The sequence below is a fragment of the Rhinoderma darwinii genome, chromosome 10 (genome assembly GCF_050947455.1).
Source record: "Rhinoderma darwinii isolate aRhiDar2 chromosome 10, aRhiDar2.hap1, whole genome shotgun sequence".
Classification (NCBI taxonomy): Eukaryota; Metazoa; Chordata; class Amphibia; order Anura; family Rhinodermatidae; genus Rhinoderma; species Rhinoderma darwinii.
In genome coordinates, this window is record NC_134696.1 from 82,935,665 (window position 1) to 83,007,753 (window position 72,089).

Sequence of the window (72,089 nt, forward strand, 5' to 3'; positions counted from 1 at the left end):
CTTATCAGCCGCATCTCAATCTGTCCTGATTACAAAGTGTCCCTAGAAAACATGTATAATGTCCATTTTGTATGGAGCCATCAAGGCGTTTTCCATGACATTTCAAAGACGGGCTGCAGGCAGGGGATGTGATGAAGTAAAAAAATAAGTAATACTAATCTAGTAAATCAAGCATCATCGCCGAGGCCAGTCATTAGCTGCAGTGGTCACATGGTTAGGATGGCACATTATCACTTCCTGTAAAAGTTAGCAAAGACCGGTGAAGAGAACTAGAGCGGCAGCACTGGAGGGGCGGGGGGTAAGAGGAGAGTATTACTCATTTTGTTATTTTATCACATTCCTTGTCTGCTACCTTTAATAGGACTCTCATTCTACTTCATGGGGCTTTACTTTGTAGGCCTCCAATGTCATAATCCAGCATACAGAGAGTTTATCTGTCATATCATGTCATGCTCCATCGGATGCCCCATGTACAGAGGTATTCTCCAGTAGAAGCATTGCTCTGTATAGAGAATAGCTCTGTATCTATGGCACCTGAAGAAGTCTGTACAGCAGAACACAGAGGCCGTATGTCTCCATACTCCACACACTGTTTAGACCCACAATCACAGTGCGTTTTCTTGCACTTTTAGCCAGGGAGGGGTTAAAAATGCCCCCCCCCACAGCTTAACCATGTCAGTCACCAGAAACGGACCCGTAAAAGCGGTCCAATGCCGGCGATCGATGTGATAGGTGGATCTGTACAGAGCTGTACAGATACACCCATTGTCCATAAAGGTTAGGAAAAGTTTTGAAACTTTTCAAAACTGTTCCTGTACTCCCACCATCACTCCCCCATGTCCCTCCCCCCTTCCCCATTCCCCATGTCCCATGTGACCGGTAATGGACTGCTGCTATTGGTCCATTGCCGGCGAGAGCTGTGATTGGTGGGTCTGTTCAGACCCACCCATCACAGTTCGTTTTCTTGCAGGGCGGGTGAAAAACACAGGATACAGGCTCTGATCTCTTAGTTGGTGTTTAGTAGTTGGAGAGATCAGAGTAGTCAGTGAAAATAGTGAATAACCCCTAATTTTCACTTCCCCTGTTCCCCACCGCCTCCCAGTGTATAAGGGAGATATTTTTTTCTCTTTTTTGATCACAAATAATAATTTGATTTAGTTCGTAGGTAGTTGCTCGTCTACGTCAATTCGTCGCGTCAGTTAGTCAGTGTCAGTCAGTGTCCGTTGTCAGTTAGTCTGCGTCAATTCGATGTCAGCGTCAATCCATTACTGTCAGTCGTGTCACTTGTCAGTAAGTGTCAGTTAGTCAGCGTCAAATAGTCAGCGTCAAATAGTCAGCGTCTATTCATTACTGTCAGTCGTGTCACTTGTAAGTAAGTGTCAGTCAGTTAGTCAGTGTCAGTCACTGTCCGTTGTCAGTTAGTCTGCGTCAATCCGCTGTCAGCGTCAATCCATTACTGTCAGTCGCGTCACTTGTCAGTAAGTGTCAGTCAGCATCAGATAGTCAGTGTCAATCCATTACTGTCAGTCGCGTCACTTGTCAGTAAGTGTCAGTTAGGGCTTATTTACACAAACGTGATATACGTCCGTGCAATGCGCGTTATTTTCACGCGGGTCGCACGGACCTATACAAGTCTATGAGGCAGTGCAGACTGTCCGTTGTTTTTGCGCAGTGTGAGTCCGCTGCGTAAAACTCACAACAGGTTCTATATTTCAGCGTTTTTCACGCATCACGCACCCATTGAAGTCAATGGGTGCGTGGAAATCACGCTCACCGCACGGAAGCACTTCCGTGGGACGCGGGTGATTCGCGCAACAGCAGTCAAAAGTAAGAATTAATTCAGAAAAGCACCACGTGCGCGCAAAACTTACATGCTCGTGTAAATCCGCCCTCAGTCAGCGTCAATCCATTGTCAGTGTCAATACCTAGCGTCCGAGTCAGTCAGCCTTAGGCTGGGTTCACACGACCTATTTTCAGGCGTAAACGAGGCGTATTATGCCTCGTTTTACGTCTGAAAATAGGGCTACAATACGTCGGTAAACATCTGACTCGGACAGCTGTCAAACGACGACGCGTAAAAATACAGCCTCTTCAAAAGAAATGCAGGACACTTCTATACATTATATGCAGGACACTTCTATACATTATATGCAGGACACTTCTATACATTATATGCAGGACACTTCTATACATTATATGCAGGACACTTCTATACATTATATGCAGGACACTTCTATACATTATATGCAGGACACTTCTATACATTATATGCAGGACACTTATATACATTATGTGCAGGACACTTCTTTCAGACGTAATTTGAGCCGTTCTTCATTGAACTCAATGAAGCACAGCTCAAAATTTACGGCTGTCAGAGAAGCCTTGCAAAATGCGAGGAGGAGCATTTACGTCTGAAATGAGGCAGCTGTTTTCTCCTGAAAACAGTCTGTCTTTTCAGACGTAAAAGCCTCTCATCGTGTGCACATACCCTTAGTGTCCGTTATTAAGTTTTACTAAGTGCTATAAAACAAAAAAAAACAAAAACAAAAAAATCTTTGTTAGACTTTGTTACAGTTCTCTGAGCTACGTGTGTGTAAACACTACACCGTGTTCCAAATTATTATGCACGTTGGATTTAAGTGTCATAAACATTTAATTATTAGTTTTTGAATTAAACTCATGGATGGTATTGTGTCTTAGGGCTCTTTGGATCATTGTAATCAATCTCAGACACCTGTGATAATTAGTTTGCCGGGTGTGCCCAATCAAAGGAAAACTGCTTAAGAAGGACGTTCCACATTATTAAGCAGGCCACAGGTTTCAAGCAATATGGGAAAGAAAAAGGATCTCTCTGCTGCCGAAAAGCGTGAAATAGTGCAATACCTTGGACAAGGTATCAAGACATTGGATATTTCAAGAAAACTTAAGCGTGATCATCGTACTGTGAAAAGATTTGTGGCTGATTCAGAGCACAGACGGGTTCGTTCAGATAAAGGCATAATGAGGAAGGTTTCTGCCAGACAAGTGAATACGATTAGGAGAGCAGCTGCTAAAATGCCATTGCAAAGCAGCAAACAGGTATTTGAAGCCGCTGGTGCCTCTGGAGTCCTGCGAACCTCAAGGTATAGGATCCTCCAGAGGTTTGCAAGTGTGCATAAAGCTATTATTCGGCCACCCCTAAACAATGCTCACAAGCAGAAACGGTTGCAGTGGGCTCAGAAATACATGAAGACAAATTTTCAAACCGTGTTGTTTACTGATGAGTGCCGTGCAACCCTGGATGGTCCAGATGGATGGAGTAGTGGATGGTTGGTGAATGGCCACCATGTCCCAACAAGGCTGCGACGTCAGCAAGGAGGTGGCGGAGTCATGTTTTGGGCTGGAATCATGGGGAGAGAGCTGGTAGGGTCCCTGACGGTGTGAAAATGACCTCTGCAAAGTACGTAGAGTTTATGACTGACCACTTTCTTCCGTGGTACAAAAAGAAGAACCGTGCCTTCCGTAGTAAAATTATCTTCATGCATGACAATGCACCATCTCATGCTGCAAAGAATACCTCTGTGTCATTGGCTGCTATGGGCATAAAAGGAGAGAAACTCATGGTGTGGCCCCCATGTTCCCCTGACCTCAACCCTATTGAGAACCTTTGGAGCATCCTCAAGCAAAATATCTATGAGGGTGGGAGGCAGTTCACATCAAAACAGAAGCTCTGGGAGGTTATTCTGACATCCTCCTAAGATATTCAAGCAGAAACTGTCCAAATACTCACAAATTAAATGGATGCAAGAATTGTGAAGGTGATATCAAAGAAGGAGTCCTATGTTAACATGTAATTTTGCCTGTTAAGTTTTTTTTTATTGAAAGAGCTTTTGATTTCTGTAAATATAACCTCCTGATGCTGCAAATTCAACAAATTACCATTTTAGTTCTCTTTACAACCTTTAAAATGTTTTGATCTCTGTTGTGCATAATAATTTGAAACAGTGCATTTTGAGTTTTTTACTTCTAAAAAAAAATCTGTTATCATTAGGAGATTTGTTCAATAAAATTTGCATTATACTCCAACGGTTGATGGTTTGAAGATTATACTGACTGTCATTTGCATCGACTATTTAGGAAAATCAGCTAAAAATAACATTTGCATAATAATTTGGAATGCGGTGTACATATACATATATATATATATGCACACACACACACCCAAAATGGCAGCGAGACTTTACACCGCTGAAGAGGCGTATGCCATGATCGCGTCCGATACGGACTCCGCGAGTGGTGAGGAACCACAGTTCTTTCTCCCATCCTCCTCCTCCAGTGACAGTGAGGAACCTCCTCATAGTCGCAGGAGGGTTAATGCCCAGGTTCTGCCTGACCCTGAAACTGCCGATCTGTCTGACCCTGGTACAGTCAGCAGTGATTGGTCAACCCCAACCAATTACACCTCCCAAATCCCAGAATTTACTGCTTCGGCAGGAATTCACGTGCAGACAGAAGGGCTGCCTATTATTGGATTTTTCAAATTGTTCTTGACAGACAATTTGATCCAGCTTAGCATTTTATCCCAAAATTTTTCATCAGTCTACACCCCTCAAAAAGAAGTATCTATAGATGAATCCCTGGTGCACTTCAAGGGCAGGCTGAAGTTTCGCCAATATTTACCAAATAAGCGCGCCAGGTACGGGATAAATATGTATAAGCTGTGTGACTCGGACACCGGATACACACACGCTTTCTGGATTTATGAGGGGAAGGACAGGTCACAGGACAATACAGCCCCCAAATGATCCCCCCTGTCCAGTCCACAACAGGGAAGATAGTGTGGGACCTCCTGCACACACTGCTTGATTAGGGGTACAACTTGTACTTGGACAACTGGTACACAAGTGTACCCCTGTTCAAATGTCTAAAAGACAAAAAAAACTGTGGCGTGTGGAACGGTGTGAAAAAACCAGCGGCACCTTCCCTAGACCCTCATCAGCCAATCCTTGCAAATTGGCGAAAGCAGGGCATTGCTGCAGGATGGGATCCTGTGTCTCAAATTTAGAGACAAAAAAGAGGTCTGTATGCTGACATCTATACATGATGCCAGCTGCACCCCTGTCCCCACACGTGGATTCACATCATCCACGATGAAGCCTGTGTGAATTCAGGCATACAATAAATTCATGGGGGGGGGGGGGGGTTGACCTGAATGATCAGGTGTTGAAACCATATAGTGCCATGGGAAAGTGTAAAATCTGGTACAAGAAATTGGCAGTGTACCTTGTTCAGCTGGCACTATATAACTCCTTTTTAATTTTTAGAAAAGCTGACAATACGGGTACATACTTGGAGTACCAAGAGAAAATTATAAAATTTATTTTATTTGGAGATGAGGTGGGGGAAACGTCTGCTGCTCCAAGTAATGTTTGACGAATTGTTCCTGGGCAGCACTTTCCTAGTGAAGTGCCTGCTACAGCAAAAAAAAGGCAGGGCACAGAAAAGGTTCCGTGTCTGCACAAAAAGGGGTATCCGTAAGGATACCACATATCAGTGCGACACTTGCCCATCTAGAATTCTTAAAGAGCTTAGTTCAGTTATTTCTGTCCCCCTTTTCATAATATTCAGAGATTCTCTCGTGACTGGTATAGTGCCAAGGGACTGGCGCAGGGCAAATGTGGTGCCTATTTTCAAAAAGGGCTCTAGGTCTTCCCTGCGTAATTATAGACCAGTAAGCTTAACATCCATCGTGGGGAAAATGTTTGAGGGGCTATTGAGGGACTATATACAGGATCATGTGACAAAAAAATAGTATTATAAGTGACAGCCAGCACGGTTTTACTAAGGACAGAAGTTGTCAAACTAACCTGATCTGTTTTTATGAAGAGGTGAGCAGAAGCCTAGACAGAGGGGCCGCTGTGGATATAGTGTTTTTGGACTTTGCAAAGGCATTTGACACTGTCCGTCATAGACGTCTAATGGGTAAATTAAGGACTATAGGTTTAGAAAATATAGTTTGTAATTGGATTGAGAATTGGCTCAAGGACCGTATCCAGAGAGTTGTGGTCAATGATTCCGACTCTGAATGGTCCCCGGTTATAAGTGGTGTACCCCAGGGTTCAGTGCTGGGACCACTATTATTCAACTTATTTATTAATGATATAGAGGATGGGATTAATAGCACTATTTCTATTTTTGCAGATGACACCAAGCTATGTAATATAGTTCAGTCTATGGAAGATCTTCGTGAATTGCAAACGGATTTAAACAAACTAAGTGTTTGGGCATCCAGTTGGCAAATTAAGTTTAATGTAGATAAATGTAAAGTTATGCATCTGGATACCAACAACCTGCATGCATCATATGTCCTAGGGGGAGCTACACTGGGGGAGTCCCTTGTTGAGAAGGATCTGGGTGTACTTATAAATCATAAACGAAATAACAGCAATCAGTGTCAATCAGCTGCTTCAAAGGCCAGCAGGATATTGTCGTGTATTAAAAGAGGCATGGACTCGCAGGACCGGGATGTAATATTGCCACTTTACAAAGCATTAGTGAGGCCTCATCTAGAATATGCAGCTCAGTTCTGGGCTCCAGTTCATAGGAAGGATGCCCTGGAGTTGGAAAAAATACAAAGAAGAGCAACAAAGCTAATAAGGGGCATGGAGAATCTAAGTTATGAGGAAAGATTAAAAGAACTAAACCTATTTAGCCTTGAAAAAAGACGACTAAGGGGGGACATGATTAATTTATATAAATATATTAATGGCACATACAAAAAATATGGTGAAATCCTGTTCCATGTAAAACCCCGTCAAAAAACAAGGGGGCACTCCCTCCGTCTGGAGAAAAAAAGGTTCAACCTGCAGAGGCGACAAGCCTTCTTTACTGTGAGAACTGTGAATCTATGGAATAGCTACCGCAGGAGCTGGTCACAGCAGGGACAGTAGATGGCTTTAAAAAAGGGTTAGATAATTTCCTAAAATAAAAAAGTATTAGCTCCTATGTGTAGAAATTTTTCCCTTCCCTTTTCCCATCCCTTGGTTGAACTTGATGGACATGTGTCTTTTTTCAGCCGTACTAACTATGTAACTATGTAACCCGGACTGTGCATGAACGAGTGCTTCCGCATCTACCACACCTCCCTGGATTAAAAATTTTATACTTTTAAAACCCACACCCCTCCCTTTATCATTCTGGTCTTTTACCCATTTTTAAAATTGGACACTCTAAAAAAACAAACAAAAAAAAACCCCCTCAATATACCCCTAGATGAATACCTAATACTCTAACAAATGTGTATGATCTGCACAATTTTTTCAGGCCTATTCTTGTGGCCAAAAATCTTCCAAGTAAAAATAAGGCCTCAAAACCCTTGTGGTGCTTCTTCACTTCCAGGCACTGCTAAGTGTCCAGACAACATATTTAGACCACTTTGGGGCTATTTCTAAACTCAGAAGAAAAATCCCAATAAACATTGAGGTGTCTTCCTGCAGTTACATGCTGTGTCTGAAAAATCTGTCCTATAAATTACGCATTTGTGAAAAATTTAACATTTTATTTTTAATGCCAGATTTCTACTAAATTCAGCCCCAAAAAATATGGGGTCATAAAAGTGATCACACACCTAGATAAATTCTTTGAGGGGGCAGTTTCCAAAATGGGGTCACTTCTTTGGTGTTTCCACTGTACTGGTACCTCAGGAGCTCTGAAAATGCGACATGGCACCCGAAAACCTTTCCAGCAAAAGCTGTGCTTCAAATGGTTCTCCTTCCCTTCTGAGCCCTGCCGTGGGTCTAAACAGCAGTTTATTACCACTTATGGGGTATTGCCGTAATCAGAAGAAATTGCTTTTCAAATGTTGGGGTGTTTTTTTTTCCTTTATTCCTTGTAAAAATGAAAAAATTCTATGTTTTTTCAGAAAAAAGTAGATTTTCATCTTCACAGACCAATTCCACTAAATTCTGCAAAAAAACTGTATGAACAAAATGCTAACTTTACCGCTAGAAAAATTCCTTGAGGGGTGTACTTTCCAGAATGGGGTCACTTTTGGGGGGTTTCCACTGTTTTGGTCCCTCCAGGGCATTGCAAACATGACATGGCACCAAAAACTATTCTAGCAAAATCTGCGCTCCAAAATCCAAAAGGCGCTATTTTGTTTCTGAGCCCCGATGTGAGTTCAAACAGCATTTATTACCACATATGGGGTATTGCCGTAATCGGGAGAAATTGCTTTATACATTTTGGGGTGTTTTTTCTTCTTTATTCCTTGTAAAAATGAGACTAATTTCACTAAATTCTGCAAAAAAACTGTGGGGACAAAATGCTAGCTATACCCCTTAAAAATTCCTTGAGGGGTGTAGTTTACAAAATAGGGTCTGTTTTGGGGGGTTTCCACTGGTTTGGCACCACAAAACCTCTTCAAACCTGACATGGTGCCTAAAATATATTCTAAAAAAAAGGAGGCCCTGAAATCTAGTAGGTGCTCCTTTGCTTCTGAGGCTGGTGCCTCAGTCCATTAGCGCTGTAGGGCCACATGTGGGATATTTCTAAAAACTGCAGAATCTGGGCAATAAATATTGAGTTGCATTTCTTGGGTAAAACCTTCTGAGTTACATTAAAAAATTTATTACAAATGAATTTCGGAAAAAAACTTAAAATTTGTAAATTTCACCTGTACTTTTTAATTCCTTTAAAACGCCTAAAGGGTTAATAAACTTTCTGAATGCTGTTTTGAATACTTTGAGGGGTGCAGTTTTCAAAATGGGGCATTTTATTGGCACTTTCTAATATATAAGGCCCTCAAAGCCGCTTCGGAACTAAACAGGTCACTGAAAAAATAGGCTTTTGAAATTTTCGTGAAAATGTGAGAAATTTCTGCTAAAGTTCTAAGCCTTGTAACGTCCCGGAAAAATAAAAGGACGTTCAAAAAATGATGCAAACATAAAGTAGACATATGGGAAATGTTAACTAGTAACTATTTTGTGTGGTATTACTATCTGTTTTACAAGTAGATACATTTAAATTTAGAAAAATGCTAATTTTTACACATTTTCTGTAAATTTTGGTGTTTTCCACAATTAAATATTGAATTTATCAACCAAATTCTTTCACTAACTTAAAGTAAAATATGTCACGAGAAAACAATCTCAGAATCACTTGGATAGGTAAAAGCATTCCGGAGTTATTACCACATAAAGTGATACATGTCAGATTTGAAAAAATCATCTGTGTCCACAAGGCCAAAACAAGCTGTGTCCTAAAGGGGTTAAATGGGGAATAGGGGATTTAGAACTTTGTTTAAGAAAAAAAGCTCTAACCTAATATAAGAATGTATAATTTAATTTCACACAAAAATAAAAACAACCTGACTAGACCAGAGTGACAATGTGGTCTGTTATGTGGCTGCATCAAGTGGAAAAATAAAAACCACTTACATTTTGCTCTATGAAGCCCATGACCCCTATTGCCATTGGGACCCAAACAATTCTCGATCCACCCCTGCAGATTCTGAGACAGGAGCACCCAAAAAAAATAAATTATAAATTGTCCCATAATCTAAAATTTTTCAGAACAGGAAGCAAATACTGATCAAGACGTCGAGATATATGAATCTCATGACAAAAAATCATAACAAAATGTTAACTTACAATGATTTTTTGAGGGGTTGCACAGTCATATTGATTGGATCAGGGATGGATTTTAGGGGTCATGGGGAAAATTTTCCTCCCCTAAAGAACAGAACCCATTTACTTTTTACGCCGTTATCTATTTGATTCATCTAATATATAACAGCTGGTAATACTCTCCTTGCTTCTATTTAGCTCCAGGCTCCAGCATCTTTCTAGGTCCTGAGGCTGTCCAGCATAAAGGTGCGAGGAGAGGTGAGTATATAGAGGGGTCTTTCTTGAGGTCTGATTATTTAAGGGGTCTGGTCTGGTGTCTGAATTAATTTAGGGTTCTAATCTTGGGTCTGAAGTAATGTTGAGTTCTGGTCTGGGGTCTAAAGTAATGTCGAGGTCTGGTCTGGGGTCTGAATGGATGTAGGGGACTGGTCTGGACTTTGAATTAATGAATGGGTCTGATCTTAAGTCTGAGGTAATTTAAGGGTCTGGTCTAAGGTCTGCATTAATTTAGGCCTCTGGTCTGAAGTCGGAATTAATTTAGGGGTCTGGGATCTTACGTAATACAGTGGTTTAAAGTCTTAATTAATTTTAGGGTCTGGTCTTGGGTCTAAATTAGTTTGGGGGTGTTTCTGAATTTATAAATGGGTTTAGTGTCTGGATTGATTTATTTATGGGTCCGGTCTGGAGTCTCAATCTGTGTTGGTATAGACGGTGGGGATGGGCTGTAGAAGTGAGGGGCCAAAGATTTCGACAATGTGTCGAAAATGTGTCTTACATATTTAAAGGCGTAATAAGGAGCGTGACCGAACAAAGCAAAATTCCCCATGCCACACTGCTTTTTTTCAGCCACTCCCTAGATTATTATAATGAATCCGCTACGGATTCTGTTTCATGACTTTCAGCAACATTTCACTATACCTTTCTAGTAATCCAGAATGTGTGGTAAACCAGCATGTTTCAGGGTACAGACAGTTTTCTATAGTAATGTTCTACTTATATAATAAAACACTATGTTTAGACGTTCATATTTTTATTGAAATAGAATGACTACATAAATGTTTCCATAAAGTTGGCATACATGTATCAGTAGTCTAAATTATGTAAGGTGTAACCAGTAGCAGTCATGAAAATGCAAGTCTTAAAAATCCTCCTTTCATCTGGAGACGGTTTGTAGTTACAGTCTCTTCTGTTGGTAATGGTGATGAGGTATTCAAATTTTTCACCGAGTAATGTTGATAGCTGGCACAAATCGGTGGCAGGTGGCACTTATGTCCAAGATTGCACTGTGACTCAGCCGAGCCACAGGCAGAGACAATTGTCATATTTTAATGAGGTTTCGCACTGTGACTCATCCGACCCACAGGCAGCGAGATTTGTCTTTCCTTGTGAGTTTATTTCACAAAGACTCCGGGTATATGGATCTATAGTCCAAAGATTGGTCAAGTCCAGGTTGGCACTGTGACTCAGCCGAGCCACAGGCACAGAAAAAAAATCCTTTGAGGTGGACCTAGGTTTGCTGGTACTCTTTTCTCCAAAAGAGACGCATACTAATTCCTTGGGATGCTTTTCTGAGGAAGAGGTCACAGGAAATTCATTTGACTTAGTCTGTGAGGCTGGTCTTGTTTTCTTTCTCAATGCAAGCTTTGGAATTGCAGAAACTCCAGGTCCAGTTTCCCCAATTATCGGTGTAGAGCTATAATGTTTGAACCACTGAAAACAGTAACAGGGTAGGTCATAGCAGATTTGTAATTATGACCACCACTGCATGCAAAAGTTTGTGGTTGTTTGGAAACATTATAGTTAAGTCTTGAGCAAAGCAGAGCCCTGCTGCTCATTGCGGTGAAAGTCTAAATAGCTTTAAAGTATTGACACATTTGTTTAGTTCATATTTGCCTTGTGTGGAAATTAAGGCGAGGATCCTTTGTCCTCTATTACCAGTGCAGCCATGGACAATCCAAGATGACGTCTTATTACGTTGAGAAGTAATTATGTCTATTATAATGTCCATGGCGTCATGCTGTAGTTGAAATAAAACAAAATGAGAAGCTTAATGAGGTATAAATACATTATCAGATCATTCACATTTTATATCGTTCTACTTTATAACACTAGACGGTCAATAACAGGAATAGTTACAGATTGTGAAATATTAAAGTCACCCATGAGCCTGAAATATCAAAACTCTAACATAAAATCTGACCTTATTGCCCATAGCAACCAATCAGTGCTCAGATTTTCATCTTAAACGCTATGGACTCCTTTGCGGGGTTTTCCTCATTGCACTCAATGTATTTTATTAAATAAAACATATTTGCAATTGGTTTTAATGAAAACATTTTGGACGATCTTACTGGCGGCTCATTTTCCAGCCCCTCTGCTCTCCTGAACACTAATCAAAGCTGACAGCGGAGATTAAAGGAGTTTTGCAGTGAGAAGAAATTGATCATTAATATTTGATCAGTGGGAGTCCGACTCTCGGCACCCCCACCAATCAGCTGTTTTGAGGTGGCAACGGAGCTCTTGCAAGTCCTGCTTCCCCCGTCATTCTTGTCACTGCTTTTTACTGTGAAACATTAACACACTTGTAGCGGCGGTTTACAGTATTAATGCCTCTTCCCTATAAAGTAAATGGGAGAAGGCTGTAAAAAACTTGGAACCGCAGCTACAAGTGTGTTAATGTTTCACAGTATGGAGCAGTAAAGAGAAATTGGCAGGGGTTCTGAGATTCGGACACCCACTGATCAAATAATGATGGCCTATTCTGTGGATAGGCCATCGATTTATTCTCACTGGAAAACCCCTTAAACTTTCAGGGGAGCAGAGAGATGGGCTGGAGACTGACCAGACAGTAAGTTCATCTGACAGGATGAGCACTGAACGGCACCCAGCAGTTTGTATTGTATTGTAAGACATACAAGCTGCGGAAGACAAACAGTGCCACATTTTTTAATTAGAAAATGTTTTATTTAATAGAATACATATGCTGCAAAAAAACAAAAAGTCTGCAAAGGTGTCTCTTTTGCAGGAAGGCACTTTAGTAGCCAAGGACACATCTGATACGTCCGTGCTACTAAAAGCTCCAGCTGTCATCTAGTCTGAGTTACTGCAGTGGAAGGGGAAGAGGATAAACGGCAATTTTGATTTGCAAAAGTTTTGAGCATCAAATAAGGTTTTGTTCGTTGCATTGCTGCTACACCTGCTGCGATAATCCGGATCATAGTCACCATCCTCATCATCGTTCTCACCATTACATATGCAGTCTGAAGACTTACATACTTCACATTGGATAAAACGACGATGGACACAACAAGGTCTCAGAAGATGGAGTGATAACGTTACTTCACCTGCATTGTATGTTGTGAGCTGAGTACAACTGGAATTAGTAGCACAGCGAGGAGTGATCTATGTACATGGCCATAGATTATAATGAGCGGGGCAGCCGGGGGATTCTACAGTTCGCTGCTCCTTCACTGCCCCCCATCAGGACCCTGTAGATATTATAACAATGGTCTATCTCCCATTGCAGAATACAGGTCACAGTAAGTGGCAGTCTGTAACTAGATGACCACATCTCAGGACAACCATAAAGTTTATGAAGAGGTTTATGGAGCTCTAAGAAACTCTCACATTCTTACCTTCTTTTTATTTGGGAGAAGATGCAGCTTTTTCAAAATACGCCAGAAGATGTTTGTGTAATTCCTGCATTGGTGAAGAATAACTGGCGCTGCCTGTAAACGTGTTGGTCTTAGAGGCGTTAAATCCAACTCCTTCCTTATTCTGCCCAAGATATTTCTCAGCACTTGGAAGATGTTGGAGTTGTTCTTTATCCTCTTGTTGTTCTGTAAAACACACGCAGTCTATAAGATCAGCTGTTAATATAATGGACATTGTTTCTACTTCACCATCAGCCTGGGGAGCGAGATTCATAAAATATTAGGAAATGGCGTAAGCAACAATTCCCTAATATATTGTCAACAATGACACGGTCGACAGTTTTTTATCCACACAATGTAAACTAGAACAACTGCTGCTACTTCTTATAATAACAATCAGTCTCTTTATCATATGAAGAATGGAAAATTCTTGCTCCTTACAATTCATCATCACCAGTGATCAGTAATATCGCACCTGCCGAACATCCTGTTTTTGCTGTATTTTCCCACTATACGCGTCCTGATTTCTCTGAAATGTCCCGTGAAATGGACCTTAAAAGGGGTGGGGCTTATGCAAATATAATCCCAAATTGGGCAGTTCTGTGGGTGTTCCTCATAATGGGGGCGTGGTTTAGTAATTTCCCATGAATAAGGGTTAAAATGTTGGGAGGTATCAGTAATGTGATGTGATAGGCTAGGACTATAAAGAGGATGATACACAGATCTAAATTATTAACATAATTTAGTCATAGATACTGGCTGGTGACCGGTTCATGCTTCTTTATGTGTACTACCCTATTTAGCATAAGATATGGCTGAACCAAAACAGCACTTTTAACTTTTTGTGTCATCCGTATTTCCTCATAGATTGTAATATCTTCTGAGAACGGCCCTCAATCCTCTTGTTTGATTTATTAATTTGTGTAATACTATGTAATTTTATTAGTAATATTGTGTAATATTATAAGGCTAAATTAAAAGATAAAAGCCCTGAGAACTTACTTTCAGAGGTGGTGTCCACATGATATGGGCTGATATTGGTGGTTACATCATTGGATCCAGGCATGGAGATCTTAGTGTCTTCAATGATGTCTATGTTTTTAGCCCGTCCATGAGAAGCATCATCGGTTATAATTTCAGAGGCGGTGTCCACATCCTCTGGGCTGATATTGATGGTTACATTTTTGGATCCAGGCATGGAGATCTTAGTGTCTTCAATGAGATCTCTGGTTTCAGCCAGTCCATGATGAGCTTCATCGGTTGTAATGTCAGAGGCGATGTCCACGTCCTCTGGGCTGATGTTGATCGTTACGTCATTGGATCCAGGCATGGAGATCTTAGTGTCTTCAATGAGATCTCCGTTTTCAGCCAGTCCATGAGGAGCATCATCAGTTATATTATCAGAAGCCGTGTCCACGTCATCTGGACTGACATTGATGGTAACATCATTGGATTCAGGCATGAAGACCTTAGTGTCTTCAATGATATCTCTATTTTCAGCCCGTTCATAAGGAGTATTATCGGTTATATCAGAGGTGGTGTCCACGTCCTCTGGACTGATATTGATGGAAACATCATTAGATCCAGGCATGGAGATCTTAGTATCTTCAATGAGATCTCTGTTTTCAGCCAGTCCATGAGAATCATCATCGGTTTTAATATCAGAGGTGGTGTCCACGTCCTCTGGGCTGATGTTGATGGTTTCATCATTGGGTTCAGGCATAGAGATCTTAGTGTCTCCTTTGATGTCTATGTTCTCAGCCAGTCCTTGAGAAGCATCATCAGTTATAATATTAATTTTGTCCTGACGTTTTTCTGAAACACAGAACATTGAAATCAGAAATGATAAAATAAAGTTGTTCAGTGTAATTTATTAACCGTTTACAGGTATTTGAAACAATAATCCACGAGAATAAAAAAAACACAATCTCTGAAGCTACCTCTACATTTAGGATTCCTTCACTTTTCTTTGTCGATATGATGGATGCCCCCAGTTTCCCTGTATAACTATGTTCCCGGATTAATGATCATGGCAGCGAGATAGAGAAACCGATCAAATACACAATCGTGGACCAGTGGTTATATTGAGTGTTGTATTGAATAATCTATAAAATGGAGGATTTTTCTGTAAAGTGAAGCTGCACTTTTACCTTTGGTGGATGTGGGAATAACTGTATGTGATGGTGTGTAGTGTTATGTCACAAGACGGCAGATAGTTACAGAGAACGGCTCCGGATGGTGTGAGGAGCGGGAATACTCCGTCCTCGCCAATAAGAGGCGTTCATTGGGAAATACATTGAGATATAGTGCGCAGTTGTGATGACTCCGGTGACGTTACTGAAAATGTTCATAGATTAGGTTGTTTTTTTTAGCAAAAACATTTCATTAAATCAAAGAGTCAAACCAGAAAATTCCCAGTGTCCAAGTGATAGAAAACCCCCCTATAAATTGTTCTATGTAGATAGATATTAATATGTCACATTGTTATACCGTATTTATCGTTGATTTGGTCGCTACTCTCTCTACTTTCATCGATGGTACATTGGGTCTCAACATCTCTCTTGGATTTTTTCTTCATCGATTTTCTATATAATTGTAATAAGGGAAGTAATATTGTGGATTAGTGACATGAATCATCTCTGTTTTCTGTAGAATGTGATAAAGCTTCATATGTTTCTTCATTTTATCTATTTCTATCTGTAGAATCATTACCCCCAAGTCATTTTACATCTGTGACAATTAGCAATACTTTATATTATGTACATAGAGGTGTAATGTGCCCCCATTAGACCACCAGGGGCGCACAACTCCAGAGTGACATGTTCATGAGCCACAAGAAGTCTACATTGTAATATTCCCATTACTGGGTCATGTTATAACTAGAAGAGGTGGTACAGTATTTCCTATATAGACTCCGGTGTAGAACATATATATGGCACTGAGCAGTTATGTGCTGGAGGAACCTGGAAGGAGAACACAATTACATACCCTCCAATATCCAGAAGTGCAAATACATCCCAGCGTCATAGAGAAATATAATATGCTGTTTATTCCATTATATCCATATAACAGTGCCACGTCATGGGAAACATTGCCCTGTTATATGGATGTAATGGAATAAGCAGAATTTTATTTGCACCAAGAAGATCCTGAGATGCTGAGATGTATTTGCATTTATGGATGGTATAGAATTGGCACCCCAAGGATCACGGGCAGAGCAGGACTGAACCCCAGTGATGACTCTTTTACCTACAACCCTCCAATATTCAGATATAAAAATAATTACACCAGTAACAGTCGCCCACATAAGAACCTGCCACAGGTGACCCCTTAAAGCATCGGCATGTTTAATTTCTACATGCCCGATCCTTTGTTCCCGTGGGGATGTATCAAGTGTTCGCCTGACCGCCATACAATGTGTATGGGCGGCTTAAGACTTTCGGGGTAAGATGGCTCCGTCACATGTCAGGGCTTTGCACTTCAGAGAATTTGGACTCCACTGTTCTAATACAACATGAAATCCGGGCAAATCACAGACAGATATTTTGTAGTTATCCTTTTGTTCTTCTATATAGAGAAGAGCGTGAAAGGAACTGCAGAATATTCTTGTGAAATCTCTGGTTTGTGAGTAGACGGCTGGGCATGGAAGTCAGTATGGTAAAAGCAAGACACGAAATCATTATTTACAATACTTACTTATATCTGATGTAATGGATGAGAGAAAAAAACATTCCAAGGATGAAGATGGCGACAACAGAACCGGGAGCAGCCGCAATGTATTTATTTTTAAGTAGAGAGATGACGGTAGAAGCTGCAGAAGTCACAATAAATTTATTCCAAAACGGTATTGGAGGCGCAGGAGTAGTGGTATGTACTGGAAAAGAAGGAGAAGCAATAAGTGATCAGATAACTTGTCTACTATAATTAATTATTATTACTATTATTATTATTACTATTATTATTACTATTATTATTACTATTATTATTACTATTATTACTATCATTATTATAACTATTATTAATACTATTATTATTATTACTATTATTATTACTATCATTATTATTACTATTATCAATATTATTATTACTATTATTATTATTACTATCATTATTATTACTATTATTATAATAACTTTTTTTATTATTATTATTAATAATAATAATAATAATAATAATAATAATATCCCTTTGATACAAATTTTTAATCCAAAATTAATGTCCCCAAGATTGTCAGGAAATGTCATTGTTCTTGTTTGTATGGGATGTAACCACAGTGTAGTGTCAGTGATGCAGCATTGGATATGAATTAGCAGTGGCTGGATATTTACCATATAACCGGACCCTACATAGATATATTGGGGGGAATTTATTAGGACTGGAGTATCAGATGGCAGTCTTAATGTAAAGAGCTCTGGAGTAAGATGTGTCTTAATAAATTAGGCGCATCTCTGATTGTCCGTGTGCCAGAAAGTCAAATCTACTTAAACTTGAGCTGGAGTAGATTTGCGCTATGATTTGCGCCTATTTCTGTGGTAAATTGCAGTAAATTTGTGGTAGGCTCTGCCCTTTCTGTGGGGCCCCACCCACTTTTTATTAAAGTGGCATGAGTGGCGCTAATGTCTTAAAAGTCATATTTTTTTGTGCAAGTTGCGATTTTTAAACCATTTGCGATATGTCCACGCTAGAAAACTGGTAAAGGGCAAATAATAAATTGCCCTTTGTATTGAGTTTTGGGCACTAGTATATAAGAAAGACATAGCAGAGCTGGAGCGGGTTCAGAAGTGGGTAACAAATACATTGAATGGTTGCACTGCAGTACCCAGTAATATGATTAAATATGGGGCTTTTAGTTTGGAAAGATAAACAGTTTAGGGGTGACCTAATAACTATGTATAATATATATTAATGAACAGTACAGAGATCTCTCATTGTCTTTTTATATCCAGGCCTGTAAATAAGGGGCATCCACTACATCTAGAGCAGGGGTCAGGAACCTTTTTGGCTAAGAGAGCCGTAAACGCCACATATTTTGAAATATAATTCCGCGAGAGCCGTACAATATGTTTAAAGGGCCATTGACAGATCAATCGCTCCAATGTTCACTTAGTACAGCAAGGAATGCTCCTCCCTGCTGTATAAAGCCACAACTGGACTGAAACAATGGTAATTAGCAGTAAAAAAATTAAATAAATAACTTACATTGTGAGCTTGCGATGCATGACATCAGTCCAGCAGTCTGGCTTCTTCTTTTTCCTGCGCATGACTGGAAGCTGGCATTCTTCCCACCTGATGTTGCAGGTCTGCGCTGACCTCCTGTTATGCTCAAGAGGAGCTCAATGGGAGCCCACAGGACTCGCAGAAGCATTTCTGCACTCAAATTGGGCAGTATACACAGCCCATGTTCATCGCGCCAACACTGAAGAATGAAGTACAATTTTCAGTGCTTCATTCCTCAGTGTGAATAGGAGCCTAAGTGTGCCAAAAATCTAGTTTCTCTGAGAATAAGACAGTCTTATATTACTGTCACCCAAAAACGTGGGGTGTCTTAGAAAACACCTGGTGGAAGCGGTGGGCTTCTAACAGTAGAGGACCACCACTAATGTCACAGTCCCATCACTGCTATCCGCTGCCTGTATACCGCTGCCTGGAATAGTGGAGGCTGCAGCGCTGGCTGTGATAGGATTGTGCAAGATGTCACATCCTATCACCTCCACCGCAATCCTGGAAAGCACCGGGGTGTCACTGCCTTAAGTGCTGTATACAGGCATCAGTTAGCGGTGATTGGCCTGTGACACTATTAGGCTGCTTTCACACTGCAGATTTTTTTTTTAAATATGCGCTGATTTTATCTGCTATCCATAGAAGTCTATGGAGACTTGCGGATTCTGCATCCATGCCACAGTTGCAGAATCTGCTGCGATTCAACCTATTGCAGTGTCCTATATTTGGCGGAACTCCCATAGACTTCTACGGGGCTGCAGATTGCATTCCCGTAAATATAAATAAGCATCAGCATAATGCAGTGAAATCTGCATAGAGAAAATTTTGATTACGGCAGATGTTATCTGCCGCTGATTCAGCGACAGATAAAATCTGTTCTACAGTGTGAACATAGCCATTTCCCCAAATAAAACCTCTCCCTCAGGACTCCCCTGGAATTAAAGGACTTCTGCCACCTATATTTCATGCTTGGGGGCTTTTAAATCATCTCTTGGGGGTATAAGAAACTGATTTAAAGCCCCCCAAGAGTGAACTAGCAGCGATCGGTACCTGCCGAATATGTAGTTATATTCGTTGTGCTCTGCAGCTCCGACTACCGGGTTGATCCCTGCATCTTACGTCACGCTGCTCCCTCTCTCTCCATAGAGGTAAATGGAATCTGCTGGCAGCGTATGCGCACCAGTGGCAGCACGACGTAAGATGCACGGTTCAACGCGGAAGTAAGAGCTGCGGAGCACAACGAATATAAATGGAGGGGGTTATGAAGCTCATGTCTGCGAGCCAGATACGGCCATCAAAAGAGCCATATCTGGCTCGCGAGCCATAGGTTCCCGACCCCTGATCTAGAGGAAAGAATGTGTCACCATCATCATATACGCGGATTCTTTACTGTAAAAGCAGTGAGACTATGGAACTCCCAGCCACAGGATGTTATTTCATTGAAAGATTCTAGAAGTGGCCTGGATGCTTTTCCTGAAAAATCTAATATTATAAGGGATCTGTACTAGATCTCTGGGGATGGGGCATTAATCCTTGAATTTATATCCTGATCATCATATTTGGAGGGGGAAGGAAAATGTCTCCGGCCTCATAGGGGTTGTTTTTAATAAGAACCTTGCAGGATATTTGGCTGAACTAGATGGATTTATGTTTTTTCAATCTTACTCGCTATGTAACTATGTCACTTACCCCCACAATCCTGAGGTCCTTGGCACTGCTCCATGCGGAAGAAACATTTGTCTTTTTGGTGGGGGCAGCCTTTGGTGACATAGACCACCCGAATACCAATGCCTGGCAAAAGGAAACATCAATTAGTTGTGTGAAAACACGGAAACGTCTCCCAATCTATCAGTGTAATTCCCTGTAGTCTTCTAGTGGAAGAGACGTATCCATAAGAGATCTCAGAAATGTCGCTCTACTAACATATACATTGTATACGGCGCCTCATTGATTTATTCCCATAGGATCATTTCCTCTGATCATGTGACTGTGACAATAGAAAGATAGAAAATCCAATCACGTGCGGAAAATTCTACAATGATCATAAATGACCCCCCCAGGAATGAATATAATCCCATGTATGATCATCACCGCCACAAGTCATCGCTATTATTCCTTGCGGGGCAGGAATCACATTCGGCCGGGTTATGAGAACCTGGAAAAGGGAAAACATAATGGGAGTCACACGCCGAAATTACCGACAACTCACATGAAAAATCGTCCGTTCTATTTATCATGTGACTTATTAATAATCCGCGGTCACTTTACAAATGTGACATAACAGTGATAACCTGTTATCTGTAATGAAGCGGGTCTGACCCTCATGAAAGGACTTGGACCCTATTAGACCTCGTTCACACACTACAATAAGCCCAGTATGATGACTACACCGCACATCCGGTCATAGTACACAGAATAACACGTGAAAACCCAGCAAAATACAAGAAGGAGACCACCAAGCAACCGCTGAGTATATATTAAGCCCCCAGACCAGAAAATGATGATAAGATAAGTCAGATCTCAGTTTTGTGTTACTTACCGCATGTTTTTGAGCAGGGACCATATAGAAGATCTCTGATGTCTAGAAAGTAAAAAGAGACATTAAAGAACAACTCTAGGGAGAAAATGAGAAACTCCATCTATTCCCTATATCTCTTCTGTACACCGCGCCAATGCTCTCCTGCTATATCTATTAGTGAGTGTATCCGGCATAGACAGGACAGTATTAGGCGGGCTTCACACACACTTCTTATTCAGCTTTTTAAAACTCGTGTAAAAATAACCCGTTGTTTCAAGCCTTAGTGGCGATTTTAAATGCATTTTTAGTGGTAATTTTTTTTTTTGTGACATTTGTACGTTTTTTTCTGGTGTTTTTGAAGTCCTAGAAAGAAGTCTATGGGATAAAAGACCAGAAAAACAAAAAACAAAACTAGAGCACGCTGTGCTTTGAAAATATGTACAAATCCAGCCTTAGACTTCCATGTGTAATCTATAGGTTATTGGACTGAACACTGGATCAGTCCTCTCAGATTATTTACCTGTTCCTACTAGTATTAGGCCTTATTCAGACAAGCGTATATGAAAATGAATGTGGCTATTCACACATTCTGTTGTTTTTCACGCAGCATGTGTTTCCGTTGAATGAAACTCACTGCATGTCCTATTTTGGTGCGTATTTGCGCACCACGTAGCCCATTGAAGACAATGTGTGCGTGAAAAAAACGGACAGCACGCGGGCGACATACGTGTGCTGTCCGTGACTCAATCAACAGATGCAAGACAAATTATGAGAAAAAAACGGATGTCAAACGGAACTGCAACGCAAGAAAAACACTAAATTTTTTATGCGTGCAAAACAGACACGCTTGTGTAAATCTAGCCTTAACCCCATATTCAGTGTATATCTGGTGATGCTCTTACCTGTGCTTATCCTATTCCTCGCACCTGAGTCATATCTGCGGATATCGATAGGAGCGCCTTCCACAGACGCTAATAGCACATTCACAATTAGAAGAAGTCGAAACAGCATTTTGCCCTGGAGTATATCTCTTCGTGTGTATATCCAGACTAAGTCTCCCACTGTAACACCGTGTAATTTTCCTACAGATTCCGTGACATCACAATTGTAAACACATCACAGGGAGCAGTATACAGCAGTGATGTCACAATGCGGTGATGTCACAACTGTACACACATCACGGGGAGCAGTATACAGCAGTGATGTCACAATTGTACACACATCACGGGGAGCAGTATACAGCAGTGATGTCACAATTGGGGATCAAGACAACATCTAACAAGAAGAAGCTTCATCCATCTTTGTCTGTGTATTATTACTAGTCTCTGAAACACGGATCATAATAAAACATTACACCGGTTTCATGCTGGAATATGAGCATCATCAGGGGCAGGGGCGTAGTTAAAGTGTAGCTAAACGTTCGACAAACTTCTGACATGTCATAGAGACATGTCAGAAGTTTGGATTGGTGGGGGTCCAAGCACTGAGACCCCCACCAATCGCTAGAACGAAGCAGCTGAAGCACTCGTGTGAGCGCTCAGCTGCTTTGTGTCAGTTCGGCTTTTTCCAGAAAGCCGATGTATTGGAGTACGAGCCCATAGACTTTGTATTGAGTCCATACACAAATAAATTTATTTATTTACATTTACATGGAAACGTTTGTGTGAGATTTACAGCAAGGCAAGCGTAATCTCGTTTTAAATGACGATTTACAGCGTAATCTCGCGAGATTACACTTGCCTTGCTGAAAATCTCACACAAACGTTTCCGAGGTGTCAGGATTCTGAATAGACATCGCGTCCTGGCTGGAGGTGATGCCTATTCATTGTCAGAACACTTCAGTAACGTTAATGTGCGTGTAAGTGGCTGCACATAGTGATCTAGTAAGATTACTATGTGCTGTGTAAATGAATGGAGAGAAGTCTATGACGCTGATTGGTCACTGATTGGTCAGCGTCATTGTCACGAAGCGGGTTAGTGGACCCACTAGGCCGTACCGCCGTAGCGGGGAGGCAGCTGGCCAAACCACAGGAAACCCCAGAAATACAATGTCCCGCACAAGGGTACCTGGATAGTCCAGATGGTGGCCGCAGCATTGGCACAGATGGAGATGGTTGCAGCAGACAGCGCCAAACGTGGCGGATGACACAGGAGCCGCAAGTTGCGCCAGACGTGGCGGATTCCTCCGGACGTGGCAGATTCCTCTGGACGTGGCAGATGACACAGGACGTGGCAGACTCCTCTGCACGTGGCAGATGACACAGGACGTGGCAGATGACACAGGACGTGGTGGATTCCTCCGGACGTAGCAGAAGACACCGGACGTGGCACGACTTGATACTAAGGCACAGCACGGGAAACAGGAACGGGGAACAAGGCACAGGTAACAACAGGAACGGGAAACACTAAGGGACCATTTGCAAGACAGACGCGGAAAACTAACAACGCTCAGGCAAGGATTAGAAGGCCTGGGGCCTTCTTATAGACCAGGAAATCGTGGCAGTTGATGATGATGACTTCCTCCAATTTGCGCGCGCTGGCCCTTTATGGCCGGGCACGAGCGTGCGCGCGCACCCTACGGGACACAGCCGAACGGAGCGGAAGTGAGCGCTGGCGTCTCCTAGGAAGGAGATGGGGACCAGCGCTCACAGATCCATGGCTGCGGGCGTCGGGAGGTGAGTAAACCCGACGGCCCGCGGCCACGGATGCTGCAGTCATACACTTCTCTGCACAACGCCCACTTGGTCAAAAAGTAAAACACGCCCAGTTGTCCATTAAGAAACTCATTAGCATAAAGCTAAAATAGGTCATAACTCCGTCAAAAATGATCGTTTTTCGAAATAAAAAACACTGCTGTAATCTACATTACAGCGCCAATCACATCATGTACAATATAGGCCACTTATAATGTGGTGACAGAGCCTCTTTAAGGGTAAGTTCACACATTGCAGAAATTCCGCAATGTTTTTGCAATATAAATGGACATGCTGCAGATTGAGAATCTGCACTGCAATCAATTTATAAACTTTTTTTTTTCTACGTATTTTTTCTGCAGCGTGTGGATAAGATTTGTTGAAATACAAATTTGCTGCAGATTTTGAACATTTCTTTTTTTTAGTCATAACGAGGAGCGGAACTAAACAGAAGAAATATATAAATAAGGGTCTTAACGTGTTTCATATCCTGTATCGAATTCTGGTTTTGGGTTAAATCTGCATCAAATATGCACTGTGTGAACAATGCCTAAGGCTGGAATCACATGAGATGAAAATGCTGTGGATTTTCCGCCGTGTTTCTGCAGAAAAATCTGCACGTTAGGTGCGTTTTTTGCTAAGGAAATCGGACAAGCTCATTATTAAAGAAACGTAAATATGTTACATTAATGCTATATGTTTTATAACCTTCTGTATGAAAACCCGCAAGTAACTCCTTGGAGCAAATATTTTTTTATTTTTTTTTATTGTTGTGTTCCAATAGCCATAAGTTTTTTTATTTTTTTGTCGACATAGCCGTATGAGGGCTTGTTTTTTGCGGGATGAGTTATATTTTTTATGAGAAAAAATAAAACGGCACCATTCAATGCACCACATAATGTACTGGTATACTGGAAAATAAATTGTGGGAAGGAATAGGAAAAAAACAGCGATTACTCCATAGTTTTGGGGTCTGTTTTTATGGTATTCACTGTGTGGTAAAAACGACATTAACTTCATTCTGTGGGTCAATACGATTATGGCGATACCAAATTTATACAGTTTCTTTTATGAGGTACTACTTTTACAAAGAAAAAAAAATTTAAGAAAAAAATAGTTTTGTGTTGTCATATACCAATTATGTTCACTGTTTTATTGCTTTCACTAATTTTTTTTTTACATTTAGTTATTTTTGTCATATTTTTAAGAATTGTATTAAACAATTTCTTACTTTATTTTTTAGTCCTTGAAGGGAACTTAACTTGCAATCAATGGATAACTCATGTAATATACTGCGATACTTGTATTGCTTTATCTGTTCTTTACTATTAAGCCTTGTCTCTGGCAAGGCTTAATAGTGCACCGATGGCAGGCCTGGAGGTCTTCAATAGGCCACCGGCTGCCATAGCTACCAATCGCCGGCCGGCAATTTTGCCACAAGGGGCTGATCGGGGGACAGACGGAGCAGGATATGCATATCACTTTGATCATGTCAGTTGACTATAATTTATTGATAGAAAATTTCCAGCATCCCACTATTGCGTTCAAACTATTCGCATAGAGCCGACGTGAGCCGACGTTTCACGTATAAGAATGTATCTTATGTACCAGCCCTTTATCACTCGCATTATACCTTGTTTGTGATCCTTCAATGCATTGTTGATCAGTAAACGATGGATACACAGCAAGAAATCTGGTGTCTCTCGTTCCTATTTGGAGTCTCAATGTTTCCGGAGTCACGCCAGGTGTCCTTCTCCACCGGGCTCGGTGTGGACGGCTAGTGAAGAGCAAATGTGCATTATTTAAGGGAGCTTCTCAATGCCAGTTCTAGGTGTTATATCGCTTTTTATCACCGTTCTGCCTGAACTCCATTACCGAACTTGGCTAGTCTACCTGCGTTAGCACACACCAGCGCCCCATTCATTGATCTCCTCACCAGTATGTTTTTACGTTGACTTGCAGTTGTCATTGCCCCTAGCAGCTGTATCTTCAAACCACTACCTTGTATTCTGGTTCCACCTTATTAAGGGTATCAAACACTGGACTAGCTTAGGGCACTGAAGTCCTAAGGCCAGATAAGTTCCTCCAGGGGCGCACATGAAGTGAGGTGAGCAAGTCCGTAAAGATGCAGCCAGCTCTGCCTTACCAGTTGGCTAGAAGTGGTGAAGGACCTGCAATGACATCTTCGTCACATGACCATGAGCACACAGGTTCTGCTTCCATGGGGTGGGTTTCCCTACAAATGGAGTCTGGAGACTAGAAGATAGATAGGGTGTGCTGTGTGTGTTTATATATATGAATATATTTATTTACATAGTGTGTGTGTGTGTGTGTGTGTGTGTGTGTGTGTGTGTGTAGATGGAGTGTGTGTACAGTTTGTATGTAGCGTATATGTGGGTTATATGTTTTGTGTAATGTGTGTGGAGTTTGTACAGTATGTAGTGTGGTGTGTGTAGTTGTTTATTTATAGTGTGTGTGTTTGTGTGTGTGTGTGTGTGTGTGTGTGTTTGTGTGTGAGTGTAGTCTGTATGTGTAGAGTGTATGGAGTGTCTGTGTAAACTTTGTAAGATTTGTGTACATAGTGTAATGTGTGGAGATTGTACAGTATGTAGTGTGGTGGTGTGTGTGTGTGTATGTGTGGTGTGTGCGTGTGTTACAGTTACACATTCAGTCACATACTAGCACTACAAACACTGCATGAGTATGCAGGTTTATGCATGGGTGTCTGTATAATTACCTTTGTGTGTGTTTGTGCATGTGTGTGTTTATTGGTGACCTGTGTGTGTGCTGCGTGGCACATCTGCTTAAGGCAAACGTTTTTGGAAAACAATGTTGTATTCTGACATGCTACGTCCAGACAAACCAAACCTTAACAAGCCACACACCCTGATAAGCTGCATCTCAATCTGTCCTGATTACCAAAGTGTCCCTAGAAAACATGTATAATGTCCATTTTGTATGGAGCCATCAAGGCGTTTTCCATGACATTTCAAAGACGGGCTGCAGGCAGGGGATGTGATGAAGCAAAAAAATAAGTAATACTAATCTAGTAAATCCCCCGGGGCCGCTCTCCATGGGTCTGTTTACAGGGATGATATGCTGGTCCATGCACATAACGGCTGCAGCCAATCACTGACCTCAGAGGTGACGTGCCATTCTTGCCAGCATCATCGCCGAGGCCAGTGATTAGCTGCAGTGGTCACATGGTTAGGATGGCACATTATCACTTCCTGTAGAAGTTAGCAAAGACCGGTGAAGAGAACCAGAGCGGCGGCACTGGAGGGGCGGGGGGTAAGAGGAGAGTATTACTCATTTTGTTATTTTATCACATTCCTTGTCTGCTACCTTTAATAGGACTCTCATTCTACTTCATGGGGCTTTACTTTGTAGGCCTCCAATGTCATATTCCAGCATACAGAGAGTTTATCTGTCATATCGTGTCATGCTCCATCGGATGCCCTATGTACAGAGGTATTCTCCCCCAGAAGCTTTGCTCTGTATAGAGAATAGCTCTGTATCTACGGCACCTGAAGAAGTCTGTACAGCAGAACACAGAGGCCATATGTCTCCATACTCCACACACTGCTTAGACCCACAATCACAGTACGTTTTCTTGCACTTTTAGCCAGGGAGGGGTTAAAAATGCCCCCCCCTCGACAGCTTAACCATGTCAGTCACCGGCAACGGACCCGTAAAAGCGGTCCAATGCCGGCGATCGATGTGATAGGTGGATCTGTGCAGAGCTGTACAGATACACCCATTGTCCATAAAGGTTAGGAAAAGTTTCGAAAAGTTTTCAAAACTGTTCCTGTACTCCCACCATCACTCCCCCATGTCCCTCCCCCTTCCCCATTACCCTCCCCCCTTCCCCATGTCCCATGTGACCGGCAATGGACTGCTGCTATTGGTCCATTGCCGGCGAGAGCTGTGATTGGTGGGTCTGTTCAGACCCACCAATCACAGTTCGTTTTCTTGCAGGGCGGGTGAAAAACACAGGATACAGGCTCTGATCTCTTAGTTGGTGTTTAGTAGTTGAAGAGATCAGAGCCTGTATCGTGTAGTCAGTGAAAATAGTGAATAACCCCTAATTTTCACTTCCCCTGTTACCCACCGCCTCCCAGTGTATAAGGGAGATATTTTTTTCTCTTTTTTGATCACAAATAATAATTCGATTTAGTTCGTAGGTAGTTGCTCGTCTACATCAATTCGTCGCGTCAGTTAGTCAGTGTCAGTCAGTGTCCGTTGTCAGTTAGTCTGCGTCAATCCGATGTCAGCGTCAATCCATTACTGTCAGTCGCGTCACTTGTCAGTAAGTGTCAGTCAGCATCAGATAGTCAGTGTCAATCCATTACTGTCAGTCGCGTCACATGTCAGTAAGTGTCAGTTAGGGCTTATTTACACGAACGTGATATACGTCCGTGGAACGCGCGTTATTTTCACGCGGGTCGCGGGGACCTATACAGGTCTATGAGGCAGTGCAGACTGTCCGTTGTTTTTGCGCAGCGTGAGTCCGCTGCGTAAAATTCACAACAGGTTCTATATTTCAGCGTTTTTCACGCATCACGCACCCATTGAAGTCAATGGGTGCGTGGAAATCACGTGCACCGCACGGAAGCACTTCCGTGGGACGCGCGTGATTCGCGCAACAGCAGTCAAAAGTATGAATGAAAACGGAAAAGCACCACGTGCGCGTGCAAAACTTACACGCTCGTGTAAATCCGCCCTCAGTCAGCGTCAATCCATTGTCAGTGTCAATACCTAGTGTCCGAGTCAGTCAGCCTTAGGCTGGGTTCACACGACCTATTTTCAGGCGAAAACGAGGCGTATTATGCCTCGTTTTACGTCTGAAAATAGGGCTACAATACGTCGGCAAACATCTGCCCATTCATTTGACGGGGTTTGCCGACGTACTGTGCAGACGACCTGTCACTTACGCGTCGTCGTTTGACAGCTGTCAAACGACGACGCGTAAAAATACAGCCTCGGCAAAGAAGTGCAGGGCACTTCTATACATTATATGCAGGACACTTCTATACATTATATGCAGGACACTTCTATACATTATATGCAGGACACTTCTATTCATTATATGCAGGACACTTCTATACATTATATGCAGGACACTTCTATACATTATATGCAGGACACTTCTATACATTATATGCAGGACACTTCTATACATTATATGCAGGACACTTCTATACATTATATGCAGGACACTTCTATACATTATATGCAGGACACTTCTATACATTATATGCAGGACACTTCTATACATTATATGCAGGACACTTCTATACATTATATGCAGGACACTTCTATACATTATATGCAGGACACTTCTATACATTATATGCAGGACACTTCTATACATTATATGCAGGACACTTCTATACATTATATGCAGGACACTTCTATACATTATATGCAGGACACTTCTATACATTATATGCAGGACACTACTATACATTATATGCAGGACACTTATATACATTATATGCAGGACACTTCTATACATTATATGCAGGACACTTCTATACATTATATGCAGGACACTTCTATACATTATATGCAGGACACTTCTATACATTATATGCAGGACACTTCTATACATTATATGCAGGACACTTCTATACATTATATGCAGGACACTTCTATACATTATATGCAGGACACTTCTATACATTATATGCAGGACACTTCTATACATTATATGCAGGACACTTCTATACATTATATGCAGGACACTTCTATACATTATATGCAGGACACTTCTTTCAGACGTAATTTGAGCCGTTCTTCATTGAACTCAATGAAGCACAGCTCAAAATTTACGGCTGTCAGAGAAGCCTTGCAAAATGCGAGGAGGAGCATTTACGTCTGAAATGAGGCAGCTGTTTTCTCCTGAAAACAGTCTGTCCTTTCAGACGTAAAAGCCTCTCATCGTGTGCACATACCCTTAGTGTCCGTTATTAAGTTTTACTAAGTGCTATAAAACAAAAAAAAACAAAAACAAAAAAATCTGTGTTAGACTTTGTTACAGTTCTCTGAGCTACGTGTGTGTAAACACTACACCGTGTTCCAAATTATTATGCACATTGGATTTAAGTGTCATAAACATTTAATTATTAGTTTTTTAATTAAACTCATGGATGGTATTGTGTCTTAGGGCTCTTTGGATCATTGTAATCAATCTCAGACACCTGTGATAATTAGTTTGCCGGGTGTGCCCAATCAAAGGAAAACTGCTTAAGAAGGACGTTCCACATTATTAAGCAGGCCACAGATTTCAAGCAATATGGGAAAGAAAAAGGATCTCTCTGCTGCCGAAAATCGTGAAATAGTGCAATACCTTGGACAAGGTATCAAAACATTGGATATTTCAAGAAAACTTAAGCGTGATCATCGTACTGTGAAAAGATTTGTGGCTGATTCAGAGCACAGACAGGTTCGTTCAGATAAAGGCATAATGAGGAAGGTTTCTGCCTGACAAATGAATACGATTAGGAAAGCAGCTGCTAAAATGCCATTGCAAAGCAACAAACAGGTATTTGAAGCCGCTGGTGCCTCTGGAGTCCTGCGAACCTCAAGGTATAGGATCCTCCAGAGGTTTGCAAGTGTGCATAAAGCTATTATTCGGCCACCCCTAAACAATGCTCACAAGCAGAAACGGTTGCAGTGGGCTCAGAAATACATGAAGACTAATTTTCAAACCGTGTTGTTTACTGATGAGTGCCATGCAACCCTGGATGGTCCAGATGGATGGAGTAGTGGATGGTTGGTGAATGGCCACCATGTCCCAACAAGGCTGCAACGTCAGCAAGGAGGTGGCGGAGTCATGTTTTGGGCTGGAATCATGGGGAGAGAGCTGGTAGGCCCCTTTAGGGTCCCTGACGGTGTGAAAATGACCTCTGCAAAGTACGTAGAGTTTATAACTGACCACTTTTTTCCGTGGTACAAAAAGAAGAACCGTGCCTTCCGTAGTAAAATTATCTTCATGCATGACAATGCACCATCTCATGCTGCAAAGAATACCTCTGTGTCATTGGCTGCTATGGGCATAAAAGGAGAGAAACTCATGGTGTGGCCCCCATGTTCCCCTGACCTCAACCCTATTGAGAACCTTTGGAGCATCCTCAAGCAAAATATGCATGAGGGTGGGAGGCAGTTCACATCAAAACAGAAGCTCTGGGAGGTTATTCTGACATCCTGCAAAGATATTCAAGCAGAAACTGTCCAAATACTCACAAATTAAATGGATGCAAGAATTGTGAAGGTGATATCAGAGAAGGGGTCCTATGTTAACATGTAACTTGGCCTGTTAAGTTTTTTTTTATTGAAAGAGCTTTTGATTTCTGTAAATATTACCTCCTGATGCTGCAAATTCAACAAATGACCATTTTAGTTCTCTTTACAACATTTAAAATGTTTTTATCTCTGTTGTGCATAATAATTTGAAACAGTGCATTTTGAGTTTTTTACTTCTAAAAAAAAATCTGTTATCATTAGGAGATTTGTTCAATAAAATTCACATTATACTCCAACGGTTGATGGCTGGAAGATTATACTGACTGTCATTTGCATCGACTATTTAGGAAAATCAGCGAAAAATAACATTTGCATAATAATTTGGAACGCGGTGTACATATACATATATATATATGCACACACACACACACCCAAAATGGCAGCGAGACTTTACACCGCTGAAGAGGCGTATGCCACGATCGCGTCCGATATGGACTCCGCGAGTGGTGAGCAACCACAGTTCTTTCTCTCATCCTCCTCCTCCAGTGACAGTGAGGAACCTCCTCATAGTCGCAGGAGGGTTAATGCCCAGGTTCTGCCTGACCCTGAAACTGCCGATCTGTCTGACCCTGGTACAGTCAGCAGTGATTGGTCAACCCCAACCAATTACACGTCTCAAATCCCAGAATTTACTGCTGCGGCAGGCATTCACGTGCAGACAGAAGGGCTGCCTATTATTGGATTTTTCAAATTGTTCTTGACAGACAATTTGATCCAGCTTAGCATTTTATCCCAAAAATTTTCATCAGTCTACACCCCTCAAAAAGAAATATCTGTAGATGAATCCCTGGTGCACTTCAAGGGCAGGCTGAAGTTTCGCCAATATTTACCAAATAAGCGCGACAGGTACGGGATAAATATGTACAAGCTGTGTGACTCGGACACCGGATACACACACGCTTTCTGGATTTATGAGGGGAAGGAAAGGTCACAGGCCAAAACAAATGATCCCTCTGTCCAGTCCACAACAGGGAAGATGTGTAGGACCTCCTGCACACACTGCTTGATTAGGGGTACAACTTGTACTTGGACAACTGGTACACAAGTGTACCCCTGTTAAAATGTCTAAAAGACAAAAAAAACTGTGGCGTGTGGAACGGTGCGAAAAAACCAGCGGCACCTTCCCTAGACCCTCATCAGCCAATCCCTGCAAATTGGGGAAAGCAGGGCATTGCTGCAGGATGGGATCCTGTGTCTCAAATTTAGAGACAAAAAAGAGGTCTGTATGCTGACATCTATACATGATGCCAGCTGCACCCCTGTCCCCACACGTGGATTCACATCATCCACGATGAAGCCTGTGTGCATTCAGGCATACAATAAATTCATGGGGGGGGGGGGGGTTGACCTGTATGATCAGGTGTTGAAACCATATAGTGCCATGAGAAAGTGTAAAATCTGGTACAAGAAATTGGCAGTGTACCTTGTCCAGCTGGCACTATATAACTCCTTTTTAATTTTTAGAAAAGCTGGCAATCCGGGTACATACTTGGAGTACCAAGAGAAAATTATAAAATGTATTTTATTTGGAGACGAGGTGGGGAAAACGTCTGCTGCTCCAAGTAATGTTTGCCGAATTGTTCCTGGGCAGCACTTTCCTAGTGAAGTGCCTGCTACAGCAAAAAAAAGGCAGGGCACAGAAAAGGTCCAGTTTCTGCACAAAAAGGGGTATCCGTAAGGATACCACATATCAGTGCGACACTTGCCCATCTAGAATTCTTAAAGAGCTTAGTTCAGTTATTTCTGTCCCCCTTTTCATAATATTCAGAGATTCTCTAGTGACTGGTATAGTGCCAAGGGACTGGCGCAGGGCAAATGTGGTGCCTATTTTCAAAAAGGGCACTAGGTCTTCCCTGGGTAATTATAGACCAGTAAGCTTAACATCCATCGTGGGGAAAATGTTTGAGGGGCTATTAAGGGACTATATACAGGATTATGTGACAAAAACATAGTTTTATAAGTGACAGCCAGCACGGTTTTACTAAGGACAGAAGTTGTCAAACTAACCTGATCTGTTTTTATGAAGAGGTGAGCAGAAGCCTAGACAGGGGGGCCGCTGTGGATTTAGTGTTTTTGGACTTTGCAAAGGCATTTGACACTGTCCCTCATAGACGTCTAATGGGTAAATTAAGGACTATAGGTTTAGAAAATATAGTTTGTAATTGGATTGAGAATTGGCTCAAGGACCGTATCCAGAGAGTTGTGGTCAATAATTCCTACTCTGAATGGTGCCCAGTTATATGTGGTGTACCCCAGGGTTCAGTGCTGGGACCACTATTATTCAACTTATTTATTAATGATATAGAGGATGGGATTAATAGCACTATTTCTATTTTTGCAGATGACACGAAGCTATGTAATATAGTTCAGTCTATGGAAGATGTTCGTGAATTGCAAACGGATTTAAACAAACTAAGTGTTTGGGCATCCAGTTGGCAAATTAAGTTTAATGTAGATAAATGTAAAGTTATGCATCTGGGTACCAACAACCTGCATGCATCATATGTCCTAGGGGGATCTACACTTGGGGAGTCCCTTGTTGAGAAGGATCTGGGTGTACTTATAAATCATAAACTAAATAACAGCAATCAGTGTCAATCAGCTGCTTCAAAGGCCAGCAGGATATTGTCGTGTATCAAAAGAGGCATCGACTCGCGGGACAGGGATGTAATATTGCCACTTTACAAAGCATTAGTGAGGCCTCATCTAGAATATGCAGTTCAGTTCTGGGCTCCAGTTCATAGGAAGGATGCCCTGGAGTTGGAAAAAATACAAAGCAGAGCAACGAAGCTAATAAGGGGCATGGAGAATCTAAGTTATGAGGAAAGATTAAAAGAATAAAGCCTATTTAGCCTTGAAAAAAGACGACTAAGGGGGGACATGATTAATTTATATAAATTAATGGCACATACAAAAAATATGGTGAAATCCTGTTCCATGTAAAACCCCCTCAAAAAACAAGGGGGCACTCCCTCCGTCTGGAGAAAAAAAGGTTCAACCTGCAGAGGCGACAAGCCTTCTTTACTGTGAGAACTGTGAATCTATGGAATAGCTACCGCAGGAGCTGGTCACAGCAGGGACAGTAGATGGCTTTAAAAAAGGGTTAGATAATTTCCTAAAACAAAAAAGTATTAGCTCCTATATGTAGAAATTTTTCCCTTCCCTTTTCCCGTCCCTTGGTTGAACTTGATGGACATGTGTCTTTTTTCACCCGTACTAACTATGTAACTATGTAACTATGGAACCCGGACTATGCATGAACGAGTGCTTCCACATCTACCACACCTCCCTGGATTAAAAATGTTATACTTTTAAAACCCCCACACCTCCCTTTATCATTCTGGTCTTTTACCCATTTTTTAAATTGGACACTCTAAAATAACAAACAAAAAAAAAACCCTCAATATACCCCTAGATGAATACCTAATACTCTAACAAATGTGTATGATCTGCACAATTTTTTCAGGCCTATGCTTGTGGCCAAAAATCATCCAAGTAAAAATAAGGCCTCAAAACCCTTGTGGTGCTTCTTCACTTCCAGGCACTGCTAAGTGTCCAGACAACATATTTAGACCACTTTGCGGCTATTTCTAAACTCAGAAGAAAAATCCCAATAAACATTGAGGTGTCTTCCTGCACTTACATGCTGTGTCTGAAAAATCTGTCCTATAAATGACGCATTTGTGAAAAATGTAACATTTTATTTTTAATGCCAGATTTCTACTAAATTCAGCCCCAAAAAATATGGGGTCATAAAAGTGATCACACACCTAGATAAATTCTTTGAGGGGGGCAGTTTCCAAAATGGGGTCACTTCTTTGGTGTTTCCACTGTACTGGTACCTCAGGAGCTCTGAAAATTCGACATGGCACCCGAAAACCTTTCCAGCAAAAGCTGTGCTTCAAATGGTTCTCCTTCCCTTCTGAGCCCTGCCGTGGGTCTAAACAGCAGTTTATTACCACTTATGGGGTATTGTTGTAATCAGAAGAAATTGCTTTTCAAATGTTGGGGTGTTTTTTTTCCTTTATTCCTTGTAAAAATGAAAAAATTCTATGTTTTTTCAGAAAAAAAAGTAGATTTTCATCTTCACAGACCAATTCCACTAAATTCTGCAAAAAAACTGTATGGACAAAATGCTGACTTTACCGCTAGAAAAATTCCTTGAGGGATGTACTTTCCAGAATGGGGTCACTTTTAGGGGGTTTCCACTGTTTTGGTCCCTCCAGGGCATTGCAAACATGACATGGCACCAAAAACTATTCTAGCAAAATCTGCGCTCCAAAAACCTGACATGGTGCCTAAAATATATTCTAAAAAAAAGGAGGCCCTGAAATCTAGTAGGTGCTCCTTTGCTTCTGAGGCTATGGCCTCAGTCTATTAGCGCTGTAGGGCCACATGTGGGATATTTCTTAAAACTGCAGAATCTGGGCAATAAATATTGAGTTGCATTTCTTGGGTAAAACCTTCTGGGTTACATAAAAAAATTGATTACAAATGAATTTCGGAAAAAAAAATTAAATTTGTTAATTTCACCTGTACTTTTAATTCCTTTAAAACGCCTAAAGGGTTAATAGACTTTCTGAATGCTGTTTTGAATACTTTGAGGGGTGCAGTTTTCAAAATGGGGTATTTTATTGGCACTTTCTAATATATAAGGCCCTCAAAGCCGCTTCGGAACTAAACAGGTCACTGAAAAAATAGGCTTTTGACATTTTCGTGAAAATGTGAGAAATTTCTGCTAAAGTTCTAAGCCTTGTAACGTCCCGGAAAAATAAAAGGACGTTCAAAAAATGATGCAAACATAAAGTAGACATATGGGAAATGTTAACTAGTAACTATTTTGTGTGGTATTACTATCTATTTTACAAGTAGATACATTTAAATTTAGAAAAATGCTAATTTTTACACATTTTCTGTAAATTTTGGTGTTTTCCACAATTAAATATGGAATTTATCAACCAAATTCTTTCACTAACTTAAAGTACAATATGTCACGAGAAAACATCTCAGAATCACTTGGATAGGTAAAAGCATTCCGGAGTTATTACCACATAAAGTGATATATGTCAGATTTGAAAAAATCATCTGTGTCCACAAGGCCAAAACAAGCTGTGTCCTAAAGGGGTTAAATGGGGAATAGGGGATTTAGAACTTTGTTTCAGAAAAAAAGCTCTAACCTAATATAAGAATTAGATGTAAACCGATAGAATACCAACAGACAGAATGCAATAAAACGTAGTGCTAAGAAAAGATAACCAGTAAACTGTAAAGCATAATTGCCAACTGTATTACATGCACTATATTGGATCCTGGGTAATGACCAAGATATACTTGGTGCATCGATCAATGATTGACAAGAGACTAAACCAAGAAAATATGATCGACTACGGCACACAATATTGGAAAAAATATACAAATTTTATTAAATTACAGACATAAGACAATTTAAAAGATGGAATAGGGAATAAGTCACACAATAAAAAGACGTCGCATCAATCAAAAAGTCAAGATATGAGTATTGTGTCAACATGTAAGCAGTTTACATTGTAGCAGCAAAATGAAATGCATATGATCACAAAGAAAACTGTGTCCAGTTGAGATCACAGCAAATAAGAGCCAGACATGTCCAAGAACAACGATATGGACAGTACAAAAATGAGGTACTAGTGATTGTAACGATATCTGAATAAGTATGAGAGATAAGTATACATCGCAGAAAGTAAGATAAACGATGTTATAGGACAGTGTTACATATCGAATATATTTGGAGTCAAAGGGAGGTAACCAAAGATGATGGACATAACAAGGCAATAGCTGCTAAACAGGACAAAAGTAGTGATACATACCGGTGGACATGATGGAAGTGTGAGATGAGACGTCTGGGTTCAGTGGTTCAAACATTCAAACATTCGTTGTTCTTGGACATGTCTGGCTCTTATTTTCTGTGATCTCAACTGGACACAGTTTTCTTTGTGATCATATGCATTTCATTTTGCTGCTACAATGTAAACTGCTTACATGTTGACACAATACTCATATCTTGACTTTTTGATTGATGCAACGTCTTTTTATTGTGTGACTTATTCCCTATTCCATCTTTTAAATTGTCTTATGTCTGTAATTTAATAAAATTTGTATATTTTTTCCAATATTGTGTGCCGTAGTCGATCATATTTTCTTGGTTTAGTCCCTAATATAAGAATGTATAATTTAATTTCACACAAAAATAAAAATAACCTGACTAGACCAGAGTGACAATGTGGTCTGTTATGTGGCTGCATCAAGTGGAAATATAAAAAACACTTCCATTTTGCTCTATGAAGCCCATGACCCCTATTGCCATTGGGACCCAAACAATTCTCGATCCACCCCTGCAGTTTCTGAGACAGGAGCACCCAAAAAAAATAAATTATAAATTGTCCCATAATCTAAAATATTTCAGAACAGGAAGCAAATACTGATCAAGACGTCTAGATATATGAATCTCATGACAAAAAAATCATAACAAAATGTTAACTTACAATGATTTTTTGAGGGGTTGCACAGTCATATTGATTGGATCAGGGATGGATTTTAGGGGTCATGGGGAAAATTTTCCTCCCCTAAAGAACAGAACCCATTTACTTTTTATGCCGTTATCTATTTGATTCAACATCCCCATTGATAACCCAATCTCCTCATCTGCCTCCCAGTTTCTATCTTTAACCTCCTCCCTAGGTCTGACACAACTTACTAACTCTCCTACACATGAAGACGGGCATTCGCTTGACATGGTCTTCTTCCGGCTCTGCTCAGTTTCTGACTTTATTAACTCTCCTCTCCCGCTTTCTGACCACAATCTTCTCTCCTTTACTATCAAATATTCTCTGCCTCCTCAGGTCATCCCTACGTATCAGACATACAGAAATCTACATGCCATTAACACTGTGAAACTCATAGACAGTCTACAGTCCTCATTGTCCCCTATCTCTTCCCTCTCCTGTCCCAATCTGGCTGCCAAACTTTACAATAACACTCTCAAAAATGCATTGGATGAAGCAGCCCCCCCTACACTCCGAACCACCCGACAAAGACGACGACAACCCTGGCACACGCCTCAATCCCGCTTTCTTCAGCGGTGCTTGAGATGTGCCGAACGACTGTGGAGAAAATCGCATTTGGATGCAGATTTCCTCCATTACAAATTTATGCTCAAAACTTACAACTCTGCCCTTCACCGCGCCAAACAAGTCTACTTCACTTCTCTCATCTCCACACTATCTAATAATCCAAAACGCCTCTTTGATACTTTTCACTCCCTCCTTAGTCCTAAAGTGCAGACGCCAATCACAGACCTCAGTGCTGAAGACCTGGCCAATTATTTTAAAGTTAAAATTGACAACATTCGGCATGATATTATCTCCCAGTCCCCTAGTAACATCGATCCCCTTCCCCCCCGCACTCCCTCTTCTTCACTCTCAGCATTTGACCCAATAACTGAAGAAGAAGTCTCGAGGCTCCTCTCTTCCTCTCGCCCTACTACCTGCCCTAGTGATCCTGTCCCCTCACACTTCCTCCAGTCCCTCTCCCCGGCTGTCACTAGTCACCTCACTAAAATATTTAACCTCTCTCTTTCCGCTGGTATCTTTCCCTCCGCTTTTAAACATGCCATTATAAACCCATTATTGAAAAAACCAACTCTTGACCCATCCAGCGCTGCCAACTACCGACCAGTCTCTAATCTGCCCTTCAAACTCCTGGAACGCTTGGTCTACTCTTGCCTTATCCGCTATCTCTCTGCTAACTCCATTCTTGACCCCTTACAATCTGGTTTCCGCACTCTACACTCCACAGAAACTGCCCTTACTAAAGTCTCAAATGATCTCTTGGCGGCTAAATCGGACAGTAAATCCTCTCTCCTTATTCTTTTGGATCTCTCTGCAGCCTTTGACACTGTAGACCACAAACTCCTACTTAACATGCTCCACTCTATTGGCCTCAAGGACGCGGCTCTCTCTTGGTTTTCCTCCTATCTCTCTGACCGCTCATTCAGTGTGTCATTTGCTGGTTCCACTTCTTCTCCTCTTCCCCTTGATATCGGGGTTCCTCAGGGATCAGTCCTAGGTCCGCTGCTCTTTTCTCTCTACACAGCTCCTATTGGACAAACCATCAGCAGATTTGGCTTCCAGTACCATCTCTACGCTGATGACACCCAATTATATACCTCTTCCCGTGACATCACCCCTGCTCTAATACAGAACACCAGTGATTGTCTGTCCGCTGTCTCTAACATCATGTCCTCTCTCTATCTGAAACTGAATCTTTCTAAAACTGAGCTCCTTGTGTTCCCAGCATCTACTAACCTCCCTAAACCTGATGTCTCCATCTCTGTGTGTGGCACTACCATCACTCCTAAGCAGCACGCCCGCTGTCTCGGGGTTACTTTTGACTCAGATCTTTCCTTTACTCCTCACATACAATCACTTTCACGCTCCTGTCATTTTCACCTCAAAAACATCTCCAGAATCCGCTCTTTTCTTACGGAGGAAACCGCTAAAACTCTCATTGTTGCTCTGATTCACTCTCGTCTTGACTACTGTAACTCATTACTAGTCGGTCTTCCCCTCACTAAACTCTCCCCTCTCCAATCTATCCTCAATGCAGCAGCCAGGCTCATCTTTATGACCAACCGCTACACCAACGCCTCTAATCTGTGCCAGTCACTGCACTGGTTGCCCATCCCCTTCCGAATAAAATTCAAACTTATTACTCTCACCTACAAAGCTCTCCACAGTGCTGCACCTCCTTACATCTCCTCCCTCATCTCTGTCTACCACCCTACTCGGGCTCTACGTTCTGCCAACGACCTTAGATTAAAATCCTCCATAATCCGAACCTCCCACTGCCGTCTCCAGGATTTCTCTCGTGCTGCACCCGTCCACTGGAATGTGCTACCCCAGACAATCAGATTAATTCCCAAAATCCACAGTTTTAAACGTGCCCTGAAAACACATCTATTTAGACAGGCCTATAACATTCCCTAATCTGACTCCTTTCCATGGCCCTCCATTTAGATTAGTCATCAGAATAAGATTCCCTCACACTCCTTCTCTTCATGTCCGTCATAAACGGATACTGGCTGGTGACCGGCTCATGCAGCTTTGTTACCACCGCATGTGTATGAAAATGGCCGGACCATTGTACAGAACAAACACTATTACACTTTGTGTCTCCCTTATTTCCCCATAGATTGTAAGCTCTTGCGAGCAGGGTCCTCACTCCCCAGATTTGAATTGTAAATTAACTTTGTCACTATGTAATGTCTGATATTGTTTGTTTCATGTCCCCTCTAAATTGTAAAGTGCTGCGTAATATGTTGGCGCTATATAAATAAAGATTATTATTATTATTATTATTATTATTATTATTATAACAGCTTGTAATACTCTCCTTGCTTCTCTTTAGCTCCAGGCTCCACCATCTTTCTAGGTCCTGAGGCTGTCCAGCATAAAGGTGCGAGGAGAGGTGAGTATATAGAGGGGTCTTTCTTGAGGTCTGATTATTTAAGGGGTCTGGTCTGGTGTTTGAATTAATTTAGGGTTCTGATCTGGGGTCTAAAGTAATGTCGAGGTCTGGGCTGGGGTCTGAATGGATGTAGGGGGCTGGTCTGGAGTTGGAATTAATGAAGTCTGATCTTAAATCTGAGGTAATTTAAGGGTCTGGTCTAAGGTCTGCATTAATTTAGGCCTCTGGTTTGAAGTCGGAATTAATTTAGGGGTCTGGGGTCTTACGTAATACAGTGGTTTAAAGTCTTAATTAATTTTAGGGTCTGGTCTTGGGTCTAAATGAGTTTGGGGGTGTTTCTGAATTTATATATGGGTTTAGTGTCTGGATTTATTTATGGGTCCGGTCTGGAGTCTCAATCTGTGTTGGTATAGAGGGTGGGGATGGAATGTAGAAGTGAGGGGCCAAAGATTTCGACAATGTGTCGAAAATGTGTCTTAAATATTTAAAGGCGTAATGAGGAGCGTGACCGAACAAAGCAAAATTCCCCATGCCACACTGCTTTTTTTCAACCACTCCCTAGATTATTATACTGAATCCGCTACGGATTCTGTTTCATAACTTTCAGCAACATTTCACTATACCTTTCTAGTAATCCAGAATGTGTGGTAAACCAGCATGTGTCAGGGTACAGACAGTTTTCTATAGTAATGTTCTACTTATATAATAAAACACTATGTTTAGATGTTCATATTTTTATTGAAATAGCATGACTACAACATTTTTTTCCATAAAGTTGGCATACATGTATCAATATTCTAAATTATGTAAGGGATAACCAGTAGCAGTCTTGAAAATGCCAGTCTTAAAAATCATCCTTTCAACTGGAGACGGTTTGTAAATACAGTCTCTTCTGTTTGTAATGGTGATGAAGGGTATTCAAACTTTTCACCGAGTAATCTTGATAGCTGGCACAAATCGGTGGCAGGTGGCACTTTTGTCCAAGATGGCACTGTGACTCAGCCGAGTCACAGGCAGCGATAATTGTCCTTTTTAATGATGTTAAGCACTATGACTCAGTCGAGCCACAGGCAGAGACAATTGTCATTTTTTAATGAGGTTTCGCACTGTGACTCAGCCGAGCCACAGGCAGCGAGATTTGTCTTTCCTTGTGAGTTTATTTCACAAAGACTCCGGGTATATGGATCTATAGTCCAAAGATTGGTCAAGTCCAGGTTGGCACTGTGAATCAGCCGAGTCACAGGCGCAGAAAAAAATCCTTTGAGGTGGACCTAGGTTTGCTGGTACTCTTTTTGCCAAAAGAGACGCATACTAATTCCTTGGGATGCTTTTCTGAGGAAGAGGTCACAGGAAATTCATTTGACTTAGTCTGTGAGGTTGGTCTTGTTTTCTTTCTCAATGCAAGCTTTGGAATTGCAGAAACTCCAGGTCCAGTTTCCCCAATTATCCGTGTAGAGCTATAATGTTTGAACCACTGAAATCAGTAACAGCACAGGTCATGGCAGATTTGTAATTATGACCACCACTGCATGCAAAAGTTTGTGGTTGTTTGGAAACATTATAGTTATGTCTTGAGCAAAGCAGAGCCCTGCTGCTCATTGCGGTGAAAGTCTAAATAGCATCAAAGTATTGACACATTTGTTTAGTTCATATTTGCCTTGTGTGGAAATTAAGGCCAGGATCCTTTGTTCTCTATAACCAGTGCAGTCATGGACAATCGAAGATGACGTCTTATGATGTTGAGAAGTGATTATGTCTATTATAATGTCCATGGCGTCATGCTGTTGTTGAGATAAAACAAAATGAGAAGCTTAATGAGGTATTAATACATTATCAGATCATTCACATTTTATAGTGTTCTACTTTATAACATTGGACGGTCAATAACAGGAATAGTTACAGATTGTGAACTATTAAAGTCACCCATGGGCCTCAAATATTAAAACTCTAACATAAAATCGGACCTTATTGCCCATAGCAACCAATTAGTGCTCAGATTTTCATCTTAAAGGCTATGGACTCCTTTGCGGGATTTTCTTATTGCACTGTATGTATTTTATTAAATAAAACATATTTGCAATTGGTTTTAATGAAAACATTTTGGACGATCTTACTGGAGGCTCATTTTCCAGCCCCTCTGCTCTCCTGAACACTAATCTAAGCTGTCAGCGGAGATTAAAGGAGTTTTGCAGTGAGAAGAAATTGATCATTAATATTTGATCAGTGGGAGTCCGACTCTCGGCGCCCCCACAAATGAGCTGTTTTGAGGTGGCCACGGAGCTCTTGCAAGTCCTGCTTCCCCCGTCATTCTTGTCACTGCTTTTTACTGTGAAACATTAACACACTTGTAGTGGCGGTTTACAGTATTACAGCCTTTTCCCAATAAAGTAAATGGGAGAAGGCTGTAAAAAACTTGGAACCGCAGCTACAAGTGTGTTAATGTTTCACAGTATGGAGCAGTAAGGGAAATTGGCAGGGGTTCTGAGATTCGGACACCCACTGATCATATAATGATGGCCTATTCTGTGGATAGGCCATCGATTTCTTCTCACTGGAAACCCTTTCAACTTTCAGGGGAGCAGAGAGATGGGCTGGAGACTGACCAGACAGTAAGTTCATCTGACAGGATGAGCACTGAATGGCATCCAGCAGTTTGTATTGTATTGTAAGACATACAAGCTGCGAAAGACAAACAGTGCCACATTTTTTAATTAGAAAATATGTTTTATTTAATAGAATACATATGCTGCAAAAAAACAAAAAGTCTGCAAAGGTGTCTCTTTTGCAGGAAGGCACTTTAGTAGCCAAGGACACATCTGATACGTCCGTGCTACTAAAAGCTCCAGCTGTCATCTAGTCTGAGTTACTGCAGGTTGAAGGGGAAGAGGATAAACAGCAATTTTGATTTGCAAAAGTTTTGAGCATCAAATAAGGTTTTGTTCGTTGCATTGCTGCTACACCTGCTGCGATAATCCGGATCATAGTCACCATCCTCAATATCGTTCTCACCATTACATGTGCAGTCTGAAGACTTACATACTTCACATTGGATAAAACGACAATGGACGCAACAAGGTCTCAGAAGATGGAGTGATAACGTTACTTCACCTGCATTGTATGATGTGAGCCGAGTACAACTGGAATTAGCAGCACAGCGAGGAGTGATCTATGTACATGGCCATAGATTATAATGAGCGGGGCAGCCGGGGGATTCTGCAGTTCGCTGCTCCTTCTCTGCCCCCCATCAGGACACTGTAGATATTATAACAATGGTCTATCTCCCATTGCAGAATACAGGTCACAGTAAGTGGCAGTCTGTAACTAGATGACCACATCTCAGGACAACCATAAAGTTTATGAAGAGGTTTATGGAGCTCTAAGAAACTCTCACATTCTTACCTTCTTTTTATTTGGGAGAAGATGCAGCTTTTTCAAAATACGCCAGAAGATGTTTGTGTAATTCCTGCATTGGTGAAGAATAACTGGCGCTGCCTGTAAACGTGTTGGTCTTAGAGGCGTTAAATCCAACTCCTTCCTTATTCTGCCCAAGATGTTTCTCAGCACTTGGAAGATGTTGGAGATGTTCTTTGTCCTCTTGTTGTTCTGTAAAACACACGCAGTCTATAAGATCAGCTGTTAATATAATGGACATTGTTCCTACTCCACCGTCAGCCTGGGAGCGAGATTCATAAAATATTAGGAAATGGCGTAAGCAACAATTCCCTAATATATTGTCACCAATGACACGGTCGACAGTTTTTTATCCACACAATGTAAACTAGAACAACTGCAGCTACTTCTTATAATAACAATCAGTCTCTTTATCATATGAAGAATGGAAAATTCTCGCTCCTTACAATTCATCATCACCAGTGATCAGTAATATCGCACCTGCCGAACATCCTGTCTTTGCTGGATTTTCCCACTATACGCGTCCTGATTTCTCTGAAATGTCCCATGAAATGGACCTTAAAAGGGTGGGGCTTATGCAAATATAATCCCAAATTGGGCAGTTCTGTGGGTGTTCCTCATAATGGGGGCGTGGTTGAGTAATTTCCCATGAATAAGGGTTAAAATGTTGGGAGGTATCAGTAATGTGATGTGATAGGCTAGGACTATAAAGAGGATGATACACAGATCTAAATTATTAACATAATTTAGTCACAGATACTGGCTGGTGACCGGTTCATGCAGCTTTACGTGTACTACCCTATTTAGCATAAGATATGGCTGTACCAAAACAGCACTTTTAACTTTTTGTGTCATCCGTATTTCCTCATAGATTGTAATATTTTCTGAGCACGTCCCTCAATCCTCTTGTTTGATTTGTTAAGTTGTGTGTTACTATGTAATTTTATTAGTAATATTGGGTAATATTATAAGGCTAAATTAAAAGATAAAAGCCCTGAGAACTTACTTTCAGAGGTGGTGTCCACATGATATGGGCTGATATTGGTGGTTACATCATTGGATCCAGGCATGGAGCTCTTAGTGTCTTCAATGATGTCTATGTTTTCAGCCCGTCCATGAGAAGCATCATCGGTTATAATGTTAGAGGCGGTGTCCACATCCTCTGGGCTGATATTGATGGTTACATTTTTGGATCCAGGCATGGAGATCTTAGTGTCTTCAATGAGATCTCTGGTTTCAGCCAGTCCATGATGAGCCTCATCGGTTGTAATGTCAGAGGCGATGTCCACGTCCTCTGGGCTGATGTTGATCGTTACGTCATTGGATCCAGGCATGGAGATCTTAGTGTCTTCAATGAGATCTCCGTTTTCAGCCAGTCCATGAGGAGCATCATCAGTTATATTATCAGAAGCCGTGTCCACGTCATCTGGACTGACATTGGTGGTAACATCATTGGATTCAGGCATGAAGACCTTAGTGTCTTCAATGATATCTCTGTTTTCAGCCCATTCATAAGGAGCATTATCGGTTATATCAGAGGTGGTGTCCACGTCCTCTGGACTGATATTGATGGAAACATCATTAGATCCAGGCATGGAGATCTTAGTATCTTCAATGAGATCTCTGTTTTCAGCCAGTCCATGAGAAGCATCATCGGTTGTAATATCAGAGGTGGTGTCCACGTCATCTGGGCTGATGTTGATTGTTTCATCATTGGGTCCAGGCATGGAGATCTTAGTGTCTCCATTGATGTCTATGTTCTCAGCCAGTCCTTGAGAAGCATCATCAGTTATAATATTAATTTTGTCCTGACGTTTTTCTGAAACACAGAACATTGAAATCAGAAATGATAAAATAAAGGCTAATTTATTAACCGTTTACAGGTATTTGAATGGCACAATAATCCACGAGAATAAAAAAAACACAATCTCTGAAGCTGCCTCTACATTTAGGATTCCTTCACTTTTCTTTGTCGACATAACGGATCCCCCTAGTTTCCCTGTATAACTAAGTTCCCGGATTAATGATCATGGCAGCGAGATAGAGAAACCGATCAAATACACAATCGTGGACCAGTGGTTATATTGAGTGTTGTATTGAATAATCTATAAAATGGAGGATTTTTCTGTAAAGTGAAGCTGCACTTTTACCTTTGGTGCATGTGGGAATAACTGTATTTGATGGTGTGTAGTGTTATGTCACAAGACGGCAGATCATTACAGAGAACGGCTCCGGATGGTGTGAGGAGCGGGAATACTCCGTCCTCGCCAATAAGAGGCGTTCATTGGGAAATACATTGAGATATAGTGCGCAGTTGTGATGACTCCATTGACGTTACTAAAAATGTTCATAGATTAGGTTGCTTTTTTTAGCAAAAACATTTCATTAAATGAAAGAGAAGAACCAGAAAATTCCCAGTATCCAAGTGATAGAAAACCTGCCTATAAATGGTTCTATGTAGATAGATATTAATATGTCACATTGTTATACCGTATTTATCGTTGATTTGGTCGCTACCCTCTCTACTTTCATCGATGGTACATTGGGTCTCAACATCTCTCTTGGATTTTTTCTTCATCGATTTTCTATATAATTGTAATAAGGGAAGTAATATTGTGGATTAGTGACATGAATCATCTCTGTTTTCTGTAGAATGTGATTGTGATCGCAATTTGAGTCACGTTACGCCTTGATCTCCATGCAGGTTCAAATCAGGTGGGGGGGTGCGAGCTCGGAGAAGCAACAGATACACTGAGACGTTTCTCAAGGTAAAAATCCTTCTGACTTTATTTGCAGAGACACAGAGTTTATATAGTAAAAATATCACATGACTACGTGCAGACACACATTAATCATTTACATTCTTGTGGTTTCTTCCCTTGTGATTTATGTCACAATGTACATTGTTCTTATCTCTAGTTGTTAATCTGGTGTCTGGTCCTTATCTTATCTTGGCTGTATGCACAGAACTCAAACATCAAACATCAAACATCAAACAGACTCCTTTGTGTCTGGTAAGTCCTTGTAGGGCCCCAATTTCTACTATCTACAGAATGTCTGCAAATCTATTCCATTACCTTTCCCAGAATATATTCTAATACATGTTTTCTCTTCAGCATTGCACTCTTTGAGGTCCCAGATACATTATACATATATTTATTCCATAACAATCCCTCCTTTTGTGATTTTACCAACACCTAAATTCCAATGCTACTTCTATCTCCTGATAGCAAGGCTTCGATCCATTTCTTCACTTGATTCACACAGGTATGTAGGTGGGGTAATCTCACAACACTCTTTCATCATAATGTATAGGCCTCTGATTGAATGCTTCCCTTATTTTGCAAAATGCATAACAATTGAAACATGTAAGCAATATAAACAATATTATGAAACATATCAAGGGTTGGAATAACACATGCAGTATCTTAGTGGCAGTGGGGGAAAATCCTGTAAATATGTCATACCAGTGATGGGCACTGGCATCTTTTATTGCTGACGATAAATTTATTACTTCCTTAGCTGCTATTGTAGCCAATACTTTCACTTTACTTAGAGTTACATTATGGGCTGCTATCAATTTCTTTACGTCTTTAGACTTTTGTAACACTTGTTTTAACTCTTCCAGTGGCAAACTAAAATTTCCATAGGGCAAAGGTTCAGGTACCCATACAGTGGACATTATTTCTTCTAAAGTAGGCAGGAACACTATAGTTTGGTTCCCCCAAGTCAAATGCGTCACATTGTATAGACATCCTGAAAATGGTCCTATGAGATTAAACTGGCTAAGGGTCTGCTTGTCGTTAGTTATTAAACATACATGCTGTGGACCTACTTCAATATAAACCTGTAGGTTAGCTTCTGGGATTATAGTGAGTGCGCATACATTATCCTGGTGCTGCATTAGACAGGGTTCATATATCCCTGACTGTTGATTACATACATATCCTTGCTCTGTTAACTGGCACAAATCTATATTCCTTGTCTTATTTTGAGAGTCTATGTGTGTTCCTTTTATTTCTGGCATCCAATATTGTCCTAATAATGTCACCGGGTCAATCATTACCATTGGCATAACAATAAATTTGCATAATAGAGTAGGATTTTTCACATTAAATGCTATTAGTCTTCCTGCACACCATTTAGGTGTACACTCAGTATACTCAGGCTGGAACAATAACCACGTATCATTTCTCTCTCCTATGGGCAGAATGTCTGTCCATTGCCTAACATGACTACTAAACAATTTATTCTTACAATTATTTATCTGTTCTTGTTGCCACATCGTTTTAAGCGTACATACTGTCCAATTTACAAAAGTTGATACATTCTGTAATGTTGTATATTCGGTTAGCATACTTTCATTAAAAACATTTAGAAACCGTTCATCTATAGCTAACCCTTTTCGCTGTAAGTGAAAGGTAGTAGGTAACCATGAGGCACCTCTCCTTAATGCAGTAGATGTGTCATCTCCCACTGAGTTTCATTTGTTCATAACTGTTTCTAACTGTATCCCATTCAATACTCCTAATCCCGTTCCTACCCCTCCTAATAGCGTGTCATACCATTCTCTTTTTTGTCTATGACAGCTGGGGGATTCAGGGAAGGAAATATTGAAGTGTACATTCTTTTCCTGCTGTTGGGTTACAGCGCTCTTACAAGTGTGTGGGATTCTTTCCAGACTTTGTACTGTTATATGTGGCTTAAAACTATCTCTTAAAATTATTATCAAGAATACAAAATATCTTCTATTTCTTATTTGGCTATTATTCATACATAATATCATCCCATCAGTTTCTTTTATTACAATCGTAGAGTTCAGCCTCTCCTTGTTGCATCTTTCATAAATCTTATTTATCATTTTGTTTCTATTTTTACTGGTTGTATATTTCTATAGATACTGTAAATCTGGTTCATAACAACAAAACAACAGCCGTCTCTTCTTGTATGCTAATGTTGGCTGTTTTGTCTATGTGAAGGTACACAGTCCCTCCATGTGGTCCTTTTCTCCAAGTCCCTTCGGTTGTAGTCACATTTGTAGTATAACACGGGTCATTGGCCTTACAGGTGTAGTTACCCTGCTTTCTATCCACTGTGGCATTCGCCCACACTGTCCTGAACTGTTCCAGTGATTCTGTACTGATTACGTGTACAGGAGTAGCAGTTCTGCCTTTTTGTATAAGAGCACACGCAACAACCGCCGCAACAACCGCAAAGATCTTCATTCTTCTGGCTGAAGAACCTTTTTACAATGACTGGCGTGAATCCACCTTGCCTTTCCTTCTAGCTTCACTGAGGTGCTTGTAACGAGTAGGACTTGAAAAGGACCATCAAATCTTGGGTCTAGACTTTTCCTCACGTGTCTTTTGACAACGACCCAATCTGCTGGTTCTAGCTTATGCGTCCCTTCAACTGAATCAGGACCTGGAATGGAAGCAAAAACTTGTGCATGCACCTTGGTCAATTGTTTGTTCAGCGTTTATACATAGTCAGTTAACCTACCATACTGCATTTGGAGCATCTATGGAAAATAACATCCTAATCTGGGAGCCGACCCAAATAAGATCTCATATGGGCTGAGACCTGTTCTTTTTGTGGGCGTGTATCTTACTGAGAACAAGGCTAATGGTAGACACTCGGTCCATGGTTTCCCGGTTTCTACCATTACTTTTTGGATTTTCAATTTGAGAGTCCCATTTAGTCTCTCAACCTTCCCACTACTTTGTGGATGGTATGGTGTATGTAGGGCTTGACTTATGCCTAGAGCTGACAACACATAGTTCATGATTTCACCCGTAAAATGAGTTCCTCTGTCGCTCTCCATCATCTCTGGAACTCCATATCTGCACACCACCTCGTTGATCAGTTTCTTTGCTGTGGCTACGGCTGTAGCTTTGGTTACTGGAAAAGCTTCTGGCCATCCTGAAAAGAGATCAATACAAACAAGCACATACTCATAGGTACCAACTTTGGGTAGTTGAATATAGTCTATCTGCAGTCTCTGGAACGGATATATAGGTCTGGGTGTGTGCTTCTGTGGTACTTTTACAGTTCTTCCAATATTATGTGTTGCACAGATCATGCATCCTTGTGTAAAACTGCTGGCCATCACACTAAACCCTGGAGCATACCACACCTTGTTTACCAAGTCCATCATTGCCGTTTTTGACTGGTGTGTCTCTCCATGTGTTATCTGGGCCATCATTGGGAACATTGTCTTAGGCAGGCACAGTTTATTCTGGCACTGCCAGAGGCCATCTTTTCGTAGCGTTGCTCCTTGGGCCGTCCACTTGTCTTTTTCTTCTTCTGTTGCTTGTCCTTGAAGTTTTTGCAGTAGTTCCGGGCTTACAGCTGGTCTTGTTTCCTCTGGATCTTTTATCTGATATACGGCTGCTAACACGGGTAGCTTCTGTGCTGCTTGCTTTGCCGCTTCGTCTGCCAGGGCATTTCCCCTTTTGTCTCTGGTGAACTCACCTTAGTGTGAGCTTTAATTTTTACTACTGCTACTTCTGTGGGTAACATCAGGGTCTCCATCAAGTATTTTACAAAGTCTGCATTCTTTACAGGTGTACCTGCAGAGGTCAAAAACTGTCTAGCCTTCCATATGGGGCCATAATCGTGTGCAATCCCAAAAGCATATCGAGAGTCAGTGTATATATTTGCTGTCTTTCCTTCTGCATGTTGGCATGCTGCTGCCAGGGCCTTAAGCTCCGCTTCTTGTGCTGAGCGGGACGCTGGTAAGGAGGCTGCTTCTAGGACTACATCTTCGGTGGTTACTGCATATCCTGTAAGAAAAGATCCTTCTACACAATACCTTGAACCATCCACAAAGAGTATTAGGTCTGGGTTTTGGAGTGGGGTATCTTTTACATGTGCGAACCCCACTGTTTCCTGGGCCATAAGGGCCATACAATCATGTTCATCAGTTTCAGGCAAAAATTGTGACCATACTTTACCTACGTCTTCTCCCCCTTGCTCCAAAGGCAGTAAGGTAGCTGCGTTCAATGTAGTACAGCGGTGTAAAGTAACCTGCTCAGGAAGAAGAAGAGCACAGGTTAATCTCAAATGTCTTGCAGTGGACAAATGCTTAGGTTGTACTTGAGTTAGAATAGCAGTAATATCATGTGGTGGAAATGCCAGGACCAAATCTGAGGCCTTGTTTAACATTGAATTTACAGCAATGATAGCTCTCACACATGATGGGGAACCTCGGGCCACAGGGTCTAGTCTAGCTGAATAACATGCTACCGGGCGCTGCTGTGGTCCATGACTTTGTGTGAGAACTGCAGTGTCATGTCCATTTTGTTCAGTACAGTACAAAGTATATGCTTGCGTAGAGGTACTCCATGGATTGGTGTCACAAGCCGCTACCAAACACAACTCCTCCTCATTCAGCTGATAATCCAAAATACTTTGAGAATCTCACTTTTATCAGGTTCTGCAAATACTTGATTAATACAAAAACAAATAAAAATAAAACATTCCCAAAAACTTTACATCAAATTAACAATGTCCAGACAAGTTTTGTTTTGCCTTCTCCCTCATCCAAATCCATAAAGACTCGTGTGAGTGACGTCACATCGCCTCCTGTGTAACTTTGCTGGAGGGGGATGGTCTCTTACACATAAACTAAAATTGTACCTGATCAGTTCCTTCACCCTTCCCCCCTTTGTGGACTCTGCGAGAGTGATGTAGCAGAGTTCAAAACTACATCTCAACATAACACTAATTTAACCTCCTGTAATGTACAACAGCCTGAAACAAAAATGCCTTTTTCCTGACAAACATTTGATCTTTACAATGACATAACTCATGTGTGAAATCAAAAACAAAACAATTGTAGTTAGTTATTCAATAAAACAGAAAATATTATCTCTGATAACATTAATTACTGCAAACCAATAAACAGTATAACGGTGGGGGCACATACATTTTCAAAACTCCCCCGTGTCTCACAGTATCTGTAGTTTAATACGTCTGAATGATCAAAACACATGAAATCTGATCACATCATAACACATAAATATCGTAACTTTTATAACCAACAGCGCTTGCGCAAAAGAGAAGAAATGTATTTCGGTTTGTACACATTACATATATATATATATCTCAGCAGTGCATATTGAGATCCCTTTGTCTCATCAGCCCTGCAGACTGCACCCAGTCAGCCCCCCTCCTCCTCCTCCCAAACACAGCACACTTTAGAGGGGAGGGAGGGGGGTCACAAACTCATTTCTCACAACTTCTTCTCTCACAATCTTAACACTTTCAATGCCGGCAAAACAACATACGTATCTGCAATCATTCATCACACCATTGTATAAGAATTATCTACGTTAATGTTTAACCGTACAATCTGACGGCCACCATCTCTATATTATAATTACGTGTTGTTTCATCAGTGAACTAGACTGGAACTTCTGTAAATAGAAAAAACACTACAAATGACAAAATTAACAAGGTGATTATTTCATACTGATTTGGATGGGCCGGGCGTGGCCACATCAGGGGCAGGGGGGGGGCAGCCTCTCCCCTTGGAAACAGTGCGCAGGGGGTTTCCCACCAACAATGAGGACACACTCAACATGAGGTACGGACGCCATTACCGGGCGTCGGCTGGTCGTGTTTTCTAATACATACAATACCTTTCTTATTCCTAACTTCCTCTTCTGCAAATCCCTCTAAAGCACTTTCTATCAACTTTCTACCTTCCAACTTCCCTTTGTTCTCCAGAATACCTTTTGCCCAATCTGCGGCTTGGAGCCGCCCTCCTCTTTTTCCCTCTGCCAGTTTACATGCCTTGATCAGGGCAAGCAACTCTGCACTCTGTGCAGAATGTATGCCAGGATCAAGGGTCTCATCATATAAGACAGAGGTGTCTAGTGGTTTGGCTGTGAAGGACTGCTTATACATTATTACATTTATCACTTTTCCTGATTCAATCTACAAAATGACACAAAGTCATACAAAATATCTATATCAGCATTTAATGTTGTGTCCATTCATTTCAAGAACAAGATTACATTTCTTATATCACTAGCAGCTGTTCTTCACCTCCCCCTTCTCTTATCACACTAGTTGATTCTAAATTATATCATATGGGAATATACTATAAGGTCACTTGCAACATTAAAACAGCTACTACTTCTATCACTTCCTTTGCTTTAAACTTTACTTTATAAAATATGAATTTCCTCTGACAACCTCCTCGTACTACTTCTTCTGACACTTTTCTCCATGCTTCTGCTTTCCCCTGTAACTTTTTATCTTTCACCCATCCACGTTTTGTGTCACAACATTCATTCCATTTTTCTGCGTCTAACCGTCCGTGGGATTCTAGACCACATGCTTTCATTAATTTTTTTTTATTTATTTATTTATTTATTTGTTCCCTGCGTTGCCTTTTTACCTTCTCTTTCTGCTACTACCTGTTTGGCGGTTTGTCCTTTGGGGTGCTCATCTCATACTCTTGTTACAGATTCTAGCTACTGACAGATGAATTCCATTCTCATCTGTTTTATACAGTTTCTAGTTTCCGTACTTACTCCTGTTACAGATTTTAGCTACTGATAGATGAATTCCATTCTCATCTATTTTAGACAGTTTCTAGCTTCCGTACTTACTCTTATTACAGATTCTAGCTGACAGACGAATTCCATTCTCATCTGTTTTAGACAGTTTCTAGTCTCCGTACTTAATAGGGACACCAGTTCCCCATTGTCTAGTTATAAGTGGTCGCCTATAGGCAGACCCTAAGTTATGTAGGGGGTAGTTTTCCTGATAGGTGAATTTCTGGATTTACGATCCCCTAGTAAGCTTACACCCTTTTAACAGGTGCTTGCTCACCCATATGCCATACCTCAAACTCTCGTTTGCCGTGACTGTTTCCCATAGCCCTGCTATGATGGAGGGGACTCTTACCCTTCTCTCTCAGTTTTTATCTTCACTAACAAACACTATGGCTATTGGCTGTTAGGGAAAGTCCCACACTACCTTTCTCACCTATTTTATACAGTTACTTATCCCCTCAAAACCCTTTTAAACCTTCTACTCTGGCCAGAGAATTAAATTCCTTTTATAACTAGCTTACTTTCTTCTTATTCACTTTAAACACCACTCAAGGAGATATCCTCCACACCATAACAGTAATATGACAAATATTCCTGATCCAAATAATAAGGAAAACGTAAAATCAAGCTGTTCATTTGACATGCCGGATTATCGGATTGCAGAAAATACTGGAATTTTGAGCTGAAAATCAGTGCATGATAATCCCCGCAAGTACCTCAATGCTGTACACACATTTTCGGTATTTTGCCGGATTATCAGATTGCACAAAATTTTCGATTTTTGGGCTAAAATTTAGCCTATCATAATCCCCGTAGTCACCTGAAGCATGTACACATGTTTCTGGTAATTTGCCGGATTATCGGAAGTTTTTTCCAAAAACAATTTCCTTATTCTAAAATGCATTTGTGACACAAAACTGGGTTTCTACAACATTCATACAAATACTGTCATGGAGATCAGGCACTTTATCCTGAGGGTAGGATTACATATAGACTTGACCAGATTTTTACACTAAAAATACCCTCATGTGGCCCCTCTATCCCTCAGGAGTACTACCGGGAAGGTGACCTACCAGACAGGAAGGTGCAGAGCAGAGTTTGTAAGAATTAAGTCTTCTTACCTTGCTGCAGCAGTGGTCTGCACGTTCCTTCGTCCGGGTGGTCGCCATTCAAGTCCCGGGAGATCCCCTAGGTGGGGTGCCGTCCTTCTGGTCAAGTCCCTGGTTCGGGCGCCAATTTCTGTGATCGCAATTTGAGTCACGTTACGCCTTGATCTCCATGCAGGTTCAAATCAGGTGGGGGGGTGCGAGCTCGGAGAAGCAACAGATACACTGAGACGTTTCTCAAGGTAAAAATCCTTCTGACTTTATTTGCAGAGACACAGAGTTTATATAGTAAAAATATCACATGACTACGTGCAGACACACATTAATCATTTACATTCTTGTGGTTTCTTCCCTTGTGATTTATGTCACAATGTACATTGTTCTTATCTCTAGTTGTTAATCTGGTGTCTGGTCCTTATCTTATCTTGGCTGTATGCACAGAACTCAAACATCAAACATCAAACATCAAACAGACTCCTTTGTGTCTGGTAAGTCCTTGTAGGGCCCCAATTTCTACTATCTACAGAATGTCTGCAAATCTATTCCATTACCTTTCCCAGAATATATTCTAATACATGTTTTCTCTTCAGCATTGCACTCTTTGAGGTCCCAGATACATTATACATATATTTATTCCATAACATGATAAACCCCATTAGACCACCAGGGGCGCACAACTGCAGAGTGACATGTTCATGAGCCACAAGAAGTCTACATTGTAATATTCCCATTACTGGGTCATGTTATAACTAGAAGAGGTGGTGCAGTATTTCCTATATAGACTCCGGTGTAGAACATATATATGGCACTGAGGAGTTATGTGCTGGAGGAACCTGGAAGGAGAACACAATTACATATCCTCCAATATCCAGAAGTGTAAATACATCCCAGCATCATAGAGAAATAGAATATGCTGTTTATTCCATTATATCCATATAACAGTGCCACGTCATGGGAAACATTGCCCTGTTATATGGATGTAATGGAATAAGCAGAATTTTATTTGCACCAAGAAGATCCTGCGATGTTGAGATGTATTTGCATTTATGGATGGTATAGAATTGGCACCCCAAGGATCACGGGCAGAGAAGGACTGAACCCCCAGTGATGACTCTTTTACCTACAACCCTCCAATATTCAGATATAAAAATAATTACACCAGTAACAGTCGCCCACATAAGAACCTACCACAGGTGACCCCATAAAGGATCGGCATGTTTAATTTCTACATGCTCGATCCTTTGTTCCCATGGGGATGTATCAAGTGTTCACCTGACCGCCATACAATGTGTATGGGCGGCTTAAGACTTTCGGGGAAGGGTGGCTCCGTCACATGTCAGAGCTTTGCACTTCAGAGAATTTGGACTCCACTGTTCTAATACAACATGAAATCCGGGCAAATCACAGACAGATATTTTGTCGTTATCCTTTTGTTCGTCTATATAGAGAAGAGCGTGAAAGGAACTACAGAATATTCTTGTGAAATCTCTGGTTTGTGAGTAGACGGCTGGGCATGGAAGTCAGTATGGTAAAAGCAGGACACGAAATCATTATTTACAATACTTACTTATATCTGATGTAATGGATGAGAGAAAAAAACATTCCAAGGATGAAGATGGCGACAACAGAACCGGCAGCAGCCGCAACATATTTATTTTTAAGTAGAGAGATGACGGTAGAAGCTGCAGAAGTCACAATGAATTTATTCCAAAACGGTATTGGAGGCGCAGGAGTAGTGGTATGTACTGGAGAAGAAGGAGAAGCAATACGTGATCAGATAACTTGTCTACTATAATTAATTATTATTATTATTACTATTATTATTATTACTATCATTATTATTATTGCTATTATTATTATTATTATTATTATTATTATTATTATCATTATTATTACTATTATTATCATTATTATAACTATTATTATTATTATTATTATTATTATTATTATTATAACTATTATTATTATTATTAATAATAATAATAATAATAATAATAATAATAATAATAATAATAATATCCCTTTGATACACATTTTTAATCCAAAATTAATGTCCCCAAGAGTGTCAGGAAATGTCCTTGTTCTTGTTTGTATGGGATGTAACCACAGTGTAGTGTCAGTGATGCAGCATTGGATATGAATTAGCAGTGGCTGGATATTTACCATATAACCGGACCCTACATAGATATATTGGGGGGAATTTATTAGGACTGGAGTATCAGATGGCAGTCTTAATGTAAAGAGCTCTGGAGTAAGATGTGTCTTAATAAATTAGGCGCATCTCTGATTGTCCGTGTGCCAGAAAGTCAAATCTACTTAAAATTGAGCTGGAGTAGATTTGCGCTATTATTTGCGCCTATTTCTGTGGTAAATTGCAGTAAATTTGTGGTAGGCTCTGCCCTTTCTGTGGGGCCCCATCCACTTTTTATTAAAGTGGCATGAGTGGCGCTAATGTCTTAAAAGTCATATTTTTTTGTGCAAGTTGCGATTTTTAAACCATTTGCGATATGTCCACGCTAGAAAACTGGTAAAGGGCAAATAATAAATTGCCCTTTGTATTGAGTTTTGGGCACTAGTATATAAGAAAGACATAGCAGAGCTGGAGCGGGTTCAGAAGTGGGTAACAAATACATTGAATGGTTGCACTGCAGTACCCAGTAATATGATTAAATATGGGGGTTTTAGTTTGGAAAGATAAACAGTTTAGGGGTGACCTAATAACTATGTATAATATATATTAATGGACAGTACAGAGATCTGTCTAGTTGTCTTTTTATATCCAGACCTGTAAATAAGGGGCATCCACTACGTCTAGAGGAAAGAATGTGTCACCATCATCATATACGCGGATTCTTTACTGTAAAAGCAGTGAGACTATGGAACTCCCCGCCACAGGATGTTAATTCATTGAAAGATTCTAGAAGTGGCCTGGATGCTTTTCCTGAAAAATCTAATATTATAAGGGATCTGTACTAGATCTCTGGGGATGGGGCATTAATCCTTGAATTTATATCCTGATCATCATATTTGGAGGGGGAAGGAAAATGTCTCCGGCCTCATAGGGTTGTTTTTAATAAGAACCTTGCAGGATATTTGGCTGAACTAGATGGATTTATGTTTTTTCAATCTTACTCGCTATGTAACTATGTCACTTACCTCCACAATCCTGAGGTCCTTGGCACTGCTCCATGCGGAAGAAACATTTCTCTTTTTGGTCGGGGCAGCCTTTGGTGACATAGACCACCCGAATACCAATGCCTGGCAAAAGGAAACATCAATTAGTTGTGTGAAAACACGGAAACGTCTCCCAATCTATCAGTGTAATTCCCTGTAGTCTTCTAGTGGAAGAGACGTATCCATAAGAGATCTCAGAAATGTCGCTCTACTAACATATACATTGTATACGGCGCCTCATTGATTTATTCCCATAGGATCATTTCCTCTGATCATGTGACTGTGACAAGAGAAAGATAGAAAATACAATCACGTGCGGGAAATTCTACAAAGATCATAAATGACACCCCCCCAGGAATGAATATAATCCCATGTATGATCATCACCGCCACAAGTCATCGCTATTATTCCTTGCGGGGCAGGAATCACATTCCGCCGGGTTATGAGAACCTGGAATAGGGAAAACATAATGGGGGGTCACACGCCGAAATTACCGGCAACTCACATGAAAACTCGGCCGTTCTATTTATCATGTGACTTATTAATAATCCGCGGTCACTTTACAAATGTGACATAACAGTGATAACCTGTTATCTGTAATGAAGCGGGTCTGACCCTCATGAAAGGACTTGGACCCTATTAGACCTCGTTCACACACTACAATAAGCCCAGTATGATGACTACACCGCACATCCGGTCATAGTACACAGAATAACACGTGAAAACCCAGCAAAATACAAGAAGGAGACCACCAAGCAACCGCTGAGTATATATTAAGCCCCCAGACCAGAAAATGATGATAAGATAAGTCAGATCTCAGTTTTGTGTTACTTACCGCATGTTTTTGAGCAGGGACCATATAGCAGATCTCCTCTGATGTCTAGAAAGTAAAAAGAGACATTAAAGTACAACTCTACTGAGAAAATGAGAAACTCCATCTATTCCCTATATCTCTTCTGTACACCGCGCCAATGCTCTCCTGCTATATCTATTAGTGAGTGTATCCGGCATGGACAGGACAGTATTAGGCGGGCTTCACACACACTTCTTATTCAGCTTTTTAAAACTCGTGTAAAAATAACCCGTTGTTTCAAGCCTTAGTGGCGATTTTAAATGCATTTTTAGTGGTAATTTTTTATTTTGTGACATTTGTTCGTTTTTTCTGGTGTTTTTGAAGTCCTAGAGAGAAGTCTATGGGATAAAACACCAGAAAAAAACCAAACAAAACTAGAGCACGCTGTGCTTTGAAAATATGTACAAATCCAGCCTTAGACTTCCATGTGTAATCTATAGGTTATTGGACTGAACACTGGATCAGTCCTCTCAGATTATTTACCTGTTCCTACTAGTATTAGGCCTTATTCAGACAAGCGTATATGAAAATGAATGGGGCTATTCACACATGCTGTTGTTTTTCGCACAGCGTGTGTTTCCGTTGAATGAAACTCACTGCACGTCCTATTTTGGTGCGTATTTGCGCACCACGCAGCCCATTGAAGACAATGTGTGCGTGAAAAAAACGGACAGCACGCGGGCGACATACGTGTGCTGTCCGTGATTCAATTAACAGATGCAAGACAAATTATGAGAAAAAAAACGGATGTCAAACGGAACTGCAACGCAAGAAAAACACTACATATTTTATGCGCGCAAAACAGACACGCTCGTGTAAATCTAGCCTTAACCCCATATTCAGTGTATATCTGGTGATGCTCTTACCTGTGCTTATCCTATTCCTCGCACCTGAGTCATATCTGCGGATATCGATAGGAGCGCCTTCCACAGACGCTAATAGCACATTCACAATTAGAAGAAGTCGAAACAGCATTTTGCCCTGGAGTATATCTCTTCGTGTGTATATCCAGACTAAGTCTCCCACTGTAACATCGTGTAATTTTCCTACAGATTCCGTGACATCACAATTGTAAACACATCACAGGGAGCAGTATACAGCAGTGATGTCACAATGCGGTGATGTCACAACTGTACACACATCACGGGGAGCAGTATACAGCAGTGATGTCACAATTGTACACACATCACGGGGAGCAGTATACAGCAGTGATGTCACAATTGGGGATCAAGACAACAACTAACAAGAAGAAGCTTCATCCATCTTTGTCTGTGTAATATTACTAGTCTCTGAAACACGGATCATAATAAAACATTACACCGGTTTCATGCTGGAATATGAGCATCATCAGGGGCAGGGGCGTAGTTAAAGTGTAGCTAAACGTTCGACAAACTTCTGACATGTCATAGAGGCATGTCAGAAGTTTGGATTGGTGGGGGTCCAAGCACTGAGACCCCCACCAATCGCTAGAACCAGGGGCGTAGCTAAAGGCTCATGGGCCCCGATGCAAAAATTCTTACTGGGCCCCCCCCCCCGCAAACTTCTCATGGCCGACGGTCCGCAGCTTTCATCTGCATCGCTGGGTCTCCTAAGTAACCCAACAATGCAGCACTAGCAGCCGGGGCGTCACTAAGGCTGGGTTCACACACCCTATTTACGGACGTAATTCGGGCGTTTTAGCATTGAATTACGTCCGAAAATGCGGCTCAATAGCATAGGCAAACATCTGCCCATTCATTTGAATGGGTCTTACGATGTTCTGTGCCGACGGTCATTTTTTTTTTACGCGCCGCTGTCAAAAGGCGGAGCGTAAAAAAGACGCCCGCGTCAAAGAAGTGCCTGTCACTTCTTCAGACGTAAATGGAGCCGTTTTCCATGGACTCCATAGCAAAACAGCTCCAATTACGTCCGTAATGGACGCAGCGAAAAGCGCCTGCACATGCCATTACGGCTGAAATTACGGTGCTGTTTTCTCCTGAAAACAGCACCGTAATTTCAGCCGTAACAGACGCTGCCGTGTGAACATACCCTCAGGGCTTAAAATGTCGGGGAAATAGCCCCAATACATATGTGTCCGCCCAAAAAAATGTGTGTATATGAGACAGCATAGCATATCTATAGCACTACGACCCTATCAACTATGGATAGGATTAGATACAGTGGTTCAGCAGACAGTATCACACATGATAGGATTAGATACAGTGGCTAAGAAGGCAGTATCACACGATAGGATTAGATACAGTGGCCCAGCAGACAGTATCACACATGAGAGGATTAGATACAGTGGCTCAGCAGACAGTATCACACATGAGAGGATTAGATACAGTGGCTCAGCAGACAGTATCACACATGATAGGATTAGACACAGTGGCTCAGCAGACAGTACCACACATGATAGGATTAGATACAGTGGCTCAGCAGACAGTACCACACATGATAGGATTAGATACAGTGGCTCAGCAGACAGTACCACACATGATAGGATTAGATACAGTGGCTCAGCAGACAGTACCACACATGATAGGATTAGATACAGTGGCTCAGCAGACAGTACCACACATGATAGGATTAGATACAGTGGCTCAGCAGACAGTACCACACATGATAGGATTAGATACAGTGGCTCAGCAGACAGTACCACACATGATAGGATTAGATACAGTGGCTCAGAAGGCAGTATCACACATGATAGGATTAGATACACAGCTCAGCAGACAGTATCACACAAGATACGATTAGATACAGGGCCCAGCAGACAGTATCACACATGATTGGATTAGATACACAGCTCAGCAGACAGTATCACACATGATTGGATTAGATACACAGCTCAGCAGACAGTATCACACATGATAGGATTAGATACAGGGCCCAGCTCGCTGACATTGCGTCTCCAGCGCTGGACCCAGGATAGGTAAGAATAATAATTTTGCTTCTTTATGTTTTACTGATTATTTTTGTGTGTTTGTGTTTTTTTACAGGTTCGGTTGTTGGACTTCGGATTTGAGGACTTCAATGACGGCGTTTTTTTTATTCTCAATAAAATGGTTAATGGGGGTTGTGTTTTTTTATTTCGATAAAATATTTTTTCTATGTGCTTGTATCTTTTTAAACTTTATTATCACCGCCTTAGTAATGGCCGCTGGCTGATTGACAACCTCCATTACTAAGGCGAGGCTTAATGTTAGCCGATGCAGAGGCTCACACTAACCCCCATTATTACCCCGGTACCCACCGCCACCAGGAGTGCTGGGGAGAGCCGGGTACGAACCAGTACCCGACCATCTGTAGTGACGGGCAGGCACCGGGGTGGCCGCAGGCTGGTATTAGGCTGGGGAAGGCCAAAACCAGTGGCCCTTCCCACCCTTGTAATGCTGCCTGCTGCTGCGGTGTTGTATCTGGCTGGTTATGAAAATTGGGGGGGACCCCACATCGTTCTTTCCAATTATTTTTTTTTTTAAATAACGTGGGTTCCCCCCCATTTTTCATAACCAGCCAGATACAATAAAGCAGCAGCAGGCAGCATTACCAGGATGGGAAGGGCCACTGTTTTTAGCCTTTCCCATCCTGATAATACCAGCCTGCGGCCACCCCAGTGGCCAACCATCACTACAGATGGTCAGGTACTAGATCGTACCCGGCTCTTCCCAGCACCCCTGGTGGCGGTGGGTACCGGAGTAATAAAGGGGGTTAGTGTTGGCCTCTGCACCGGCTAACACTAAGCCCCGCCTTAGCAATGGATGCTGTCAATCAGCCGGCGGCCATTACTAAGGCGGTAGTAATATAGTTTAAAAAAAAACACAGACATAGAAAAAATATTTTATTGAAATAAAAAAAAACCCACACAGTCCTCATTAACCATTTTATTAATAAAAAAAAAAGCTGTCATCGAAGTAGTCCTGGAATCCGACGTAGTCCAACGACCGAACCTGTAAGAAAACACACAAAAAATGATTAGTAACACGTGTGTTAGGCTTAGATACAGGGCCCATGTGTGATACTGTCTGTGGGACCCTGTATCTAAGCCTACCACAACATAGGCTTAGATTCAGGGTCCAGCAGACAGTAATCTTATACAGTATAAGATTAGTGTGTGCTGGGGCCCTGTATCTAAACCTACAGTGTGGTAGGCTTATATACAGGGCCCATCAGACAGGATCACACATGGCTATGTATCTAAGCATACCATGTGATTGGCTTAGATACAGGGCCCAGCAGACAGGATCACGCATGGGCCATGTATCTAAGCCTACCATGTGATTGGCTTAGATACAGGGCCCAGCAGACAGGATCTCGCATGGGCGATGTATCTAAGCCTACCATGTGATTGGCTTAGATACAGGGCCCAGCAGACAGGATCACACAATCTGTGATCCTGTCTCATGGGCCCCCTAAGCCTGCTACATCGTAGGCTTAAAGAGGTTGTCCAGTCCCTAAACATTGATGGCCTATCCTTAGGTTAGGCCATCAATAGCTGATGTGTCCAGGGTCCGTCTCCCGGGACCCGCCAATCAGCTGTTTTGAAGGGGCCGCAGCACTCGTACGAGAGCTGCTTCCCCTTCGTTTCACTACTCGCCCACACTGTGAATCGCCGACATGGATTCACAGTGTAACCGGAATGAAGTGACAGGAATGAAGGGGAGCAGCTCTCGTACGAGTGCTGCGGCCCCTTCAAAACAGCTGATTGGCGGGTCCCGGGAGTCGGACCCCGCCAGTCAGGGCTAACCTTACCTTCCTCTTCGGCCGCGGCGGGAGTTCTGTCGTCTCGATGCTGTGCGCGGCGCATAGCGTGGTGACGTCATGCGCTGCGCACAGCGCTTTACGTCAGGACCTCCGCTGCGATCCGGAACCAGGAAGGTAAGTAAAGTATGTTACTATAGTAACAGGGGCCCGCGGCCCGAGTTACTATAGTAACTTTTTATTGATGTAGTGCGGGGGGCCGTGGGCCCCCCTGGCTTCGGGGCCCGGTCGCAATTGCGACCGCTGCGACCCCTATAGCTACGCCAGTGGCTAGAACGAAGCAGCTGAAGCACTCGTGTGAGCGCTCAGCTACTTTGTGTCAGTTCGGCTTTTCCCGGAAAGCCGATGTATTGGAGTACGGGCCCATAGACTTTGTATTGAGTCCATACACCAATAAATTTATTTATTTACATTTACACTTCGGAAACGTTTGTGTGAGATTTACAGCAAGGCAAGCGTAATCTCGTTTTAAATGACTTTTTACAGCGTAATCTCGCGAGATTACACTTGCCTTGCTGTAAATCTCACACAAACGTTTCCGAGGTGTCAGGATTCTGAATAGACATCGCGTCCTGGCTGGAGGTGATGCCTATTCATTGTCAGGACACTTCAGTAACGTTAATGTGTGTGTAAGTGGCTGCACATAGTGATCTAGTAAGATTACTATGTGCTGTGTAAATGAATGGAGAGAAGTGTATGACGCTGATTGGTCACTTATTGGTCAGCGTCATTGTCACGAAGCGGGTTATTGGACCCACAAGGCCGTACCGCCGTAGCGGGGAGGCAGCTGGCCAAACCACAGGAAACCCCAGAAATACAATGTCCCGCACAACTGTACCTGGATAGTCCAGACGGTGGACGCAGCTCGGGCACAGATGGAGATGGTTGCAGCAGACAGCGCCAAACGTGGCGTATGACACAGGAGCCGCAAGTTGCGCCAGACGTGGCGGATTTCTCCGGACGTGGCAGATTCCTCTGGACGTGGCAGATGACACAGGACGTGGCAGATTCCTCTGCACGTGGCAGATGACACAGGACGCGGCAGATTCCTCTGCACGTGGCAGATGACACAGGACGTGGCAAATGACACAGGACGTGGTGGATTCCTCCGGACGTAGCAGAAGACACCGGACGTGGCACGACTTGATACTAAGGCACAGCACGGGAAACAGGAACGGGGAGCAAGGCACAGGTAACAACAGGAACGGGAAACACTAAGGGACCATTTGCAAGACAGACGCGGAAAACTAACAACGCTAAGGCAAGGATTAGAAGGCCAGGGGCCTTCTTATAGACCAGGAAATCGTGGAAGTTGATGATGATGGCTTCCTCCAATTTGCGCGCGCTGGCCCTTTAAGGCCGGGCAAGAGCGTGCGCGCACACCCTACGGGACACAGCCGAACGGAGTGGAAGTGAGCGCTGGCGTCTCCTAGGAAGGAGATGGGGACCAGCGCTCACAGATCCATGGCTGCGGGCGTCGGGAGGTGAGTAAACCCGACGGCCCGCGGCCATGGACGCTACAGTCATACACTTCTCTCCACAACGCCAACTTGGTCAAAAAGTAAAACACGCCCAGTTGTCCATTAAGAAACTCATTAGCATAAAGCTAAAATAGGTAATAACTCCGTCAAAAATGATCGTTTTTCTAAATAAAAAACACTGCTGTAATCTACATTACAGCGCCAATCACATCATGTACAATATAGGCCACTTATAATGTGGTGACAGAGCCGCTTCAAGGGTAAGTTCACACATTGCAGAAATTCCGCAATGTTTTTGCAAGATAAATGGACATGCTGCAGATTGAGAATCTGCACTGCAATCAATTTATAAACTTTTTTTTTTCTACGTATTTTTTCTGCAGCGTGTGGATAAGATTTGTTGAAATACAAATTTGCTGCAGATTTTGCAAATTTCTTTTTTTTAGTCATAACGAGGAGCGGAACTAAATAGAAGAAATATATAAATAAGGGTCTTAATGTGTTTCATATCCTGTATCGAATTCTGGTTTTGGGTTAAATCTGCATCAAATATGCACTGTGTGAACAATGCCTAAGGCTGGAATCACATGAGACGAAAATGCTGTGGATTTTCCACAGTGTTTCTGCAGAAAAATCTGCACGTCAGGTGCGTTTTTTGCTAAGGAAATCAGACAAGCTCATTATTAAAGAAATGTAAATATGTTACATTAATGCTATATGTTTTATAACCTTCTGTATGAAAACCCGCAAGTAACTCCTTGGAGCAAATATTTTTTTTTTTTTTTTTATTGTTGTGTTCCAAGAGCCATACGTTTTTTTATTTTTTTGTCGACATAGCCGTATGAGGGCTTGTTTTTTGCGGGATGAATTATATTTTTTATGCGAAAAAATACAACGGCACCATTCAATGCACCACATAATGTACTGGTATACTGGAAAATAAATTGTGGGGAGGAATAGGAAAAAAACAGCGATTACTCCATAGTTTTGGGGTTTGTTTTTATGGTATTCACTATGTGGTAAAAACGAAATTAACTTCATTCTGTGGGTCAATACGATTATGGCGATACCAAATTTATACAGTTTCTTTTATGAGGTACTACTTTTACAAAGAAAAAATAATTTAAGAAAAAAATAGTTTTGTGTTGTCACATACCAATTATGTTCACTGTTTTATTGCTTTCATTAATTTTTTTTTTACATTTAGTTATTTTTGTCATATTTTTAAGAATTGTATTAAACAATTTCTTACTTTATTTTTTAGTCCTTCTAGGGAACTTAACTTGCAATCAATGGATAACTCATGTAATATACTGCGATACTTGTATTGCTTTGTGAAGGATGATTTATTTGCTTATATTCTCTGTATGAAATTACATTGTGAATTATTAAGCAGGATGCCGAATTACTAAGATATGTAATATGTGAAAGTGATGATAATGTTTAAATGATTTCGTTTCGTGCAGCAGCCATCTTGTCTGGAGTTCCCATCTTGGTTCTTTTGTAGTGAATAGAAAAGTCATTGTTCCTTTAATACAAGTAATGTTGATTTCGTATGTTTTATCTTTGACCTTGGTTCCCATGCGAAGATGGACAGGGCGTGAGATGGGAGGATGGCAAGTATGTGTGAGGGAAGGTCTCCCCCATCTCCACGAGAATATTCTGTCCAAGAGAGAGATAAGACACTTGTAAACATAATGTGTGAAGAATTATAATGATGTATCTGGGATGTACTTTATTGTATGCTTTTTACTGAATAACAAATATTGTTACATTGTCTCTGATTGGTTTACCTCAAGCCGACACCCCTTCTGAATTTCAGCTTAACAGTTTGAGTTTGGTAATAAATCCTTCAGAGGAGCATTTTGAACATTTCAGCGTGTCTGTGTGTTTTCTTCTCCTCTCTCGATATATATCGGTGAAATATCCTAATTAGGATACTGACTAATGGAGTCTGGCCTTGAGAGTCTGTTGGGACTCGTATAAATTTCAGTCTAATATATTTTGAGCGATGGATTTCCACGACAGCTTTATCTGTTCTTTACTATTAAGCCTTGTCTCTGGCAAGGCTTAATAGTGCACCGATGGCAGGCCTGGAGGTCTTCAATAGGCCACCGGCTGCCATAGCTACCATTCGCCGGCCGGCAATTTTGCCACAAGGGGCTGATCGGGGGACAGACGGAGCAGGATATGCATATCACTTTGATCATGTCAGTTGACTATAATTTATTGATAGAAAATTTCCAGCATCCCACTATTGCGTTCATACTATTCGCATAGAGCCGAAGTTTCACGTATAAGAATGTATCTTATGTACCAGCCCTTTATCACTCGCATTATACCTTGTTTGTGATCCTTCAATGCATTGTTGATCAGTAAACGATGGATACACAGCAAGAAATCTGGTGTCTCTCGTTCCTATTTGGAGTCTCAATGTTTCCGGAGTCACGCCAGGTGTCCTTCTCCACCGGGCTCGGTGTGGCGGCTAGTGAAGAGCAAATGTGCATTATTTAAGGGAGCTTCTTAATGCCAGTTCTAGGTGTTATATCGCTTTTTATCACCGTTCTGCCTGAACTCCATTACCGAACTTGGCTAGTCTACCTGCGTTAGCACACACCAGCGCCCCATTCATTGATCTCCTCACCAGTATGTTTTTACGTTGACTTGCAGTTGTCATTGCCCCTAGCAGCTGTATCTTCAAACCACTACCTTGTATTCTGGTTCCACCTTATTAAGGGTATTAAACACTGGACTAGCTTAGGGCACTGAAGTCCTAAGGCCAGATGAGTTCCTCCAGGGGCGCACATGAAGTGAGGTGAGCAAGTCCGTAAAGATGCAGCCAGCTCTGCCTTACCAGTTGGCTAGAAGTGGTGAAGGACCTGCAATGACATCTTGGTCACATGACCATGAGCACACAGGTTCTGCATCCATGGGGTGGGTTTCCCTACAAATGGAGTCTGGAGACTAGAAGATAGATAGGGTGTGCTGTGTGTGTTTATATATATGAATATATTTATTTACATAGTGTGTGTGTGTGTGTGTGTGTGTGTGTGTGTGTGTGTGTGTGTGTGTAGTGTAGATGGAGTGTGTGTACAGTTTGTATGTAGCGTATATGTGGGTTATATGTTTTGTGTAATGTGTGTGGAGTTTGTACAGTATGTAGTGTGGTGTGTGTAGTTGTTTATTTATAGTGTGTGTGTTTGTGTGTGTGTGTGTGTGTGTGTTTGTGTGTGTGTGTAGTCTGTATGTGTAGAGTGTATGGAGTGTCTGTGTAAACTTTGTAAGATTTGTGTACATAGTGTAATGTGTGGAGATTGTACAGTATGTAGTGTGGTGGTGTGTGTGTGTGTGTGTGTGTGTGTGTGTGTATGTGTGGTGTGTGCGTGTGTTACAGTTTTTGGAAAACAATGTTGTATTCTGACATGCTACGTCCAGACAAACCAAACCTTAACAAGCCACACACCCTGATAAGCTGCATCTCAATCTGTCCTGATTACCAAAGTGTCCCTAGAAAACATGTATAATGTCCATTTTGTATGGAGCCATCAAGGCGTTTTCCATGACATTTCAAAGACGGGCTGCAGGCAGGGGATGTGATGAAGCAAAAAAATAAGTAATACTAATCTAGTAAATCCCCCGGGGCCGCTCTCCATGGGTCTGTTTACAGTGATGATATGCTGTTCCATGCACATAACGGCTGCAGCCAATCACTGACCTCAGAGGTGACGTGCCATTCTTGCCAGCATCATCGCCGAGGCCAGTGATTAGCTGCAGTGGTCACATGGTTAGGATGGCACATTATCACTTCCTGTAGAAGTTAGCAAAGACCGGTGAAGAGAAACAGAGCGGCGGCACTGGAGGGGCGGGGGGTAAGAGGAGAGTATTACTCATTTTGTTATTTTATCACATTCCTTGTCTGCTACCTTTAATAGGACTCTCATTCTACTTCATGGGGCTTTACTTTGTAGGCCTCCAATGTCATATTCCAGCATACAGAGAGTTTATCTGTCATATCGTGTCATGCTCCATCGGATGCCCTATGTACAGAGGCATTCTCCCCCAGAAGCTTTGCTCTGTATAGAGAATAGCTCTGTATCTATGGCACCTGAAGAAGTCTGTACAGCAGAACACAGAGGCCATATGTCTCCATACTCCACACACTGCTTAGACCCACAATCACAGTACGTTTTCTTGCACTTTTAGCCAGGGAGGGGTAAAAAATGCCCCCCCCCGACAGCTTAACCATGTCAGTCACCGGCAACGGACCCGTAAAAGCGGTCCAATGCCGGCGATCGATGTGATAGGTGGATCTGTACAGAGCTGTACAGATACACCCATTGTCCATAAAGGTTAGGAAAAGTTTCGAAAAGTTTTCAAAACTGTTCCTGTACTCCCACCATCACTCCCCCATGTCCCTCCCCCTTCCCCATTACCCTCCCCCCTTCCCCATGTCCCATGTGACCGGCAATGGACTGCTGCTATTGGTCCATTGCCGGCGAGAGCTGTGATTGGTGGGTCTGTTCAGACCCACCAATCACAGTTCGTTTTCTTGCAGGGCGGGTGAAAAACACAGGATACAGGCTCTGATCTCTTAGTTGGTGTTTAGTAGTTGAAGAGATCAGAGCCTGTATCGTGTAGTCAGTGAAAATAGTGAATAACCCCTAATTTTCACTTCCCCTGTTCCCCACCGCCTCCCAGTGTATAAGGGAGATATTTTTTTCTCTTTTTTGATCACAAATAATAATTCGATTTAGTTCGTAGGTAGTTGCTCGTCTACATCAATTCGTCGCGTCAGTTAGTCAGTGTCAGTCAGTGTCCGTTGTCAGTTAGTCTGCGTCAATCCGATGTCAGCGTCAATCCATTACTGTCAGTCGCGTCACTTGTCAGTAAGTGTCAGTCAGCATCAGATAGTCAGTGTCAATCCATTACTGTCAGTCGCGTCACATGTCAGTAAGTGTCAGTTAGGGCTTATTTACACGAACGTGATATACGTCCGTGGGATGCGCGTGATTCGCGCAACAGCAGTCAAAAGTATGAATGAAAACTGAAAAGCACCACGTGCTCGTGCAAAACTTACACGCTCGTGTAAATCCGCCCTCAGTCAGCGTCAATCCATTGTCAGTGTCAATACCTAGTGTCCGAGTCAGTCAGCCTTAGGCTGGGTTCACACGACCTATTTTCAGGCGAAAACGAGGCGTATTATGCCTCGTTTTACATCTGAAAATAGGGCTACAATACGTCGGCAAACATCTGCCCATTCATTTGACGGGGTTTGCCGACGTACTGTGCAGACGACCTGTCATTTACGCGTCGTCGTTTGACAGCTGTCAAACGACGACGCGTAAAAATACAGCCTCTTCAAAAGAAGTGCAGGACACTTCTATACATTATATGCAGGACACTTCTATACATTATATGCAGGACACTTATGTACATTATATGCAGGACACTTCTATACATTATATGCAGGACACTTCTATTCATTATATGCAAGACACTTCTATACATTATATGCAGGACACTTCTATTCATTATATGCAGGACACTTCTATACATTATATGCAGGACACTTCTATACATTATATGCAGGACACTTCTATACATTATATGCAGGACACTTCTATACATTATATGCAGGACACTTCTATACATTATATGCAGGACACTTCTATACATTATATGCAGGACACTTATATACATTATATGCAGGACACTTCTATACATTATATGCAGGACACTTCTATACATTATATGCAGGACACTTCTATACATTATATGCAGGACACTACTATACATTATATGCAGGACACTTCTATACATTATATGCAGGACACTTCTATACATTATATGCAGGACACTTCTATACATTATATGCAGGACACTACTATACATTATATGCAGGACACTTATATACATTATATGCAGGACACTTATATACATTATATGCAGAACACTTATATACATTATATGCAGGACACTTATATACATTATATGCAGAACACTTATATACATTATATGCAGGACACTTATATACATTATATGCAGGACACTTATATACATTATATGCAGTACACTTATATACATTATATGCAGAACACTTATATACATTATATGCAGGACACTTATATACATTATATGCAGGACACTTACATACATTATATGCAGGACACTTACATACATTATATGCAGGACACTTATATACATTATATGCAGGACACTTATATACATTATATGCAGGACACTTCTATACATTATATGCAGGACACTCATATACATTATATGCAGGACACTTCTATACATTATATGCAGGACACTTCTTTCAGACGTAATTTGAGCCGTTCTTCATTGAACTCAATGAAGCACAGCTCAAAATTTACGGCTGTCAGAGAAGCCTTGCAAAATGCGAGGAGGAGCATTTACGTCTGAAATGAGGCAGCTGTTTTCTCCTGAAAACAGTCTGTCTTTTCAGACGTAAAAGCCTCTCATCGTGTGCACATACCCTTAGTGTCCGTTATTAAGTTTTACTAAGTGCTATAAAACAAAAAAAAACAAAAACAAAAAAATCTGTGTTAGACTTTGTTACAGTTCTCTGAGCTACGTGTGTGTAAACACTACACCGTGTTCCAAATTATTATGCACATTGGATTTAAGTGTCATAAACATTTAATTATTAGTTTTTTAATTAAACTCATGGATGGTATTGTGTCTTAGGGCTCTTTGGATCATTGTAATCAATCTCAGACACCTGTGATAATTAGTTTGCCGGGTGTGCCCAATCAAAGGAAAACTGCTTAAGAAGGACGTTCCACATTATTAAGCAGGCCACAGATTTCAAGCAATATGGGAAAGAAAAAGGATCTCTCTGCTGCCGAAAATCGTGAAATAGTGCAATACCTTGGACAAGGTATCAAAACATTGGATATTTCAAGAAAACTTAAGCGTGATCATCGTACTGTGAAAAGATTTGTGGCTGATTCAGAGCACAGACGGGTTCTTTCAGATAAAGGCATAATGAGGAAGGTTTCTGCCTGACAAATTAATACGATTAGGAGAGCAGCTGCTAAAATGCCATTGCAAAGCAACAAACAGGTATTTGAAGCCGCTGGTGCCTCTGGAGTCCTGCGAACCTCAAGGTATAGGATCCTCCAGAGGTTTGCAAGTGTGCATAAAGCTATTATTCGGCCACCCCTAAACAATGCTCACAAGCAGAAACGGTTGCAGTGGGCTCAGAAATACATGAAGACTAATTTTCAA

The 72,089-nt window shown here is 41.5% G+C and overlaps 2 protein-coding genes across 2 annotated transcripts; both read right to left on the bottom strand.

Moving 5' to 3' along the window:
- Window positions 1-10,631: 10,631 nt before the first annotated feature.
- Window positions 10,632-22,007, bottom strand: LOC142662617 (uncharacterized). Its single transcript, XM_075840828.1, has 8 exons — window positions 21,899-22,007; window positions 21,018-21,059; window positions 20,168-20,269; window positions 16,955-17,132; window positions 15,749-15,843; window positions 14,261-15,073; window positions 13,241-13,444; window positions 10,632-11,622 (listed from the first exon to the last, which is right to left on the bottom strand). Exons 1-7 carry the CDS (start codon window positions 22,005-22,007, stop codon window positions 13,248-13,250), a joined length of 1,536 nt encoding a protein of 511 aa, XP_075696943.1. The 3' UTR covers window positions 10,632-11,622; window positions 13,241-13,247.
- Window positions 22,008-41,219: 19,212 nt separating this feature from the next.
- LOC142662618 (uncharacterized) lies at window positions 41,220-58,160 on the bottom strand. The gene is made up of 7 exons (XM_075840829.1): window positions 58,148-58,160; window positions 57,744-57,845; window positions 56,155-56,332; window positions 46,403-46,497; window positions 44,919-45,731; window positions 43,901-44,104; window positions 41,220-42,282 (listed from the first exon to the last, which is right to left on the bottom strand). Exons 1-6 carry the CDS (start codon window positions 58,158-58,160, stop codon window positions 43,908-43,910), a joined length of 1,398 nt encoding a protein of 465 aa, XP_075696944.1. The 3' UTR covers window positions 41,220-42,282; window positions 43,901-43,907.
- Window positions 58,161-72,089: the final 13,929 nt, after the last annotated feature.

Excerpts from the sequence above, each read along its gene's own strand:
- LOC142662617 (XM_075840828.1), bottom strand. The coding sequence starts at position 22,007 with ATGCTGTTTCGACTTCTTCTAATTGTGAATGTGCTATTAGCGTCTGTG. Across the intron at positions 17,133-20,167 it reads AGGACCTCAGGATTGTGGGG|TACATACCACTACTCCTGCG; the intron begins GTAAGTGACATA and ends CTTCTTTTCCAG. Across the intron at positions 15,074-15,748 it reads CCAAATCAACGATAAATACG|AAAAACGTCAGGACAAAATT; the intron begins GTATAACAATGT and ends TCTGTGTTTCAG.
- LOC142662618 (XM_075840829.1), bottom strand. Across the intron at positions 56,333-57,743 it reads AGGACCTCAGGATTGTGGAG|TACATACCACTACTCCTGCG; the intron begins GTAAGTGACATA and ends CTTCTTCTCCAG. Across the intron at positions 44,105-44,918 it reads TGTGGACACCACCTCTGAAA|AACAACAAGAGGACAAAGAA; the intron begins GTAAGTTCTCAG and ends TGTGTTTTACAG.